Source organism: Phalangium opilio, unplaced genomic scaffold (genome assembly GCF_054372755.1).
Source record: "Phalangium opilio isolate 3A_F unplaced genomic scaffold, DU_Popi_V2 ptg000077l_1, whole genome shotgun sequence".
Lineage (NCBI taxonomy): Eukaryota > Metazoa > Arthropoda > Arachnida > Opiliones > Phalangiidae > Phalangium > Phalangium opilio.
In genome coordinates, this window is record NW_028324185.1 from 5,347,306 (window position 1) to 5,414,429 (window position 67,124).

General features: G+C 39.9%; 1 protein-coding gene and 47 non-coding genes across 48 annotated transcripts; 45 read left to right on the plus strand and 3 right to left on the minus strand.

The window, feature by feature from the left end:
- Window positions 1–10,136: 10,136 nt before the first annotated feature.
- LOC149657026 (uncharacterized) lies at window positions 10,137–11,865 on the plus strand. Its single transcript, XM_089844555.1, has 3 exons — window positions 10,137–10,574; window positions 10,645–10,723; window positions 11,742–11,865. Exons 1-2 carry the CDS (start codon window positions 10,137–10,139, stop codon window positions 10,675–10,677), a joined length of 471 nt encoding a protein of 156 aa, XP_089700681.1. The 3' UTR covers window positions 10,678–10,723; window positions 11,742–11,865.
- Window positions 11,866–25,344: 13,479 nt separating this feature from the next.
- Window positions 25,345–25,416, plus strand: TRNAE-CUC (transfer RNA glutamic acid (anticodon CUC)). Its single transcript has one exon. It is a non-coding gene; the product is annotated as a tRNA-Glu (tRNA).
- Window positions 25,417–25,495: 79 nt separating this feature from the next.
- Window positions 25,496–25,567, plus strand: TRNAE-CUC (transfer RNA glutamic acid (anticodon CUC)). Its single transcript has one exon. It is a non-coding gene; the product is annotated as a tRNA-Glu (tRNA).
- A 230-nt stretch (window positions 25,568–25,797) lies between these two features.
- On the plus strand, window positions 25,798–25,869 carry TRNAV-CAC (transfer RNA valine (anticodon CAC)). The gene has a single exon. It is a non-coding gene; the product is annotated as a tRNA-Val (tRNA).
- A 226-nt stretch (window positions 25,870–26,095) lies between these two features.
- Window positions 26,096–26,167, plus strand: TRNAV-CAC (transfer RNA valine (anticodon CAC)). The gene has a single exon. It is a non-coding gene; the product is annotated as a tRNA-Val (tRNA).
- A 79-nt stretch (window positions 26,168–26,246) lies between these two features.
- TRNAE-CUC (transfer RNA glutamic acid (anticodon CUC)) lies at window positions 26,247–26,318 on the plus strand. The gene has a single exon. It is a non-coding gene; the product is annotated as a tRNA-Glu (tRNA).
- A 222-nt stretch (window positions 26,319–26,540) lies between these two features.
- TRNAE-CUC (transfer RNA glutamic acid (anticodon CUC)) lies at window positions 26,541–26,612 on the plus strand. Its single transcript has one exon. It is a non-coding gene; the product is annotated as a tRNA-Glu (tRNA).
- Window positions 26,613–26,842: 230 nt separating this feature from the next.
- On the plus strand, window positions 26,843–26,914 carry TRNAV-CAC (transfer RNA valine (anticodon CAC)). The gene has a single exon. It is a non-coding gene; the product is annotated as a tRNA-Val (tRNA).
- A 226-nt stretch (window positions 26,915–27,140) lies between these two features.
- TRNAV-CAC (transfer RNA valine (anticodon CAC)) lies at window positions 27,141–27,212 on the plus strand. Its single transcript has one exon. It is a non-coding gene; the product is annotated as a tRNA-Val (tRNA).
- Window positions 27,213–27,438: 226 nt separating this feature from the next.
- TRNAV-CAC (transfer RNA valine (anticodon CAC)) lies at window positions 27,439–27,510 on the plus strand. The gene has a single exon. It is a non-coding gene; the product is annotated as a tRNA-Val (tRNA).
- Window positions 27,511–27,589: 79 nt separating this feature from the next.
- Window positions 27,590–27,661, plus strand: TRNAE-CUC (transfer RNA glutamic acid (anticodon CUC)). The gene has a single exon. It is a non-coding gene; the product is annotated as a tRNA-Glu (tRNA).
- A 222-nt stretch (window positions 27,662–27,883) lies between these two features.
- Window positions 27,884–27,955, plus strand: TRNAE-CUC (transfer RNA glutamic acid (anticodon CUC)). The gene has a single exon. It is a non-coding gene; the product is annotated as a tRNA-Glu (tRNA).
- A 230-nt stretch (window positions 27,956–28,185) lies between these two features.
- On the plus strand, window positions 28,186–28,257 carry TRNAV-CAC (transfer RNA valine (anticodon CAC)). Its single transcript has one exon. It is a non-coding gene; the product is annotated as a tRNA-Val (tRNA).
- Window positions 28,258–28,483: 226 nt separating this feature from the next.
- TRNAV-CAC (transfer RNA valine (anticodon CAC)) lies at window positions 28,484–28,555 on the plus strand. The gene has a single exon. It is a non-coding gene; the product is annotated as a tRNA-Val (tRNA).
- A 79-nt stretch (window positions 28,556–28,634) lies between these two features.
- On the plus strand, window positions 28,635–28,706 carry TRNAE-CUC (transfer RNA glutamic acid (anticodon CUC)). Its single transcript has one exon. It is a non-coding gene; the product is annotated as a tRNA-Glu (tRNA).
- A 222-nt stretch (window positions 28,707–28,928) lies between these two features.
- Window positions 28,929–29,000, plus strand: TRNAE-CUC (transfer RNA glutamic acid (anticodon CUC)). The gene has a single exon. It is a non-coding gene; the product is annotated as a tRNA-Glu (tRNA).
- A 381-nt stretch (window positions 29,001–29,381) lies between these two features.
- Window positions 29,382–29,453, plus strand: TRNAV-CAC (transfer RNA valine (anticodon CAC)). Its single transcript has one exon. It is a non-coding gene; the product is annotated as a tRNA-Val (tRNA).
- A 381-nt stretch (window positions 29,454–29,834) lies between these two features.
- Window positions 29,835–29,906, plus strand: TRNAE-CUC (transfer RNA glutamic acid (anticodon CUC)). Its single transcript has one exon. It is a non-coding gene; the product is annotated as a tRNA-Glu (tRNA).
- A 381-nt stretch (window positions 29,907–30,287) lies between these two features.
- Window positions 30,288–30,359, plus strand: TRNAV-CAC (transfer RNA valine (anticodon CAC)). The gene has a single exon. It is a non-coding gene; the product is annotated as a tRNA-Val (tRNA).
- A 226-nt stretch (window positions 30,360–30,585) lies between these two features.
- Window positions 30,586–30,657, plus strand: TRNAV-CAC (transfer RNA valine (anticodon CAC)). The gene has a single exon. It is a non-coding gene; the product is annotated as a tRNA-Val (tRNA).
- A 79-nt stretch (window positions 30,658–30,736) lies between these two features.
- TRNAE-CUC (transfer RNA glutamic acid (anticodon CUC)) lies at window positions 30,737–30,808 on the plus strand. The gene has a single exon. It is a non-coding gene; the product is annotated as a tRNA-Glu (tRNA).
- Window positions 30,809–31,030: 222 nt separating this feature from the next.
- On the plus strand, window positions 31,031–31,102 carry TRNAE-CUC (transfer RNA glutamic acid (anticodon CUC)). The gene has a single exon. It is a non-coding gene; the product is annotated as a tRNA-Glu (tRNA).
- Window positions 31,103–31,483: 381 nt separating this feature from the next.
- TRNAE-CUC (transfer RNA glutamic acid (anticodon CUC)) lies at window positions 31,484–31,555 on the plus strand. The gene has a single exon. It is a non-coding gene; the product is annotated as a tRNA-Glu (tRNA).
- Window positions 31,556–31,936: 381 nt separating this feature from the next.
- On the plus strand, window positions 31,937–32,008 carry TRNAV-CAC (transfer RNA valine (anticodon CAC)). The gene has a single exon. It is a non-coding gene; the product is annotated as a tRNA-Val (tRNA).
- Window positions 32,009–32,234: 226 nt separating this feature from the next.
- TRNAV-CAC (transfer RNA valine (anticodon CAC)) lies at window positions 32,235–32,306 on the plus strand. Its single transcript has one exon. It is a non-coding gene; the product is annotated as a tRNA-Val (tRNA).
- Window positions 32,307–32,385: 79 nt separating this feature from the next.
- On the plus strand, window positions 32,386–32,457 carry TRNAE-CUC (transfer RNA glutamic acid (anticodon CUC)). Its single transcript has one exon. It is a non-coding gene; the product is annotated as a tRNA-Glu (tRNA).
- Window positions 32,458–32,679: 222 nt separating this feature from the next.
- On the plus strand, window positions 32,680–32,751 carry TRNAE-CUC (transfer RNA glutamic acid (anticodon CUC)). The gene has a single exon. It is a non-coding gene; the product is annotated as a tRNA-Glu (tRNA).
- Window positions 32,752–33,132: 381 nt separating this feature from the next.
- TRNAV-CAC (transfer RNA valine (anticodon CAC)) lies at window positions 33,133–33,204 on the plus strand. Its single transcript has one exon. It is a non-coding gene; the product is annotated as a tRNA-Val (tRNA).
- Window positions 33,205–33,585: 381 nt separating this feature from the next.
- On the plus strand, window positions 33,586–33,657 carry TRNAE-CUC (transfer RNA glutamic acid (anticodon CUC)). The gene has a single exon. It is a non-coding gene; the product is annotated as a tRNA-Glu (tRNA).
- A 381-nt stretch (window positions 33,658–34,038) lies between these two features.
- Window positions 34,039–34,110, plus strand: TRNAV-CAC (transfer RNA valine (anticodon CAC)). Its single transcript has one exon. It is a non-coding gene; the product is annotated as a tRNA-Val (tRNA).
- Window positions 34,111–34,336: 226 nt separating this feature from the next.
- On the plus strand, window positions 34,337–34,408 carry TRNAV-CAC (transfer RNA valine (anticodon CAC)). Its single transcript has one exon. It is a non-coding gene; the product is annotated as a tRNA-Val (tRNA).
- Window positions 34,409–34,487: 79 nt separating this feature from the next.
- TRNAE-CUC (transfer RNA glutamic acid (anticodon CUC)) lies at window positions 34,488–34,559 on the plus strand. Its single transcript has one exon. It is a non-coding gene; the product is annotated as a tRNA-Glu (tRNA).
- Window positions 34,560–34,781: 222 nt separating this feature from the next.
- On the plus strand, window positions 34,782–34,853 carry TRNAE-CUC (transfer RNA glutamic acid (anticodon CUC)). Its single transcript has one exon. It is a non-coding gene; the product is annotated as a tRNA-Glu (tRNA).
- Window positions 34,854–35,234: 381 nt separating this feature from the next.
- TRNAV-CAC (transfer RNA valine (anticodon CAC)) lies at window positions 35,235–35,306 on the plus strand. The gene has a single exon. It is a non-coding gene; the product is annotated as a tRNA-Val (tRNA).
- Window positions 35,307–35,687: 381 nt separating this feature from the next.
- Window positions 35,688–35,759, plus strand: TRNAE-CUC (transfer RNA glutamic acid (anticodon CUC)). Its single transcript has one exon. It is a non-coding gene; the product is annotated as a tRNA-Glu (tRNA).
- A 226-nt stretch (window positions 35,760–35,985) lies between these two features.
- On the plus strand, window positions 35,986–36,057 carry TRNAE-CUC (transfer RNA glutamic acid (anticodon CUC)). The gene has a single exon. It is a non-coding gene; the product is annotated as a tRNA-Glu (tRNA).
- Window positions 36,058–36,287: 230 nt separating this feature from the next.
- Window positions 36,288–36,359, plus strand: TRNAE-CUC (transfer RNA glutamic acid (anticodon CUC)). Its single transcript has one exon. It is a non-coding gene; the product is annotated as a tRNA-Glu (tRNA).
- Window positions 36,360–36,434: 75 nt separating this feature from the next.
- On the plus strand, window positions 36,435–36,506 carry TRNAE-CUC (transfer RNA glutamic acid (anticodon CUC)). The gene has a single exon. It is a non-coding gene; the product is annotated as a tRNA-Glu (tRNA).
- A 524-nt stretch (window positions 36,507–37,030) lies between these two features.
- TRNAV-CAC (transfer RNA valine (anticodon CAC)) lies at window positions 37,031–37,102 on the plus strand. Its single transcript has one exon. It is a non-coding gene; the product is annotated as a tRNA-Val (tRNA).
- A 79-nt stretch (window positions 37,103–37,181) lies between these two features.
- TRNAE-CUC (transfer RNA glutamic acid (anticodon CUC)) lies at window positions 37,182–37,253 on the plus strand. The gene has a single exon. It is a non-coding gene; the product is annotated as a tRNA-Glu (tRNA).
- A 75-nt stretch (window positions 37,254–37,328) lies between these two features.
- Window positions 37,329–37,400, plus strand: TRNAE-CUC (transfer RNA glutamic acid (anticodon CUC)). Its single transcript has one exon. It is a non-coding gene; the product is annotated as a tRNA-Glu (tRNA).
- Window positions 37,401–37,781: 381 nt separating this feature from the next.
- Window positions 37,782–37,853, plus strand: TRNAV-CAC (transfer RNA valine (anticodon CAC)). The gene has a single exon. It is a non-coding gene; the product is annotated as a tRNA-Val (tRNA).
- Window positions 37,854–38,234: 381 nt separating this feature from the next.
- Window positions 38,235–38,306, plus strand: TRNAE-CUC (transfer RNA glutamic acid (anticodon CUC)). Its single transcript has one exon. It is a non-coding gene; the product is annotated as a tRNA-Glu (tRNA).
- A 79-nt stretch (window positions 38,307–38,385) lies between these two features.
- Window positions 38,386–38,457, plus strand: TRNAE-CUC (transfer RNA glutamic acid (anticodon CUC)). The gene has a single exon. It is a non-coding gene; the product is annotated as a tRNA-Glu (tRNA).
- A 230-nt stretch (window positions 38,458–38,687) lies between these two features.
- Window positions 38,688–38,759, plus strand: TRNAV-CAC (transfer RNA valine (anticodon CAC)). The gene has a single exon. It is a non-coding gene; the product is annotated as a tRNA-Val (tRNA).
- A 9,789-nt stretch (window positions 38,760–48,548) lies between these two features.
- On the minus strand, window positions 48,549–48,621 carry TRNAV-UAC (transfer RNA valine (anticodon UAC)). The gene has a single exon. It is a non-coding gene; the product is annotated as a tRNA-Val (tRNA).
- Window positions 48,622–50,203: 1,582 nt separating this feature from the next.
- On the minus strand, window positions 50,204–50,276 carry TRNAV-UAC (transfer RNA valine (anticodon UAC)). The gene has a single exon. It is a non-coding gene; the product is annotated as a tRNA-Val (tRNA).
- Window positions 50,277–51,307: 1,031 nt separating this feature from the next.
- TRNAV-UAC (transfer RNA valine (anticodon UAC)) lies at window positions 51,308–51,380 on the minus strand. The gene has a single exon. It is a non-coding gene; the product is annotated as a tRNA-Val (tRNA).
- Between the last annotated feature and the right edge of the window lie 15,744 nt (window positions 51,381–67,124).

Sequence of the window (67,124 nt, forward strand, 5' to 3'; positions counted from 1 at the left end):
GATTCACCAACAAGCAACCAATCTTATGCGGAAAGCAAAAAGTTGAAGAGAAGCATGAATTATTCGTTAACAGTGGCCTATTTAGTAATTCCAAAAGTAATATAAGAAACCTCCCTTCGGGAGGAAAGTATACAAAGGCGAATTTTTCCCGATACATCCTCGTACCGCGAATGTCCCCGCGCACTTATACAGCCGTAAACAAAGTTTAAAAAATAGGGCCGCGCCGCGTAGAGCGTAGGAATACATTCCCTGATCTCGCGATTGCGTCGGCTGCTTAAGTCAATTTCACAGACTCATTGTAATTTTAAACTTTTCCAATGAAATAATGCATGCAGCATTTTTAGATTTTGATGATAATGAATCATTGATAAACAGGCAGTGACTAGATTATAGGATTTTCATAAGTCTTTGCATAAAATTTGAAATAAACCCTAACCTTGCCAAGGTATATGACTAACACTATACATAGATAGATTTTAAAATGGTGTTATTATCTATCTTGAAATTTTGTTCTTGTATTCATAATTTTCATCTTTTTCTTAATTGGCTTCACAACAAACTGGATTTTCGTTTCGAAAGAACCGTATGAGAATATTTATTAGCAAAATCAGGAATCTTCTATTTCTTTACGACAGACGGCTAAGCGGACTACACTAGTTTAAAGCGCTTTTTCCTCTTTCCCTTTCCAACGACCATATCAAAGGACTAAGATCTACCGTACCTTGTCCATGAGAAATAGTGTCTGAATATGGTATTTGGCGGTTCGAGGATGTGTCGCGTGTTTTAACGTTATGCCTATGGCGTCTTGTATACTTCCCTCCCGTAGGGAGGTTTCTTATATTACTTCTGGTAATTCTGAAAGCTTTGAGAATCTAACATACTATTTTGCAATCTTGTAACCATTTAAAGTAGTAAATTTATGACAATCGAAAGTATTTCCGCTGAATACAGTTAAAATGTAAATGAATATATATGAGATATGTGACGAGGTTTAGTGATTTTGATCCTAAACTCTATCAGTAGTGTAAAGCCGCACTTCGTACCTCCGTAGGTGTAGAATGTAGGTGTAGAATGTAGGTGTAGAGTGTAGGTGTAGAATTTCAAGGTCACCCTCTCGCCACGCCCCCTTGGGAAACTCGCGCGCGCCCCCTCGCGGGAAAACTCGCGGGCCCCCGCGCGCCCCCTGGCGGCTGCGCCCCCTCGCGGGAAAACTCGCGCGCCCCCTCGCGGGAAAACCCTGCGCGGGAATCTGGCAGACCTGTCTACAACTGTATCTGTGACGTCATTGGCGGGAAAATCTACAACTGTATTTGTGACGTCATTGGCGGGAAAACACCGTGCGCCGCCTATTGGGAAACTCCTCCCTTCTACAACTGTATTTGTGACGTCATTGATAAGAGACGAGAATTTATTAAACGTACATGGCCAAGGGTTAATGATAGGCTGAAAGTTGCGCAATCCATTGTAATATTTAGTTTGACTCAAAATTTTAACCTTTTTTCAAGGAGTTTATTTTGATTATGGTATTGTTTTTAATGGTAATTAAAAGTCAGTCTCTTCTACAACTGTGACGTCATAGATAAGAGACGATAAAAACTTTAAACGTACATTGCCAAGGCTTAAATCTTCTACAATTGTAGCTGTGACGTCATTGATAAGAGACGAATGGAAGCTTTAAACGTACATTACCAAGGCTTAAATCTTCTACAATTGTAGCTGTGACGTCATTGATAAGAGACGAGAATGGATAGCTTTAATACATTGCCAAGGGTTAATGATAGGTCTCTGCTGGATGGTAATTAAAAGGGAACAAAGATTTGTCAGCCCAAACGGAATCAAATACCAGTACAGAAAATAAATGTTTTATTGCACCTTAGTGTATTTTATTGTGGTGGGTTACGGTACCAGTACAGAAAATAAATGTTTTATTGCACCTTAGTGTATTTTATTGTGGTGGGTTACGGTTAAGGTTTGAAGTGTTACTAGGATGATTATTAGAGTTAGGAGTTGTGGATGTAGAGGCCGCTTCAAGTGGTAAGGGCAACCCCTGACTTCTATGTTGTGATCTTATCCATTGACGTTGTTGCTCGTTCAAACGCAAAACGAAGGGTATTTCCTCAATTGGGTCCTGTTGCTCCTGTACACCTTCACGCAACATCGGCCTGACCCGCGCTATCTGTAAATTTCTCCATGACGGGTGTTTTTCGTACAATTTCTCATTTTCGGTTCTTATTATCTTATTACTTAATTTTTCTAAAATTTCCTAAAAAATATTTAATTATTAAATTCTTAGACCCAATTGGAAATCAAAATTTCTTTATTTCGGGCAATTTAGGAAACTATCGAAAATTGGTTTTAAAAGTTTTTCAGTTTCTTTAATCCGATGTTTAAACCTCATGTTATTATATAGTTCCATGTTATATCGATCTTCCAGCGGTATTACATGTACAGTTATTATATGTGAAAAACTAACCAACAATTTTTGGTTTTTTACACAAAGATGCTTTTCTCTCATCAGGTAAAGTTGTTGCGAATAGCTCCTTGTTGGTGTTTAGGTTATTGGGAGAACTAATATTATCTAAAAGAACTAATTAACCGACTGAAAAATTAACTAGTCTTAATATACTTTTGTTGGTTATTTTGTAAATGAATAAACTTTGAGACTTTATTTGCAAGAAATAGTTTATTTTAGCAAGGTTAAAATTAAATGAACTTCTCGCGTTGGAGGTAATTTCGAGAGTGATTTTTTGAGAGACTCACTAACAAGAGACGCGAGACCCTATACGTCACGTGTCCGTTTTTTATCTTAGAACAGCAGAAGCTGTTATCTTATTTACCTATATTATTTTTTTACATTGATCTATTTTGTTAATTTTAGACTATACATTATTAATTATTATGATTATTTGATTTGTTATTTACACAAGATAAAATTACTAATTTTTTTCTTTTACACAAAGTTCTAAAATACTTTTCATGGGTCCGCTTTAAAACCAAATGGCAAAGTGTCCCAACCTTTAATTGCACGTTTGTTAAACGTAAATCCAAAGCTTTTTTCTAGTTTTCGACTTAAAAGATTGGCCGACGTTTTATTTCGAATGACGTTGAAAGGAACGTCCACTTTTAGACGTTTGGATTTATTTTTTATAGAGTCCACTATAGCTTCAAAGTTTATAATTTTCTCATTAACACGATTAAGGCAAATTCCTTTAACCTTCACGACAGATTGACCGTCCGTAGTTCTGTAACCGTAACTCTTGGGCCCATTTGAAACAAACTCTGCAATTGTAGCGTCCCCTAGTTCGTTAACCCAACATCCTAAATTGTTACCCGTGGGGGGTTTAAAATCGTTTTCCCCCGCCACAAATAAAACGCTGTCCGTATCTGTGTATAATGCTCTTTTACCCAATTTATGCAAGGTCTCGAATAAGGTTAATCTTCCGTAACACGAAACGAAACAAGCCACATACGGATTTCCTTTGAAATATGTTGGTGCAAAATCATCTTTGTTTTTGTACGATAATAAGCACATTTCTTCATTAATTGGTCTTAAATCTACCAATTCCTTTGTGTCATCAGATAAGATACGCACAAGTTCTGTGCACTCGTTAACAATTAGTGTTTTGGTTTTGTTTGTATTCATACCAAAACGACCCCAAAGACTGTTGAGACAAATCTTTGAAATAGCTCTCAGCGCGGGGTTATGAACTACTTCATCCATCTCGACACTAATACCTTCAGATTCATAAATCGATTCAATATATTTTTGTTTTTGCTCGTCAGTTTTAACTGAAGACGGATAGCCGGAATTAGCTTGTTTTATCTTCAAAAAATTGTTAACATAACCGCCAAATAGTCCATCGTTAACATGTTTTTCATACTGAAATGTCTCGTCGAAATGATGTACTTCGTATATTTTTATAATTTTATAACCCATTTCTACGGCTTTGTAAATTTCAGGCGAGGGCCAAATACCCGAAATAATTCGTTCCTTGTCAGAATGTTGACACGCTTCATTATTTGATTCAAGGGCACATGACTTACACAGGGGGAAAAACAATTTTCCATTAAACCTATATGGTAAAACTGGGATATATAGGTCAGTCGGGGGCAAGAGTTCACACGATATTATACCAAAATAGGCATTTTTTTCATAGTTAAAGTTACTATTTAAAATTTTGGGATGTCCTTTTGGGTAGATTCCGTATTTATTGACAGCGGGATAGAGTGACATGAGGTCGTAATAATAAATTTTTTCGTTTTTTGCTTCATCCGGTTTATGATATAATTTGAAGACTTCTGTCCTTCCACCGTATAAAGCCGACCTGGCTAATATTGGCGGAGGTACCTCTACAGTCTCGCAAAAGGTACTACAAGCGGCATTTGTCTTTAACAACTTTTCAAACTCGCATTCCCACATTATTATATACTTTGCATTGGGGTGTAACTTTTTTATAAATTCTATTCTATCCAGACCCTTTTCGTAACAGTTTTTATTTGTATCATTTACTAAACTGTTCCATTCACTACCTTTTAAACATTTCGGACAACCGTGATACGCGCAACCATTGAACTCTAGGATAATTTCAGGATCCTTTGAGTAACCGTCAACTAAATAAGGTCCAATTCTTTTTTCTCCTTCAGGAGATAGGGCTGTCTGTATTTCTACCTTCATTTCTTTACTAACCCAAGCCAACCACTTTATAGCTTTACTACTTTGGTTGTATGACCCGCGATAACCCGGACTAGGTACCACACCCAATGTATTTTTTTCTAAATATTTGTGTAAAAACACGTTAGTACAGGCCCCCGATATTGTAATAGCTCCGCAATTAAGAGGATCTAGACCCGATGCCTTTTTGTAAAGTTCTCTAAATTTTGTAATTCCTTTTTGTAAAACTACCACATCTTGTACAGCGTATTCCTCTAATTCGGTCATTATTTTGTACGTGGATTTTTTACCTTTTTCACTGTACCATAAATCAAAGGCCTGTCGGTCCTTTTCATTCATAAATTCAGGTTGAAATACGGCTTTTTCAGGTAACGGACCTTCATAGTTTAAAGTGTCCTCTTTTAAGAAAATATAAGGAAAAAACTGTTTTTTGTAACTACCCAATTGAAAGGTTTCTGTAAAAGCTCTCAGAGGAAGGGCCACGAAGGAATAACTACAAATAAACCTAAAATTTTGGCTTTTAATAAAGAGAGCTAGAATTTTAGAGCAGTCGAATATGACGTCTGGTTTTACATGGTTATTAATTAACCAATTTAATATAAAATACGAATCAAAACCTTTAAAGTTGTGGGCCACTATAGTCAAATTTTCAAATTTAGGTTTACTTATTTTTATTCGTTTATTGTTCCTTGTATAAGATGTCTCATCTTCTGTTTGGGTCAGATATTTCATAAACTTATCAACACAATCAAAACCTCTAAAAATTTGATAATCGTATTCGGTATCATTAATTTGCATGGCCGAAACTAATAGAACTGGGGTATGTTTATAGTTCATATCAATAGTTTCACAGTCAAAATAACAAAATCTAGTTTCTTTAAAAGTATCATCAAGAGGTTGAACGTAACACATTTTGGGAGGGTGCTCAATTTTACATCTAGAACAAGTTGTAAGACATTTATGTTTGTCATCGCGAATTTCTTTGCAACATTTTAAGCACCGTTTAATTTTTAAACAAGTGCCATTTTCTATGTGAAATTGGAAACATTCAGGTCCTTTAAAGTATCTATTACAGTTTTGGCAGCGAGATATTTCAATCTGAGGGTCTTCGTGAAAGGTCTCAGAGTAACAACGCCAACATTTGGTTTTTTGATTAAAACATTTGTGTTTTTTTGCGTTCTTTGAATTAGTAAACGTTGTTAAACACGTATTGCAATACGACATGGCCCCAAACATACTGGCTAAACTTTTAATAACGTGCATGTGTTGATCTATTTGTAATAGAAAAATTTTTTTCTCCGAAAACATTTCACCTTGATAAACCTTTTTGAAATTATCATTAGCACTGAAAATAACTATTTGATACTCGGGTTGCAATACTTTTTGAAACATTGCAATTTGGGCTAAACTAACGGGACCAATAGGCACATTAGCCTTGGCATGAAGCTTTAACGCTTCTTCTTTTTGCAAAGGTCTATGACCTATTTGTATACGTCTATAACGATTAAAATCAAAAGTCAAAGTACTAAGCTTTTGTTTCTTTAAATATGTTAAATCAGCAACCATCGTCCCGCAAACGATTGCTCTTGATACGCATAGTTCGTCATCGTTTATTATGGGTAAAAATGTCCTTCCTTTCTGAATATATTTGTCGAGAGCTATCATCGATCTATTTTTAACAGATCGACGACCTGATATTGGTACATTAACGTTTAAAAATATAGCATCGAGCCTGACATCACCCTCGAGAAAAAAATTTCTTCGGCTTTGACTTACTTGACTAATGGCAGTCATTAATCTTTCCGCCGTTAACTCATTTAGGGCCATAAAATTTAAATTTATAGCATTTTCCAGTAAGTCAGACCTAACACAAAATCTAACGCTATTGTAACCTGAAGAAGATTCTAAAATTGTCTCTATAATGGATTGAAAGATTTTTTTCAATTGTTCATATACTTCTGTCAATTTGAGCATATGAAGGTCTTTAAAAATAATTTTATATTCAGAGGCTAAACAGTTGAACTTTCGAGAGACAGTTTGGTTAACTTTTGATAATTCGTAAAACCTTTTAGGATTGAAATAGGAAAGATCCAAAGGCTCTTCTTCGGATGATGACATGTTTTCTATTTGATCTTAGGCGCGACTCGAAATAAAACTCTTGACGTAGACCTAGGAAACAAACTAAAATATCTAAAATAATATACACTACAAGTTCTAAAATAAAAAAAAGTATTAATTTTTCTAAAAATACGTTTTAAAAATACGTTTTAAAAATTCTTTATTGCGTACATTTTCAAATTTCTTATACAGTTACAGGTATTTTCTTTAAAACTTTGTCTATAAGACTGACAACCTCTGGTATTTCATCAAACTTTAAATTTAATTTTTTTTCGCGCATTTCCCCCCTATATTTTGTTAATAAATAGCCCGTATCTTTAAAATTTTCCAGTTCCAACATTCCCGGGAAACATAGGGTCTGTTTTATGCTACCGCATGGTTTGCTTAAATTTTTTTTAACTTCTTCTATCACGTCTATCGAAATACATATTCCATATATAAGGGGTTTTTTAAAAGCGTATCTTCTAATATCTACATATAATTTATTGTTTAATTTAACTAATTTTACACCGATATTGTCGCTCTCGTTAAATTTAATTTCGATAGTTTCCCACGTTTGATTTACCGTCTAAAGACAATAATGATACATTTGGACATGCAGTTTTTAAAAACGTGGAAAAAAAATCTTACCATGTCTAAAGGCATCGTGAGAATTTAGTTTATGGTCGAGAGATATTGCCTCAAGTGATTGTACGCCGCGACTTGCTGGGTTATATACTAGATCTAAACCGGTCTACGTATCACGTTAAAATAAGTACATTTTGAACTAACATAGATGTAAAAAAATCTTGTTTCCGTTTTACAAAAACAGCTGCTAGTTATAACGGAGGAAAATATATTATAACCTTAACGTCATACGTATATTTCGAATTACCTTTGACGTCAACCTTGTTTTCGCTTTATTAAAACACCTGTTAATTATAACGAAGCAAAATATAACACGGTATAGGCGCTATATTATTCACCTTCAGGTATAACGAATCCTTGGGTCCTAGCTAGATTAAGTTATTTTATGGAACGAAGTCTATAACCAACAACTATAGTATTTTATAAAACGAATAAAATACACTAAAAACACAATAAACCATTTAAATTGCAATAAAATATACTAAAAGTACAATAAAACTATAATGAAACACTCTAAAACACAATAAAACACTCTAAAACTACAATAAAACACTCTAAAAGTACACTATACCATAATAAAATACATTAAGGTACAATAAAACTACAATAAAACACAGTAAAACACAATAAACCATTTAAATTGCAATAAAATATACTAAAAGTACAATAAAACTATAATGAAACACTCTAAAACACAATAAAACACTCTAAAACTACAATAAAACACTCTAAAAGTACACTATACCATAATAAAACTACAATAAAACACAGTAAAACACAATAGAATACACTAAAATTACAATAAAACACTCTAAAAGTACAATAAAACACTCTAAAACACAATAAAACACTCTAAAACTACAATAAAACACTTCAAAAGTACACTATACCATAATAAAATACACTAAAAGTACAATAAAACTACAATAAAATACACTAAAAGTACAATAAAACTACAATAAAACACAGTAAAACACAATAGAATACACTAAAATTACAATAAAACACTCTAAAAGTACACTATACCATAATAAAATACATTAAGGTACAATAAAACTACAATAAAATACAGTAAAACACAATAAAACACTCTAAACCTACACTATACCACTATAAAACACACTAAAAGCACAATAAAACATTTAAATTGCTATAAAACTGCAATAAAACAGTCTAAAATTCACTTAAATTAAAACAAAACACACTAAACTACAGTAAAACATGGTTACACTAGACCGCCAAGAAGAAAAACATTGAATTTTTTGAAAGTTATTTATTTGCCTTAGTTTTCCCAGGTTTGTACGAACCATGAATTAAACCTCGTTCAGATAGACAGTTGTTTAAATGGTAAAAAGATAAGGTTTGAAAATAGGCTTATATTAAAGAAAGTCTGCGAAATACTTATTCGCGAAATAATTATTCGCGTCATTGGATCTCATGTGATAATGAACTTCATGAAACATTAAACTGTTAGTGTTATCACACAAACACTCGGCTAACCTGCAAATCTGCATGGCCTTGAATATATAATGCGTAGCTATGTCGTTTTCATCACTATAATTTTTCCTTATGGTTTTGTTAGTTTTATATACCATAAACATACACATATGAAGAGCTAAGTTAAGAACTCTTAAGTATTGGTTTGGACAATGAAATTCGTATCCTCCATAATAAAATGTACGAAATTTACATCCCTCCTCATTGCGAGGATGGCAACTACCTAACTGACAAATATTTGAGGTTCCATACATTTTGTTCGGTGTCAGGTGTACGTTAAATTCGTGGATACTATCCCCAGTGATTTCTTTCAATTTGAATTGATGAACCTTGTTATTTATGATACATGGAAACTGTCTAACAAACATGTTAATTAATGACCCTGGGGGTAATTGCACTGTAGAAGTTAGTAATCTGTACATTGCCAAGTGTTTCAATCCAAAATTTATATTAGGACCATTAACGTATTGCCATATATAACCTTCACCATCGGCTATATTATAGACTTCATTCGGTGTGGGGTTTATTAGTAAATACCCCGTTTCGGGATCTGTAGTCCTTTCGGATTTTCCGTAATCTTTATCCCATCCGATAGCACCAAATTTTTCAATTCGTCTTAAGTTGTTTCGTCTAACGACGGCTTCTAAAGTAATGGGTGAATTCATTCTACAATCCTCACTACAGCAGATAGGCTAGGAAGGGGTGTCCGATGTGTTGTCAGTTTCGGAGAACGCTTTTGATTCGTCCCTGATGGTGTAAAAATTAACCAAATACTCTAACTGTTTGTTATAAGAGAGTAAAATATATTTCCAATTATCTTTGACGTCAACCTTGTCTTTGCTTTATAAAAACAACTGTTTGTTATAAGATATAAAAATATATTTCCAATTATCTTTGACGTCAACCTTGTTTTCGCTTTATAAAAGCAACTGTTATAAGAGATAAAAATACATATCCTTTACAAAAGTAACCTTGGTTCGCTTGTTAAGGACTCTCGCTAAGGGGATTCGAACTCGTGAACAACGAGTTTAAAGGCAGATACGTTAACGAGCGAACCAATGTTACTTGAGGGTGTATTCGGTTGATGACTATAGTACCGTGGATTTATTAATATAATATGATTCTTTCCCCCCCGTGACGAAAAGTATATCTACTGAATAACCAATGTAGTTTTTGCTAACGCAATAGTCGAAAAAATCGTTTAGTTCTAGTTCTTGATAATATGTCTACTGATAAAATGAAACCTTATCCGACTGGATGTTATCAATGCGGCGGAAGCCTTATTGAGTTTCCAGATCACGCCGGACAAACGTTTTATTGCGATGGAGATCTCGATTGTCCTTTAAGACATCACACTGTTTTTGTAACAAAAAATAATCACATACACCCGATAGAAGAAAAATTTCAACCTTTGAGTCCGGATAGAGTGTGTTTAGTATGCGGTACGTATTCGTCGGCGAAGGACGCTCGTAACGCCGAATGTTCCGAAGAAGGCACAACTTGTCGGTTTACGGCTAAATCCGTTATAAAAGCGAGAGGCACCACGACCGTACACTGTAAAATTTGTTTTTTTTGGCATTTAAAAAACACCAAATGCGATACGAAAAACCGTTGCTTCAAATGCGACAAACTTTACCTGATGAGAGAAAATCATCTTTGTGTAAAAAATTAAAAATAATAATAAAATGTTGCTTAGTTTTTCACATATAATAACTGTACATTCCCAATAGCAATCCAATATTATAACGATATTTTTCGTTTGAATCAACTAACCATTCCACGAACATCTGTCACGACAAAACGGAAACAGTAGGTGTACCATTTTTGAAACGCTTTTCACCCAATACCAGTTCAATATAAACCAACTAGTTTTTTCTACCTTTGGCTGCATAGTGATAATTTATCTTTGCGTATGAATTTACGATTGTAGGTTTGTTGTTTGTACATTTTTTTATTTAAATGAGAAAGTATACAGATCATATACAAATAACATTGAGATTACTTGAATATCAAGTATTGATTAACTTAGTTTTGAAGCTGTTGTTTGTACATTTTATATTTAAATCAACATTTATACAGATGAGATTACTTGAATATCAAGTATAGATTAACTTAGTTTTGAAGGTGTCTATTTTCTCAGGCATACTCCAGGAACATTTCGTGGAGGTTATAGTTGGGCATCATATCAACGTCTAAGACTTATACAAATTCTGTGGGGGGAATTTCTTCTCGCCATCTTACGTAATAAGTTGTTGGGGTACGGCCCTTTATGGCTATAGTTTTCACCCGCAACTCTGACTGACTGTAGTTTATCTATCAAAGATTTACAAGGGTCTCTGCGACTTTCTTCAGCCGTTAATGGATCTAAGCGGTTAGGTTTAGACACGTTAGGACGAGTCCTGGAATTTGGTGTTGACCTGTAAACGGGGTAGCCTCGGCCTCCACCTTGGCTTTAGTACCATTCTAATAGAAAATTAGACGTGAATTGCTTTGTCTTCAATCTCGTTGTTAATTGCTTTAAACTTGAAGACTCTATTTTCAATCACTTGGCACAGCTAAATAGTTTGTTCTTTATGTTAAAATCAATTAAAAATAATTTACTTTCTACACCCTGAATATCTAAATAGTGGAATGTGTGCTCTATCCATTTTTAAATAAACAAACTATGAATTCAATTTCAATAGGGAATAACAAAGTAGGTTCTAGTACCTTGATTGGAACGTTGGTAATAAATATAAACATACGACAGGAGGAAAATGCCTGAAAAACTAGTTATTTCAAAAGGTATGACAATCTAACAGCTCAAATTAAAGTCGAGTCCTTTCAGATTTCGATGCCGATTTAGCTGGAAAAAACAAATCCCTTAAACATTTATATGTTGGAAGAAATTTTGCTACTATTAAACCATTGCAAGTACGACATCTTTACCAAAATAGTCTGGTTTAGTATAGGTAATTGCTTTCAAACCACTACTAACCTATCGGTGATTTATTTTGAATCAGTGATAACTTCGTTATAACTTGGAGGTAGGTTAGGTTTAGACACGTTAGGACGAGTCCTGGCATTTGGTGTTGACCTGTAAACGGGGTAGCCTCGGCCTCCACCTTGGCTTTAGTACCATTCTAATAGAAAATTAGACGTGAATTGCTTTGAATATGCCAGATTTAAAAGGAGAGTATTTTCACACGCTTACTTTTCTGTGATTGTATTTTGAAACTAAGTACTGGTATTTGATTCCGTTTGGGCTGACAAATCTTTGTTCCTTTTGTAAGTATAACTCTACATTCAGAGACTAATTACGCTTTCTACTATTGCGTCTAAGATGAATTTCTTATATATTAATTACGCTTTTACGTGTACCTTTTAATTACCATCCAGCAGAGACCTATCATTAACCCTTGGCAATGTATTAAAGCTATCCATTCTCGTCTCTTATCAATGACGTCACAGCTACAATTGTAGAAGATTTAAGCCTTGGTAATGTACGTTTAAAGCTTCCATTCGTCTCTTATCAATGACGTCACAACTACAATTGTAGAAGATTTAAGCCTTGGCAATGTACGTTTAAAGTTTTTATCGTCTCTTATCAATGACGTCACAGTTGTAGAAGAGACTGACTTTTAATTACCATTAAAAACAATACCATAATCAAAATAAACTCCTTGAAATTTTGAGTCAAACTAAATATTACAATGGATTGCGCAACTTTCAGCCTATCATTAACCCTTGGCCATGTACGTTTAATAAATTCTCGTCTCTTATCAATGACGTCACAAATACAGTTGTAGAAGGGAGGAGTTTCCCAATAGGCGGCGCACGGTGTTTTCCCGCCAATGACGTCACAAATACAGTTGTAGATTTTCCCGCCAATGACGTCACAGAGACAGTTGTAGACAGGACTGCCAGATTCCCGCGCAATGTTTTCCCGCGAGGGGGCGCGCGAGTTTTCCCGCGAGGGGGCGCAGCCGCCAGGGGGCGCGCGCGAGTTTTCCCGCGAGGGGGCGCAGCCGCCAGGGGGCGCGCGGGGGCCCGCGAGTTTTCCCGCGAGGGGGCGCGCGCGAGTTTTCCAGGGGGCGCGCGCGAGTTTCCCAAGGGGGCGTGGCGAGAGGGTGACCTTGAAATTCTACACCTACACTCTACACCTACATTCTACACCTACATTCTACACCTACGGAGGTACGAAGTGCGGCTTTACACTACTTCTATCACGACCAAATTAATCGCGACTCGGTTAAGTTTGTAGTAAAGCAAAGTTGAATCACAAGGTTCTTTATTCTTTTCTTATGTTATCTTTACAACGTCCTTAACCCAACTGACTCTCTCTTTCCCTGCCCGGGGTCCCGTGACCGTCGATATCGGCCACCTACTCAGTGTTAATACCCGGGCGGAGAAGGGATTAAATAAACATCTTTTTAGGAAAAATATGGAGCCTCCGTATGTTTTCATACTTCAATATCCTTGCTACACATAACATTTTGATTATCTCTTGAAAATATCAATTTCAAACCAACAACAAGTCCTATTATTGATACTCAGTAGCGACAAAAAATTTAATTTGCTACAATAATAAACGGAGCGTAAATAATATTTTATTGAATTTACAAGAATCAACGTTTTGTTTGACCTCTATGGACTAGTAGGCCAGGACAGATAGGCTAAAAAAGGGCTTGACCTAGAACATTTGAACATAAAGATGAAAATTGGTACATGTGTTGTTTTTGACCCAACAAAAAATATACTAAAAGTCCCCTGCTGTAGAGCGCGAGCTTTCGCCGCCATCTTGGAATATGGCCGCCGGGAATGCCAGCATAAATGCATTCCAGATTCTTCTTCAAAAATTACGAAAATTGGTACATGTTATTAAAGTAACCACATAAACATCATAGTAAAATTTCACAGCTCTGTATTTGATAGTTTGGTAGCCATATTGGAAAATGGCCGCCGTGAATGCAAGGTACACTTTATTTCACCATGTTGTTGGAATTTATTGATATTATAATGAAAGCTGTGTGAACCTCATAGTAGAATATTGAAGCCATTCATGAGATAGTTTGGCCGCCATGTTGGAAACTGGCCGCCGGGAATGTCATTTAGATACAGTATACTTTTCAAAAGTTATGAAAATTCGTATATTAAATTGTTGAAGACCGTCGTAACATCATACTTGAATATTGACGACGTGCTGCTGATAATTTGGGCGCCATCTTGGAAAATGACTGCGAGAAATGCCAATTATATTACCGCTATCTAAATTTTTTCGTTATTTCTTTACTGAGTAGATGATTTTCATGAACGTATTAAACACCATAAAAATAACTATTTCCAAGTCTAAGTTATCGACCCCATCTTTAAAAATGGTTACTGAAAGATTACTATCCTAAATCTGAAACAAAGAAAAACAAAGCTATTTCTGATGCAGGAATCAGAGTTGTGTGAATAAGTCTTTGACTTTAGCAATAGCGAACCCATCCCACTGATCGGAATTAAATCGTTTCCTAGCTATTGTTGACTTAATATTTTCATTAAAAACTCTCAACGTATTTGTAAGAAGTTGATTATCTGTTATTATTTTAAACCCCGCCTTACCATAACCATATCCAGTTACAGCATGTAAATGAAAGAAGTGTTCTCTGAACCTTTTTTCTCAAATGCCATCATTTGAGATTCTCTTCTTGTCATTTTGGTTTCAGATTTAAGAATGAAGACGTTCCAATTCGGGTCTGATAGTCTAGCAAAAGAACCAAGCTATTCCGCTTCTACAATAGCTAGGAAACCATTTAAAGCGCGAAGAATGGGGATGGGTTCGCGATCCCGAATCCTAAGTCCCATTCACGCCACTCAAGACCAACGATTAATACTCATTATCTATTACTGCGGAACCTCTTGTGTAAAGAACTGTGGATGTAGACGATCCGAATTAGTTTGCTCAGCATTGCGTGGACATTGTCTTTTTTGAGGGGTAACGAGAGGGTAGTTTTTACAAGCCTATCGAGTTGTCAATGAAACTTTTCATAACGCTTGAATATTTCTTTATTTAAAATCTAACGCCAGTAGTTGCTTATCAATAAATAGCGATAGTTTCACATACAGAAAATGAAATGGGTAGATTACCCTCGTCTCGACTCGGAGAGGTTTGTTTTGGTTCCTCAACTTGTTTAGTTTCTACTTTAACATAGACACTATCTGGGATCAATAGTGACACATTTTCTAGATTAGCATAGCACGAAACAAAGGCCGTAATCTAAATTTCAATATCGACCCAGAGTAAGAGTTTCCTTGCTTTGAATAATTTAGTATTATTTTTACGGTAAAACTATACATTTAAAAGTTCAATTAAGGCTCGTTTGCACAAGCGCGAGATTCCCGAGCCCATTAAATACAGGTGTCTAATAAGACAACAGTGTCCAGTAAGGAGACTGTTATCGAGACTGGTTTGGCGTTTGGTGAGGCAAGCAGTACTTTTGCCCTAGTATTGGATGGACATGAGATAAACTCCTTGGTTTGATTCTGCACATCTATGTCGAGCCAGAGCTGCAGTTGAAGTGCAGATATCTATCATTGAATCTGATGACGAGTGTTGCTGTGGGGATGTGATCTGCCTCAGCACCCCTTTTGGCTTACATATCAGACCTCTCTTTGCCCAGATAAGCGCTTGTTAAAGGGCTTCTTGTGGCGGAGGGGGCCCGAGTTCGGGAGTTGCTTCGGTTCTCCCTTGGTTCAGACCGTTCCTTGTCCCGTTCGCAGGTGTTGCCTTAATTGGCTCAACCCTCTATTGGCAACTCTCTGAGGGTCGCGCATACATTGTTTCGGTCGCGTGGTACTGATGTGCTTGAAGGGAAATCCTCCGTCCCCCGAGCCTCCTGTTACCTTAATCCTTTCCTGTCACCGACCTCTTCTGGCTGGGCTAGCCGCTGACGGTGTCCAGCTTCTGTCACCTGCTCAACGGGTTATGTCGGGGCCGCATGCCGATCCCGTGTGCCTTTTCGGCGTTTCCGCAGGTTCAATGTGGAATATGATGAGCCCAAAGCTAGGTGCTGCGCCTAATCAAGGCCTCTGGCATGCAGTGAATTCAATATAGGAATTTCGAGGAGATTTATATGTTTGAAATACATTTAGTATTTCCAGCATTCATTTTCCAAGATGGCGCCCAAACTATCAGTAGCAGGTCTTCAATATTCAATAATGAAGTTTAGACGGTCTTCAACATAATTATTACTAATTTTCATAATTTATGAATAATATACTGTATCTAAATGACATTCCCGGCGGCCATTTTCCAACATGGCGGCCAACTATCTGATGAATGGCTTCAATATTTTACCTTGAGGTTTACACAGCTCTGATTATAATATCTATCAATTTTCATAATTTTCCAACAATATGGTGAAATATACTGTACCTAACATTCACGGCGGCCATTTTCCAATATGGCGACTAAACTATCAAAGACGGAGCTGTAAAATTTTTCTATGATGCTCATGTGGTCCCAGTCATAATGTGTACCATTTATCATAGTTTTTGAAGAAGAATGTGGAATACATTGTAGCTGGCATTCCAGGCGGCCATTTTCCAAGATGGCGGAGAAAGCTCGCGCCCTACAGCAGGAGACTTTTAGTATAGTTTTTGTTGGGTCAAAAACAACACATGTACCAATTTTCATCTTTATGTTCAAATGTTCTAGGTCAAGCCCTGAAAGTCCTGGGCTAAAGGGAACGCCGCATTTATGAGAACCACTCTATCGGTAATTTCTGTAACACGTTACTGCCATTTCGGGAAACCGCTATTTTGGGAACTGCTGGTATGAGGACCGCTATTATGAAATCCGCTCATACGGGAATTGCTCATGTGAGGGCGTCCCGTTTCTCTGCTGTACTTGATGAGTAAAAGAAATTTAAACGTATACTTTAATAAGTTAGACCTGAAAGAGCGATAGCATTTACTATTTATTTATACACATAACATTCCTGAAAAAACTTTTTTTTTGTGTTAGAAGAATTCAGTTCGTCACCAGCCCCATAATGTCCGTGTCTTTTTATTTTTATTCTGTGGTTTTATCATACATTTTTACAGAAAATAGTCATTCGTGATAACGTAAGCCTTGTAATCTCTAGCTAACCGGGGCAATTTTTAACCCCTTCCTGCCCTGGTTTTTGCAAACCTAATGAGGAAGGGTTCCCCCTTGCTTGTTGCTTCTTCACGATAATATTACGCGTACAATGTTAAATTAAGAAGATTCAAATAATTATAATGCCTTGTGTTAGTCCAGCCGAGCTGGTGTCCAATTGATAATCTTTTAGGTCCTTGAGGCTCTCTCAGCTTCAACCCACTTGGTGGAATAGTCTATGACTACTAAAATATGAGTGTTCCCCTTTCTACTTCTAGGGTACTCACCCTTCAGATCTATCCCAATTATTTCCCAAGGTTGAGAAGGTTCTGCAGATTTCATAAATCCTGCCTGCTTAACGGGCGGGGATTTATGCTCTTGACAAATCTTACAGGTTTTAACAAATCTACTAACGTCTTTTGCCATACCTTCCCAGGTGTAATATTTTCTAATCCTTTCTAAAGTTTTACTGGTTCCTTGATGGCCAGCTGACGGAATATCATGACAGGCGGACGTTACTTTATTGACTAGGTTATCGGGAACTACTACCATGAACGATTCTACTATGTTAGGGTATATGGCACTATCACCATTATCATCCTGACTACTATTATTGTTGCTACTACTACTATTTCTACAACCGTTGCGTCTACTACTATTATTGCAACTATTGCGACTACTATTTTCGCCTCCTAACTGACCTACTATTGGAATGTTTCTATAAACAATACCGTCAATTATTTTGCAGGAGGGTGCAACTCGTTCTACCCATTTACCTATGCTATCCTTAGTACCTAATGAACGTTCCTCCAGAAACTTCAAGAGGCGACTAATTTTCGCGTCCACGCGCTGTTCTTCTATAATTAATTCTCTATCTAGAATTATTGGTTCCGTCTTTTCTATTTCTACTAATCCTATAACGGGTTCTTCCGTTTTTGTAGCTTCTGGGATACGTGAGAGGGCGTCCGCTACTATATTATTTTTCCCCGGAATGTAAACAATTTTAAAATCAAAAGACTGCAACTTTGTGCTCCATCTAGTGAATTTTCCGGTTGGATCTTTTGCATTTTTCAGCCACTCTAGCGATTTGTGGTCTGTGATGATCTCAAAAGGAGCGCCCTCCAGGTAAACCCTGAATTTTTCTACCGCCCATACTATGGCTAAGCATTCTCTTTCTGTGACAGAAAGCTTTCTCTGCGCGGAGTCTAAAGTCTTACTCGCGTATTGTACTACCCTACTTTTCCCGTCTACTATTTGGGTTAATACGGCGCCAAGCCCACAATTGGACGCGTCAGTATAGAGAGTGAACGGGGCTTTAAAGTTTGGCGATGCTATTATTGGGGCGGAGCTGAGTCTATTCTTCAGCGTCTCGAACGCGCTTTGTTGTTCAGGCCCCCACTGCCAACTAACATTATCATGAGTCAAATGATGTAAAGGGGTTGCTATGTCCGCGAACTTGGGGATGAAACGCCGGTAGAAGCCGGCCATTCCCAAGAACCGTCTTAGTTGTCGTACTGTACGAGGGATAGGGTATTCTCTAATTGAACTCACTTTTTCTGGGTCTACTTCTATACCCTGACTAGAAACAAGGTGTCCCAAGATGTGTGCCTTTTTGCGGCAGAATTGAGTTTTCGAGGATTTTATTGTCAGACCGTCGTTCTTTAAAATAGTTAAAACTTTTTCTAAACTTTCGAGATGATCTTCGAAAGTGTCTGAAACTATGTATAAATCGTCGAAATAATCGAATACTCCCTCTCTCGCTAACCCACCAAATAATTTATTGACTAGTCTTTGAAATGTTGCTGGGGCGTTTGTCAGTCCAAACATCATAACTTTGGGTCTATATATCCCACTATGCGTGACAAAAGCGCAAGTGTCACGACTGCCCTCGTGTAATGAAACTTGCCAATACCCACTTCTCATATTCATGACTGTGATATAATCTGGGGCTCTAATGGACTCTAAAATGTCTTCTATTCTTGGCAAGGGATATGAGTCCCTGCGTGTTACGTTGTTAAGTTTCCTATAGTGTATTACTAAGCGATGTTTTCCGTCAGGTTTTCCAACTACTAGTGTAGGAGCTGACCATGGACTACTACATGGTTCTATTAAATTCAAGTCTAACATTTCTTGAATAATCCCATCTATTATTTCTCTCTTATGTGGAGAGTATCTATACGGTGGACACGCTATAGGCAGACTATTGCCCGTGTCGACGTAATGCTCCGTGGATTTAGTTAAACCGGGGTTGACAGAAAACACGCTTTTAAATTTAAAAACTAGCGCTCTTAATTTCTCCTTCTTATCTTTATCTATGGGCGCTTCATCTATCGCCTTACAAATAGCTTCCCTATCGAACTCCTCGTCCTCGAATAAATTACATTGTACTAAATTAAAATTACTACCACTATTATAAAATTCGTATTCGACGGAAGGGTTCGTATCCCAACACCAACTCATCTGACCGTAACTAACCGTCATACCGGAAGTCCTTAAAAAGTCCAATCCTAATATACAAGGGTAAGCCAGGTCTTTGAGAATGAGTGCCTCGTGTGTCAAAAGTTTTCGCGAAAATTCTAAAGACATTGATATTGCCTCTTTTACTACTATTGAATTTTTATCTACAACTCTAAGTTTAATATCGACCGGTGAAATTTTAAATCCTAATTGTACTAAACTACTACTAAAGGTACAATCAATTAAAGTAACGGAACTTCCCGAATCTACTAATGCTATTTTAGGAATACCCGCTACGTTAATCTCTATAAGGCATTTCTTTCGATCGCTATCTTTTGACACGTGGAGACAGTCAAAGGCGAAGGGGCTATTTTTGAGGATTTCTACTTTCTCTTTGGGGGGGCTCCCTCTCCTCTGGGACCTCCCCTCCGGTCGTTTCCCGCTTGCTGGCAATACCTTTGGATATGGCCCTTCTTCCCACAAATGGTGCAAACTACGGTAGGGCAATCGGGTACCTTGTGCCCTTCTTGATTGCAATGCATACACCTAATCACGAAGTTACAATTAAAACTAGGTGGATTTGCTCTAGGCTGGAAACTACTAGGTTTATGTCTACGTCGCCCGCTTCTGTGGTTTCTAACTTTCTAGGTCATTGTTGTCCCTAGAGTTATTTTCTTGTTCTCATATTGCGATAAACATATTCCACCTGGAGAGAGAGTGGCAACTGAGCTTCCATTTGAAGCATTAATTCGCGCATGCTATTTATATAGTCGCGAACTCCTTCGTTAGGCCCTTGTTTCCTACTAATAATTTGCTCGCTTAATGCAGCGTCGTTTACGTCGAAAGCGAATTCCTTCTTAATTACTTTCTGTAACTCGGTGGGCTTGGTTGGTAAAGATTGCCACCATTCTAATGCTGGACCTATGAACATCTGGGGTACCCACGATTGAATAAAAAGATCGTCTGGCATAGCTAGAGTCTCCCTGATTTGTAAAATCTTTACTAAAAAATCCTTCGTACTCATATCGGATGGTTTCCCAGTGAAAGTTGGGGTGTTAATTTTCGGCATTCTATTATAATGCATGCTAGACCCACCTAATGTCGACGTGTGCGGACTATTTTGCGCTGTAAAATTAGCGGCACTACTAGGCATAGTCTGGACTGCTAAAGGTACAGTCGGATTAGGAGGTGGGGGTTGACTAATCCCCAAAGTCTGAGCGGTCTGAGGAAGTGAGGCTACTAAATTTTGTGCTTGTGCGAGTTGTGTTAACTGCACTTGCAAGTCGGCTAGTTGCTTTTGCATCGCCGCTAAATCTACGGTAGAAATCAACTGCATACCCGGAGGTATGGGATTTACTACGGATGGGATGGTATTCATATTTGAATTGGTGGTAGAGGTTGAATTACTCAAATTACTTATATTGCTACTACTAATGGTCGTTACTGGAGGAGAGAGGATACTTGGCACGCTAGTTACTACTACTATATTACTAGCTGCTGTTCCACTACTAATCCCTGCTCCAGCACCCACATTATTAACGTTTAATGTGTTCATTTTTCTACTATCTCTTTCCTGTGCCCGCTTTTCTCTACCTACAGTTTGAGATTCTCTATATGATTGTAAACAATCTGGGCAGCTAGAAAATGATCCCAATTGGGGTGTGCAATTTGAATGATTAACCTTACCAGTCATCAGTTAGACTATAGAATATTTCATACCTCCTACTATCGTCATAGCTTTCTACTAATTAGCTAAAATTAAAGTTCTGGATGCCTCCGGACTAGTTAATACTGGCATAGAAAGGCAATCCCGGCTGGGCCCCCCAAAATGTAACGCTATTTTGCTACTACCGGCGGACTACTACGCCTAGCGTTGACATTATCTACTACAACTACTATTAAACTTATAAATGGATTAAAATAGGTTATAATAAGGACAGGTTTTTGCCATACCAAGAGTCATGTTTATTATTAAACTACTATTTATACTATGAAGCATTACTTCGGCAATACACAAAAAAAACAAAGTATTTACTTAATATTAAACTAAACTACTATTCAATTAAATGGTTACTACTACTAAAATATACTACTATTATAAAATTACATTACCCCCAAAATAATAACATGCTACATGCGCTACTCGACCAATGCCAGATTAAATATTACTACTAAAATTATATACTACAAATATTAACACTACTATATACACGGCTACTACTACTACGCGTTAAGTCAATTGTACTCATCACTTATCGTTGGTCTCGAGACTTGAAGAATTGAAGAATGTAGATTCGGAGAACAGTGGCCATAGAGTTGAAGAGATGAGATGTAACGATACGAGAGTTAATACGGCGTGGGCTACTACGGGCTACAACGATGGTAGAAGGCAACGGCTGTCCATGAGGAACTTCTGGTGTGAGGAGAGCTGGTCTCAATTCAGGATTCTAAGTATTAGTTAGCGCGGAGACTAAGTCTTTTTGTCCATCCTTGGTCCAGAAGAAGTTTTTAAGTGGTGATGTTGCTGCTTCGGCTCACGAGCTCAGAATGATTTTCCTTTTTGGTTAAAATCTTGAAACCCCGTTTTAACCTGGGTCTTCTTAATGCTGTTATTTACAACCGTGCTTCTATTTCGGCTTCATATGGCCACCAATGTCGGTCCCACATGAGCCCTCCAATTAAGAACGGATGGCGTTCCTTTTTACTTAATGGCTTTCGCGGTAACGCGCTAAAAACCGTCTTCCACGAAAACGCACTACTATCGGCTTAAACAATTATTTGCATTGGTCGGTAGATTCTGGCAAAGGAACGAGTTCAATAGAAATGGCATGCACTTAAATAAAAATACATGGGATACAATATTTCCTATCTTAATTTATGACCCCAGGTATGGCTTTTATGGTATAACGAGAAAAAGGAGCGGTGACAATTTACGGGGGTCTAATGGCGACGCTAAGGTATTGAACTTCGCCGGTATACGATATTCACCCTTTCAATTTACGGGGGTCTAATGGCGACGCTAAGGTATTGAACTTCGCCGGTATACGAGTTTCACCCTTTCACATTATGCTTTATCTACTATTCTCTACGGATCTCTACTATCTTTCTAAACTATACGTAGGCATGGGCAAAAGCAATTATACGCCGTAGGCATGGGCAAAAGCAATCATACGCAGATGGAAAGGAATATTTCTTGGAATTTAGAAATATTTCGTTACAACCACCAAATTCTTATTTCATTCGCCTAGAAAATGGTCTAAAAGCTCCTTGTTTTAAATGGTCTACCCAAGCTCGCGTACTTATTCGAAAAAGAAAATATAATTCTATAAAAATTGGTATTTTTCATTATTTAGCTTAAAAACTATCAATATAATTTAATTTTTAATTTTTGGTAAATTACCTTGAACGGAAATTTACGCTTTAAATTACGGCGTAATTTACCATTTTCCAAAATTACCGCAATTTTCGAACCCTAGGTGTGACAATAAAACTTTTCGTTCGTCGCTTTAGGGAGAGCGAATGGTGGAGGTTGGAGTTGAGGTTATATTTTTCGTTCGTGGATTTTAAAAGGATGGGGATTACAATAGTAAGTTTAAGCATTACAAAACATTTAATCGTGCTAGTAAGATTAAACTGTGTCAATTGTGTTTTCTGTTGCTCGATATATTTGAAGCGAACAGAGGATTATGGTATTGCCTTAATTAAAATGAAAGTGTTAAGCTATGTCCGCACTAGGGTAAAATATTCGCTTCGCTCGCCACGCACGCTACGCTCGCCAAGTACGCCTTGAAAATCGCCTGTCCACACTGAGAAAATTTCGCGCGTAGCGTACGTAGCGAAGACGGCGAGAGAGAAAAAAAATGTTCAACTGGTTGAACTTTTTACGTCGATCTCGCCGGCGTATGCGAAGCACAACCAATCAGCGTCCATCGTTTTACGGACGTCATATTTAAAGAGCTGCATCGGTTTTTATTCACTATAGAAGTCTGAATTAATTGCATGCTGAATCTTGGTTTGGCTGCTATTTGGAATTTTTTTCGTTATGTCGGACCGTTCTTCAACTAGAATTGATATTAATGCAAATGCTCAACGAAGTGTTTATCCCCGTAAAAATCGTAATAATATCTCATTTGGGTGTGGGGTTATAAAAATCCCCATCTTTTTTTCTGTTCTGGAAAACTTCTCTAAACCAAATACGTTTTATATGGTCCCTTTTATTTTGTTTTCGAATTAATAGCGATGAAATAATTAAATTATTCGCATGAGCTAAACGCTTCACTCTACTGCAATTGCCCGCCATTACCTCGATCTATTCACAGAACTTATCCCACGTGACAAAGAAAAGGACGTGGATTGGTTGTGCGTCACCTACGCCGGCGAGATCGACGTAAAAAGTTCAACCAGTTGAACATTTTTTTTCTCTCTCGCCGTCTTCGCTACGTACGCTACGCGCGAAATTTTCTCAGTGTGGACAGGCGATTTTCTCGGCGTACTTGGCGAGCGTAGCGTGCGTGGCGAGCGAAGCGAATATTTTAGCCTAGTGCGGACATAGCTTAATGCTCCCTATAAAATTTTGCTCACCCGTCGACAAGAAGGATTTCACTCTTTCAGTCCTGGTCCCCTATTTCAAGATTCAAATAAATCGAGGGTCATTTTAAAAGCAAAAGGTATTATGTGATTTTAAGAATGGTCTTAACTATTAAGGTGGTGTTTATAGCGATCCCAGAAGTTAAAGCATAGCGCGGCTCCTGTGCAGCCCCTACAAGTTGACTTTCCTTACCAGCTCCAGTTTTGGCTTGGCAAAGCTAGAGGCATTTGTGGGCGGCATTTAGGAGTCTACCCATTCAACCGAATACCATTGGAACGAATCCCATTCATCGGAAAATTTCTAGCCAGTATTTTAAAATCTAGCCCAATGGCGGTTTTTTTTATTAAAAGGGAACATTTTCCCATTCAATCGAATCCCATTGGAACGAATTCCCTTCAACCGAAAGTTCCAAGCTAGTATATTAGTTTATTTGATTTCGAAGTGGTCTGCGTCCCACCGTGGTCTAGTGGTAAAGCGTCGGATCGTAACACAGAAAATGTTCGTTCGAATCTCCATCAGGAAGGTAAGTTTACTGAAATCGAATTATAAATATAATTCTGAATAATCGATAATAATCGAATTTATTTTCCTTGCAGGTTCTGAATTTAGAAGGCAAATTGCCTACTAAAGTTACAATGAGATGAGAGCTTTCGGCTCGTGAGCCTTCATCAGTCATACTAAAAATCTTAAACGCGTGACACTTACGAGGTGACCTCGGTTTTTAAAAAAAAATCTTATCACGCCCTCTCTTGAATAAAATGTTTGTCGTCTATGACTACCCAATATTTTGCTTCAGCAAAACCTTGTTTTAGATTTAATTTTCCTGATTTTTTAATAAATGTACCTTCAATAAATTTTCTTTTTCGCCAGTTTTTTTTTCGCCGATTCCCGGTATCGGAGACAGTGCATTTAGACCAATTTTAAAGAATAAACTTAAAGACACATTTATAGGAATAATATCTATTGTTGCTCAAACCAGTCCGATATGGTCTAGTGGCTAGGAAATCTGGCACTCACCCAGAAGGCCCGGGTTCGATTCCTGGTATCGGAGCGAGTGCTTTTGTATCGGTTTTGAAGAATAGACTTAAGGATATAGGTTTATGAATAGAATTAAGACTTGGTTAAGCAAGTCCGATATGGTCTAGTGGCTAGGATATCTGGCTTTCACCCTGAAGGCCCGGGTTCGATTCCCGGTATCGCAGACAGTGCTTTTGTACCGCTTTTATAGAATAAATTTAAAGACACATTTATAGGAATAATATCTAGGGTTGCTCAAACCAGTCCGATATGGTCTAGTGGCTAGGATATCTGGCTCTCACCCAGAAGGCCCGGGTTCGATTCCCGGTGTCGGAGACAGTGCGTTTGTACCAACTTTAAAGAATAAACTTAAAGACACATTTATAGGAATAATATCTAGGGATGCTCAAACCAGTCCGATATGGTCTAGTGGCTAGGATATCTGGCTCTCACCCAGAAGGCCCGGGTTCGATTCCTAGTATCGGAGCAAGTGCTTTTGTATCGGTTTTGAAGAATAGACTTAAGGATATAGGTTTATGAATAGAATTAAGACTTGGTTACGCAAGTCCGTTATGGTCTAGTGGCTAGAATATCTGGCTTTCACCCTGAAGGCCCGGGTTCGATTCCCGGTATCGCAGACAGTGCTTTTGTACCGCTTTTATAGAATAAATTTAAAAACACATTTATAGGATTAATATCTAGGGTTGCTCAAACCAGTCCGATATGGTCTAGTGGCTAGGATATCTGGCTCACACCAAGAAGGCCCGGGTTCGGTTCCCGGTATCGGAGACAGTGCGTTTAGACCAATTTTAAAGAATAAACTTAAAGACACATTTATAGGAATAATATCTATTGTTGCTCAAACCAGTCCGATATGGTGTAGTGGCTAGGAAATCTGGCTCTCACCCAGAAGGCCCGGGTTCGATTCCTAGTATCGGAGCAAGTGCTTTTGTACCGGTTTTGAAGAATAGACTTAAGGATATAGGTTTATGAATAGAATTAAGACTTAAGCAAGTCCGATATGGTCTAGTGGCTAGGATATCTGGCTCACACCCAGTAGGCCCGGGTTCGATTCCCGGTATCGGAGACACTGCGTTTAGACCAATTTTAAAGAATAAACTTTAAGACACATTTATGGGAATAATATCTATTGTTGCTCAAACCAGTCCGATATGGTCTAGTGGCTAGGATATCTGGCTCTCACCCAGAAGGCCCGGGTTCGATTCCTAGTATCGGAGCAAGTGCTTTTGTACCGGTTTTGAAGAATAGACTTAAGGATATAGGTTTATGAATAGAATTAAGACTTAAGCAAATCCAATATGGTCTAGTGGCTAGGATATCTGGCTCTCACACAGAAGGCCCGGGTTCGATTCCTGGTATCGGAGCAAGTGCTTTTGTACCGGTTTTGAAGAATAGACTTAAGGATATAGGTTTATTAATAGAATTAAGACTTTAGCAAGTCCGATATGGTCTAGTGGCTAGGATATCTGGCTCTCACCCAGAAGGCCCGGGTTCGATTCCAGGTATCGGAGACAGTGCGTTTGTACCAACTTTAAAGAATAAACTTAAAGACACATTTATAGGAATAATATCTAGGGTTGCTCACACCAGTTCCATATGGTCTAGTGGCTAGGATATCTGGCTCTCACCCAGAAGGCCCGGGTTCGATTCCTGGTATCGGAGACAGTGCGTTTGTACCAACTTTAAAGAATAAACTTAAAGACACATTTATAGGAATAATATCTAGGGATGCTCAAACCAGTCCGATATGGTCTAGTGGCTAGGATATCTGGCTCACACCAAGAAGGCCCGGGTTCGGTTCCCGGTATCGGAGACAGTGCGTTTAGACCAATTTTAAAGAATAAACTTAAAGACACATTTATAGGAATAATATCTATTGTTGCTCAAACCAGTCCGATATGGTGTAGTGGCTAGGAAATCTGGCTCTCACCCAGAAGGCCCGGGTTCGATTCCTAGTATCGGAGCAAGTGCTTTTGTACCGGTTTTGAAGAATAGACTTAAGGATATAGGTTTATGAATAGAATTAAGACTTAAGCAAGTCCGATATGGTCTAGTGGCTAGGATATCTGGCTCACACCCAGTAGGCCCGGGTTCGATTCCCGGTATCGGAGACAGTGCGTTTAGACCAATTTTAAAGAATAAACTTAAAGACACATTTATAGGAATAATATCTATTGTTGCTCAAACCAGTCCGATATGGTGTAGTGGCTAGGAAATCTGGCTCTCACCCAGAAGGCCCGGGTTCGATTCCTAGTATCGGAGCAAGTGCTTTTGTACCGGTTTTGAAGAATAGACTTAAGGATATAGGTTTATGAATAGAATTAAGACTTAAGCAAGTCCGATATGGTCTAGTGGCTAGGATATCTGGCTCACACCCAGTAGGCCCGGGTTCGATTCCCGGTATCGGAGACAGTGCGTTTAGACCAATTTTAAAGAATAAACTTTAAGACACATTTATGGGAATAATATCTATTGTTGCTCAAACCAGTCCGATATGGTCTAGTGGCTAGGATATCTGGCTCTCACCCAGAAGGCCCGGGTTCGATTCCTAGTATCGGAGCAAGTGCTTTTGTACCGGTTTTGAAGAATAGACTTAAGGATATAGGTTTATGAATAGAATTAAGACTTAAGCAAATCCAATATGGTCTAGTGGCTAGGATATCTGGCTCTCACACAGAAGGCCCGGGTTCGATTCCTGGTATCGGAGCAAGTGCTTTTGTACCGGTTTTGAAGAATAGACTTAAGGATATAGGTTTATTAATAGAATTAAGACTTTAGCAAGTCCGATATGGTCTAGTGGCTAGGATATCTGGCTCTCACCCAGAAGGCCCGGGTTCGATTCCAGGTATCGGAGACAGTGCGTTTGTACCAACTTTAAAGAATAAACTTAAAGACACATTTATAGGAATAATATCTAGGGTTGCTCACACCAGTTCCATATGGTCTAGTGGCTAGGATATCTGGCTCTCACCCAGAAGGCCCGGGTTCGATTCCTGGTATCGGAGACAGTGCGTTTGTACCAACTTTAAAGAATAAACTTAAAGACACATTTATAGGAATAATATCTAGGGATGCTCAAACCAGTCCGATATGGTCTAGTGGCTAGGATATCTGGCTCACACCAAGAAGGCCCGGGTTCGGTTCCCGGTATCGGAGACAGTGCGTTTAGACCAATTTTAAAGAATAAACTTAAAGACACATTTATAGGAATAATATCTATTGTTGCTCAAACCAGTCCGATATGGTGTAGTGGCTAGGAAATCTGGCTCTCACCCAGAAGGCCCGGGTTCGATTCCTAGTATCGGAGCAAGTGCTTTTGTACCGGTTTTGAAGAATAGACTTAAGGATATAGGTTTATGAATAGAATTAAGACTTAAGCAAGTCCGATATGGTCTAGTGGCTAGGATATCTGGCTCACACCCAGTAGGCCCGGGTTCGATTCCCGGTATCGGAGACAGTGCGTTTAGACCAATTTTAAAGAATAAACTTTAAGACACATTTATGGGAATAATATCTATTGTTGCTCAAACCGGTCCGATATGGTCTAGTGGCTAGGATATCTGGCTCTCACCCAGAAGGCCCGGGTTCGATTCCTAGTATCGGAGCAAGTGCTTTTGTACCGGTTTTGAAGAATAGACTTAAGGATATAGGTTTATGAATAGAATTAAGACTTAAGCAAATCCAATATGGTCTAGTGGCTAGGATATCTGGCTCTCACACAGAAGGCCCGGGTTCGATTCCTGGTATCGGAGCAAGTGCTTTTGTACCGGTTTTGAAGAATAGACTTAAGGATATAGGTTTATTAATAGAATTAAGACTTTAGCAAGTCCGATATGGTCTAGTGGCTAGGATATCTGGCTCTCACCCAGAAGGCCCGGGTTCGATTCCAGGTATCGGAGACAGTGCGTTTGTACCAACTTTAAAGAATAAACTTAAAGACACATTTATAGGAATAATATCTAGGGTTGCTCACACCAGTTCCATATGGTCTAGTGGCTAGGATATCTGGCTCTCACCCAGAAGGCCCGGGTTCGATTCCTGGTATCGGAGAGAGTGCTTTTGTACCGGTTTTGAAGAATAGACTTAAGGATATAGGTTTATTAATAGAATTAAGACTTGGTTAAGCAATTCCGATAATGTCTAGTGGCTAGGATATCTGGCATTCACCCTGTAGGCCCGGTTTCGATTCCCGGTAACGCAGACTGTGCTTTTGTACCGATTTTATAGAATAAATTTAAAAACACATTTATAGGATTAATATCTAGGGTTGCTCAAACCAGTCCGATATGGTCTAGTGGCTAGGATATCTGGCTCACACCAAGAAGGCCCGGGTTCGGTTCCCGGTATCGGAGACAGTGCGTTTAGACCAATTTTAAAGAATAAACTTAAAGACACATTTATAGGAATAATATCTATTGTTGCTCAAACCAGTCCGATATGGTGTAGTGGCTAGGAAATCTGGTTCTCACCCAGAAGGCCCGGGTTCGGTTCCTGGTATCGGAGCGAGTGCTTTTGTATCGGTTTTGAAGAATAGACTTAAGGATATAGGTTTATGAATAGAATTAAGACTTCGTTACGCAAGTCCGATATGGTCTAGTGGCTAGAATATCTGGCTTTCACCCTGAAGGCCCGGGTTCGATTCCCGGTATCGCAGACAGTGCTTTTGTACCGCTTTTATAGAATAAATTTAAAGACCCATTTATAGGAATAATATCTAGGGTTGCTCAAACCAGTCCGATATGGTCTAGTGGCTAGGATATCTGGCTCTCACCCAGAAGGCCCGGGTTCGATTCCAGGTATCGGAGACAGTGCGTTTGTACCAACTTTAAAGAATAAACTTAAAGACACATTTATAGGAATAATATCTAGGGTTGCTCAAACCAGTTCCATATGGTCTAGTGGCTAGGATATCTGGCTCTCACCCAGAAGGCCCGGGTTCGATTCCTGGTATCGGAGCGAGTGCTTTTGTATCGGTTTTGAAGAATAGACTTAAGGATATAGGTTTATGAATAGAATTAAGACTTGGTTACGCAAGTCCGATATGGTCTAGTGGCTAGAATATCTGGCTTTCACCCTGAAGGCCCGGGTTCGATTCCCGGTATCGCAGACAGTGCTTTTGTACCGCTTTTATAGAATAAATTTAAAAACACATTTATAGGATTAATATCTAGGGTTGCTCAAACCAGTCCGATATGGTCTAGTGGCTAGGATATCTGGCTCACACCAAGAAGGCCCGGGTTCGGTTCCCGGTATCGGAGACAGTGCGTTTAGACCAATTTTAAAGAATAAACTTAAAGACACATTTATAGGAATAATATCTATTGTTGCTCAAACCAGTCCGATATGGTGTAGTGGCTAGGAAATCTGGCTCTCACCCAGAAGGCCCGGGTTCGATTCCTAGTATCGGAGCAAGTGCTTTTGTACCGGTTTTGAAGAATAGACTTAAGGATATAGGTTTATGAATAGAATTAAGACTTAAGCAAGTCCGATATGGTCTAGTGGCTAGGATATCTGGCTCACACCCAGTAGGCCCGGGTTCGATTCCCGGTATCGGAGACAGTGCGTTTAGACCAATTTTAAAGAATAAACTTTAAGACACATTTATGGGAATAATATCTATTGTTGCTCAAACCAGTCCGATATGGTCTAGTGGCTAGGATATCTGGCTCTCACCCAGAAGGCCCGGGTTCGATTCCTAGTATCGGAGCAAGTGCTTTTGTACCGGTTTTGAAGAATAGACTTAAGGATATAGGTTTATGAATAGAATTAAGACTTAAGCAAATCCAATATGGTCTAGTGGCTAGGATATCTGGCTCTCACACAGAAGGCCCGGGTTCGATTCCTGGTATCGGAGCAAGTGCTTTTGTACCGGTTTTGAAGAATAGACTTAAGGATATAGGTTTATTAATAGAATTAAGACTTTAGCAAGTCCGATGTGGTCTAGTGGCTAGGATATCTGGCTCTCACCCAGAAGGCCCGGGTTCGATTCCAGGTATCGGAGACAGTGCGTTTGTACCAACTTTAAAGAATAAACTTAAAGACACATTTATAGGAATAATATCTAGGGTTGCTCACACCAGTTCCATATGGTCTAGTGGCTAGGATATCTGGCTCTCACCCAGAAGGCCCGGGTTCGATTCCTGGTATCGGAGAGAGTGCTTTTGTACCGGTTTTGAAGAATAGACTTAAGGATATAGGTTTATTAATAGAATTAAGACTTGGTTACGCAAGTCCGTTATGGTCTAGTGGCTAGAATATCTGGCTTTCACCCTGAAGGCCCGGGTTCGATTCCCGGTATCGCAGACAGTGCTTTTGTACCGCTTTTATAGAATAAATTTAAAGACCCATTTATAGGAATAATATCTAGGGTTGCTCAAACCAGTCCGATATGGTCTAGTGGCTAGGATATCTGGCTCTCACCCAGAAGGCCCGGGTTCGATTCCAGGTATCGGAGACAGTGCGTTTGTACCAACTTTAAAGAATAAACTTAAAGACACATTTATAGGAATAATATCTAGGGTTGCTCAAACCAGTTCCATATGGTCTAGTGGCTAGGATATCTGGCTCTCACCCAGAAGGCCCGGGTTCGATTCCTGGTATCGGAGCGAGTGCTTTTGTATCGGTTTTGAAGAATAGACTTAAGGATATAGGTTTATGAATAGAATTAAGACTTGGTTACGCAAGTCCGATATGGTCTAGTGGCTAGAATATCTGGCTTTCACCCTGAAGGCCCGGGTTCGATTCCCGGTATCGCAGACAGTGCTTTTGTACCGCTTTTATAGAATAAATTTAAAAACACATTTATAGGATTAATATCTAGGGTTGCTCAAACCAGTCCGATATGGTCTAGTGGCTAGGATATCTGGCTCACACCAAGAAGGCCCGGGTTCGGTTCCCGGTATCGGAGACAGTGCGTTTAGACCAATTTTAAAGAATAAACTTAAAGACACATTTATAGGAATAATATCTATTGTTGCTCAAACCAGTCCGATATGGTGTAGTGGCTAGGAAATCTGGCTCTCACCCAGAAGGCCCGGGTTCGATTCCTAGTATCGGAGCAAGTGCTTTTGTACCGGTTTTGAAGAATAGACTTAAGGATATAGGTTTATGAATAGAATTAAGACTTAAGCAAGTCCGATATGGTCTAGTGGCTAGGATATCTGGCTCACACCCAGTAGGCCCGGGTTCGATTCCCGGTATCGGAGACAGTGCGTTTAGACCAATTTTAAAGAATAAACTTTAAGACACATTTATGGGAATAATATCTATTGTTGCTCAAACCAGTCCGATATGGTCTAGTGGCTAGGATATCTGGCTCTCACCCAGAAGGCCCGGGTTCGATTCCTAGTATCGGAGCAAGTGCTTTTGTACCGGTTTTGAAGAATAGACTTAAGGATATAGGTTTATGAATAGAATTAAGACTTAAGCAAATCCAATATGGTCTAGTGGCTAGGATATCTGGCTCTCACACAGAAGGCCCGGGTTCGATTCCTGGTATCGGAGCAAGTGCTTTTGTACCGGTTTTGAAGAATAGACTTAAGGATATAGGTTTATTAATAGAATTAAGACTTTAGCAAGTCCGATGTGGTCTAGTGGCTAGGATATCTGGCTCTCACCCAGAAGGCCCGGGTTCGATTCCAGGTATCGGAGACAGTGCGTTTGTACCAACTTTAAAGAATAAACTTAAAGACACATTTATAGGAATAATATCTAGGGTTGCTCACACCAGTTCCATATGGTCTAGTGGCTAGGATATCTGGCTCTCACCCAGAAGGCCCGGGTTCGATTCCTGGTATCGGAGAGAGTGCTTTTGTACCGGTTTTGAAGAATAGACTTAAGGATATAGGTTTATTAATAGAATTAAGACTTGGTTAAGCAATTCCGATAATGTCTAGTGGCTAGGATATCTGGCATTCACCCTGTAGGCCCGGTTTCGATTCCCGGTAACGCAGACTGTGCTTTTGTACCGATTTTATAGAATAAATTTAAAAACACATTTATAGGATTAATATCTAGGGTTGCTCAAACCAGTCCGATATGGTCTAGTGGCTAGGATATCTGGCTCACACCAAGAAGGCCCGGGTTCGGTTCCCGGTATCGGAGACAGTGCGTTTAGACCAATTTTAAAGAATAAACTTAAAGACACATTTATAGGAATAATATCTATTGTTGCTCAAACCAGTCCGATATGGTGTAGTGGCTAGGAAATCTGGTTCTCACCCAGAAGGCCCGGGTTCGGTTCCTGGTATCGGAGCGAGTGCTTTTGTATCGGTTTTGAAGAATAGACTTAAGGATATAGGTTTATGAATAGAATTAAGACTTGGTTACGCAAGTCCGATATGGTCTAGTGGCTAGAATATCTGGCTTTCACCCTGAAGGCCCGGGTTCGATTCCCGGTATCGCAGACAGTGCTTTTGTACCGCTTTTATAGAATAAATTTAAAGACCCATTTATAGGAATAATATCTAGGGTTGCTCAAACCAGTCCGATATGGTCTAGTGGCTAGGATATCTGGCTCTCACCCAGAAGGCCCGGGTTCGATTCCAGGTATCGGAGACAGTGCGTTTGTACCAACTTTAAAGAATAAACTTAAAGACACATTTATAGGAATAATATCTAGGGTTGCTCAAACCAGTTCCATATGGTCTAGTGGCTAGGATATCTGGCTCTCACCCAGAAGGCCCGGGTTCGATTCCTGGTATCGGAGCGAGTGCTTTTGTATCGGTTTTGAAGAATAGACTTAAGGATATAGGTTTATGAATAGAATTAAGACTTGGTTACGCAAGTCCGATATGGTCTAGTGGCTAGAATATCTGGCTTTCACCCTGAAGGCCCGGGTTCGATTCCCGGTATCGCAGACAGTGCTTTTGTACCGCTTTTATAGAATAAATTTAAAAACACATTTATAGGATTAATATCTAGGGTTGCTCAAACCAGTCCGATATGGTCTAGTGGCTAGGATATCTGGCTCACACCAAGAAGGCCCGGGTTCGGTTCCCGGTATCGGAGACAGTGCGTTTAGACCAATTTTAAAGAATAAACTTAAAGACACATTTATAGGAATAATATCTATTGTTGCTCAAACCAGTCCGATATGGTGTAGTGGCTAGGAAATCTGGCTCTCACCCAGAAGGCCCGGGTTCGATTCCTAGTATCGGAGCAAGTGCTTTTGTACCGGTTTTGAAGAATAGACTTAAGGATATAGGTTTATGAATAGAATTAAGACTTAAGCAAGTCCGATATGGTCTAGTGGCTAGGATATCTGGCTCACACCCAGTAGGCCCGGGTTCGATTCCCGGTATCGGAGACAGTGCGTTTAGACCAATTTTAAAGAATAAACTTTAAGACACATTTATGGGAATAATATCTATTGTTGCTCAAACCAGTCCGATATGGTCTAGTGGCTAGGATATCTGGCTCTCACCCAGAAGGCCCGGGTTCGATTCCTAGTATCGGAGCAAGTGCTTTTGTACCGGTTTTGAAGAATAGACTTAAGGATATAGGTTTATGAATAGAATTAAGACTTAAGCAAATCCAATATGGTCTAGTGGCTAGGATATCTGGCTCTCACACAGAAGGCCCGGGTTCGATTCCTGGTATCGGAGCAAGTGCTTTTGTACCGGTTTTGAAGAATAGACTTAAGGATATAGGTTTATTAATAGAATTAAGACTTTAGCAAGTCCGATGTGGTCTAGTGGCTAGGATATCTGGCTCTCACCCAGAAGGCCCGGGTTCGATTCCAGGTATCGGAGACAGTGCGTTTGTACCAACTTTAAAGAATAAACTTAAAGACACATTTATAGGAATAATATCTAGGGTTGCTCACACCAGTTCCATATGGTCTAGTGGCTAGGATATCTGGCTCTCACCCAGAAGGCCCGGGTTCGATTCCTGGTATCGGAGAGAGTGCTTTTGTACCGGTTTTGAAGAATAGACTTAAGGATATAGGTTTATTAATAGAATTAAGACTTGGTTAAGCAATTCCGATAATGTCTAGTGGCTAGGATATCTGGCATTCACCCTGTAGGCCCGGTTTCGATTCCCGGTAACGCAGACTGTGCTTTTGTACCGATTTTATAGAATAAATTTAAAAACACATTTATAGGATTAATATCTAGGGTTGCTCAAACCAGTCCGATATGGTCTAGTGGCTAGGATATCTGGCTCACACCAAGAAGGCCCGGGTTCGGTTCCCGGTATCGGAGACAGTGCGTTTAGACCAATTTTAAAGAATAAACTTAAAGACACATTTATAGGAATAATATCTATTGTTGCTCAAACCAGTCCGATATGGTGTAGTGGCTAGGAAATCTGGTTCTCACCCAGAAGGCCCGGGTTCGGTTCCTGGTATCGGAGCGAGTGCTTTTGTATCGGTTTTGAAGAATAGACTTAAGGATATAGGTTTATGAATAGAATTAAGACTTGGTTACGCAAGTCCGATATGGTCTAGTGGCTAGAATATCTGGCTTTCACCCTGAAGGCCCGGGTTCGATTCCCGGTATCGCAGACAGTGCTTTTGTACCGCTTTTATAGAATAAATTTAAAGACCCATTTATAGGAATAATATCTAGGGTTGCTCAAACCAGTCCGATATGGTCTAGTGGCTAGGATATCTGGCTCTCACCCAGAAGGCCCGGGTTCGATTCCAGGTATCGGAGACAGTGCGTTTGTACCAACTTTAAAGAATAAACTTAAAGACACATTTATAGGAATAATATCTAGGGTTGCTCAAACCAGTTCCATATGGTCTAGTGGCTAGGATATCTGGCTCTCACCCAGAAGGCCCGGGTTCGATTCCTGGTATCGGAGCAAGTGCTTTTGTACCGGTTTTGAAGAATAGACTTAAGGATATAGGTTTATTAATAGAATTAAGACTTTAGCAAGTCCGATATGGTCTAGTGGCTAGGATATCTGGCTCTCACCCAGAAGGCCCGGGTTCGATTCCAGGTATCGGAGACAGTGCGTTTGTACCAACTTTAAAGAATAAACTTAAAGACATATTTATAGGAATAATATCTAGGGTTGCTCAAACCAGTTCCATATGGTCTAGTGGCTAGGATATCTGTCTCTCACCTAGAAGGCCCGGGTTCGATTCCTGGTATCGGAGCAAGTGCATTTGTACCGGTTTTGAAGAATAGACTTAAGGATATAGATTTATTAATAGAATTAAGACTTGGTTAAGCAATTCCGATATGGTCTAGTGGGTAGGATATCTGGCTCTCACCCAGAAGGCCCGGGTTCGATTCCTGGTATCGGAGCAAGTGCTTTTGTACCGGTTTTGAAGAATAGACTTAAGGATATAGGTTTATTAATAGAATTAAGACTTTAGCAAGTCCGATATGGTCTAGTGGCTAGGATATCTGGCTCTCACCCAGAAGGCCCGGGTTCGATTCCAGGTATCGGAGACAGTGCGTTTGTACCAACTTTAAAGAATAAACTTAAAGACACATTTATAGGAATAATATCTAGGGTTGCTCACACCAGTTCCATATGGTCTAGTGGCTAGGATATCTGGCTCTCACCCAGAAGGCCCGGGTTCGATTCCTGGTATCGGAGCAAGTACTTTTGTACCGGTTTTGAAGAATAGACTTAAGGATATAGGTTTATTAATAGAATTAAGACTTTCGCAAGTCCGATATGGTCTAGTGGCTAGGATATCTTGCTCTCACCCAGAAGGCTCGGGTTCGATTCCCGGTGTCGGAGACAGTGCGTTTGTACCAACTTTAAAGAATAAATTTAAAGACACATTTATAGGAATAATATCTAGGGTTGCTCAAACCAGTCCCATATGGTCTAATGGCTAGGATATCTGGCTCTCACCCAGAAGGCCCGGGTTCGATTCCTAGTATCGGAGCAAGTGCTTTTGTACCGGTTTTGAAGAATAGACTTAAGAATATAGGTTTATGAATAGAATTAAGACTTAAGCAAGTCCGATATGGTCTAGTGGCTAGGATATCTGGCTCACACCCAGTAGGCCCGGGTTCGATTCCCGGTATCGGAGACAGTGCGTTTAGACCAATTTTAAAGAATAAACTTAGAGACACATTTATAGGAATAATATCTATTGTTGCTCAAACCAGTCCGATATGGTCTAGTGGCTAGGATATCTGGCTCTCACCCAGAAGGCCCGGGTTCGATTCCTAGTATCGGAGCAAGTGCTTTTGTACCGGTTTTGAAGAATAGACTTAAGGATATAGGTTTATGAATAGAATTAAGACTTAAGCAAGTCCGATATGGTCTAGTGGCTAGGATATCTGGCTCTCACACAGAAGGCCCGGGTTCGATTCCCGGTGTTGGAGAAAGTGCGTCTGTACCAACTTTAAAGAATAAACTTAAAGACACATTTATAGGAATAATATTTAGGGTTGCTCAAACCAGTTCCATATGGTCTAGTGGCTAGGATATCTGGCTCTCACCCAGAAGGCCCGGGTTCGATTCCTGGTATCGGAGCAAGTGCTTTTGTACCGGTATTGAAGAATAGACTTAAGGATATAGGTTTATTAATAGAATTAAGACTTGGTTAAGCAATTCCGATAATGTCTAGTGGCTAGGATATCTGGCATTCACCCTGTAGGCCCGGTTTCGATTCCCGGTAACGCAGACTGTGCTTTTGTACCGATTTTATAGAATAAATTTAAAAACACATTTATAGGATTAATATCTAGGGTTGGTCAAACCAGTCCGATATGGTCTAGTGGCTAGGATATCTGGCTCACACCAAGAAGGCCCGGGTTCGATTCCCGGTATCGGAGACAGTGCGTTTAGACCAATTTTAAAGAATAAACTTAAAGACACATTTATAGGAATAATATCTATTGTTGCTCAAACCAGTCCGATATGGTGTAGTGGCTAGGAAATCTGGCTCTCAACTAGAAGGCCCGGGTTCGATTCCTGGTATCGGAGCGAGTGCTTTTGTATCGGTTTTGAAGAATAGACTTAAGGATATAGGTTTATGAATAGAATTAAGACTTGGTTAAGCAAGTCCGATATGGTCTAGTGGCTAGAATATCTGGCTTTCACCCTGAAGGCCCGGGTTCGATTCCCGATATCGCAGACAGTGCTTTTGTACCGCTTTTATAGAATAAATTTAAAGACACATTTATAGGAATAATATCTAGGGTTGCTCAAACCAGTCCGATATGGTCTAGTGGCTAGGATATCTGGCTCTCACCCACAAGGCCCGGGTTCGATTCCCGGTGTCGGAGACAGTGCGTTTGTACCAACTTTAAAGAATAAACTTAAAGACACATTTATAGGAATAATATCTAGGGATGCTCAAACCAGTCCGATATGGTCTAGTGGCTAGGATATCTGGCTCTCACCCAGAAGGCCCGGGTTCGATTCCAGGTATCGGAGACAGTGCGTTTGTACCAACTTTAAAGAATAAACTTAAAGACACATTTATAGGAATAATATCTAGGGTTGCTCAAACCAGTTCCATATGGTCTAGTGGCTAGGATATCTGGCTCTCACCCAGAAGGCCCGGGTTCGATTCCTGGTATCGGAGCAAGTGCTTTTGTACCGGTTTTGAAGAATAGACTTAAGAATATAGGTTTATTAATAGAATTTAGACTTGTTTAAGCAATTCCGATATGGTCTAGTGGCTAGGATATCTGGCTCACACCAAGAAGGCCCGGGTTCGATTCCCGGTATCGGAGCGAGTGCTTTTGTACCGTTTTTGAAGAATAAACTTACGGATATAAGTTTATGAATAGAATTAAGACTTGGTTGAGCAAGTCCGATATGGTCTAGTGGGTAAGATACCTGGCTTTCACCCTGAAGGCCCGGTTTCGATTCCCGGTATCGCAGACAGTGCTTTGGGTCTTCCCACAACATTTAGCTTTAAAGGTTCCTTTACTTGCGGTAACGCGGGGCCATCTTTCATTTGTGAGTTTTTTTGAAGTCTTTTTCGGTTTCAATAAAATTAGATTGGAGATTTCTCCTGGTTTCGTCCTGAATCTCGTCGACTTTTCTCCTATTTATTTTTCTCTTCAAGACGTTTGAGCTTTTTCATTCGTTTGAATGTTGGTTTCCTAGAGTCTTCGACTTCGTCGCTAACTTCTCGACTCTGGCCACTTTCTTTAAAAATCTCGTCCTTCTTGGTTTCCCCCTTTTCCAGTTCTTCGTCGCTATTCTCTAACTTGTAAAAATTATCCTCGTCACTTTTTCGATTTTCGTTGACGTTATCTTCATTTGACTCCTCCTCAGATTTTTGAATCTTTTTCGGATCATTTTCTGTAAAACTTCTCTGGTGTATGTCTTGCCTTCGTCAGTTTCGTCATCCGATTCCTCCTCAGACTTGTTAATTTCATTTTTATCATCTTGACTTTCACCTTCCCGTTCCTCCTCAGACTTGTTACTTTCATTTTCATCATCTTCACTTTCACCTTCCCGTTCCTCCTCACACTTGTTACATTCATTTTCATCATCTTCACTTTCACCTTCCCGTTCCTCCTCGGACTTGTTACTTTTATTTTCATCATCTTCACTTTCACCTTCCCGTTCCTCCCCAGACTTGTTAGTTTCATTTCCATCATCTTCACTTTCATCATCTGGATCATATTCCTGATCCCCAATAATGATTTTTAAGTCTTGCCCTTCCGCCCAAGACTTGGTGATCCTGTTAATAATTTTAATTCTTTTCTGAAATGTTTTTTGACCGCAGGAAGATAAGATATTTCCAAGGGTATCCAAAATAGGTTTTGCTTCACTATATTTTTGCTGTGAGGTTTTACATTTGTTTAATCGGGTAAGATGTTGTGTTTGGAATATGCCCGTTTTCGTGAATCACTTTTGGAGTTCAAACCCTCTAGCCAAATCAATTTTGAAAGCCTTCTTGGTAAAATGTCTTCGGTGAAGAGGGATTTTCCCAAGAATTTACGGGCAGTAAAAATGTGTACGCATGGTATTTTTAGCGTTACGAACGTAGAACAGGAGCATTTTATTCCGTTAGTAATTACATCTGCACGTTTGTTTATTTTTACGACAACAGAGTCGCAATTGTCAATCACAGTGCACTGACTTTTACACGTTGCACTTTCCCGAAGGTTTTATACTATTTTTTCAGAAAGTGCTGGTACTACTTTTTCAAATATTTCGCAGGCTGCTTCTCTCAGGTCTTCTTCGTCAAAATTAAATTTACGGAAACATGTTTTAGTTTTAGTTTAAAATTTTTCGTGATCGTTCATGTTTTCAACATAAGCGGAAAATAGTTTCATGTCCCGATAGAAGTCATCTAGAGCCGCGTTACGTTTACATATCCCTTTAACCTTTTGATTATATGATTCAAGTCGGTTATTCGTTGATTCCCCCAAATTGAAATGCTGTCGTCGATATGCGTGGACCCACATTTCTTTCATGGACAGCCAGTTATCTGCCATATATTTTGAAAATTCGGGATAACTTTGCAGTTGCTCATCAGCTAGCATAGCTTCAATGTTTTCTCGAAAACTGGTCTCGGAAAAGAATACGCAAGTTTTTGAGCATGGGTAAAAAACAAATTAACACTGAATCGCATCCTGGTGCTAGAATTGATTCCAATACCCCCCTCCCCTGAATATCTCATCCAGTAAGCCCCCTCGATGTAAGAGTTGTACAACTGCGTACTCTCTGGACCCAAAGTGCCAAAAAGTGAGATGAAAGTCAAGAGTTTTATCCTTTTCAGATAAGAGGCTTAATGCAAAACAAAAGGAACAGACCTTGAAAATGAACAGTAAAGGTTAATTTTCGCCAAGTTGGTTTCTTTAAAATCCGGACTGTACGCTGACTGTTATTCTATGAAAACGAACGCTGCTACTCGTTTTGTTGCGCGATCTGACCTATGACGATGAGGAGATTAACGATTTATTCCAGGCTTCACGAAGCGAACTTACATAAAATGTTTAATCTCACTAAGAGGTCCGTTTGCGTGCCATTACTATGCATATATATTGAACAAATGCACTCTTTGTTTACCCGGAAGCGAAAAATCGTCATCTCTTAAATTGTAGAAATGGGCCTCATTACAACAAAATGAGTATATTCAAGAAGGGATTTATATAAGAAGGCATAAGTCGCGAGATTTTACGCTAATACTCTTATGCCAGTGTCAGTGGACAAGAAAGCCCCACATCTTTCATGCCCATCATTGCTCTGCGCTTTCCTGTTGGATCCCTCGGGGATAGGACATACAGACGCGAATGACGTATTCCGACTAAAAAAAAAAACAAACCTCGAGCAAAGAAAACAGAAAATGGAGGCTTCTGCCGTTGCTGAAACGGTAAGACGGTTGTTTTTAACTGGCATTAAGAAGTTAGTTAAAGATTTTGAACCTATCTTGAGATTTTGAGTGAATCGTCCATTCTAAAATTATTTCTAAATCGAATCAAGTGTCGTGTATTTATGATTTCGTGAGTTCCAAAAACCAAAAATAGGCTTAACGAAAAGGTAAAAGTGATTAATGGTGGAAAACATAAAGTAAGATAAAATATTAAAGTCCCGCCTCCGATTCAACCCTCAACCATGAATGGGACATTTCCGACTATTACGGGCGCACCGGACGCTCTCATATGCCTTCTTAAATAAATCCCTTCTTGGTATATTTTTATTTCCTTCAGATTTTAGTATTATTACTCAAACCATTACTATGCATATACAGGGTGATTCAGAGATGTATGCGTTCCTTGCAACAGTAGATTCCTTGCAAAATTTAGAGTCGAATTTTCCTGAGCGGTTTTGGTCTAAACCGAACCGTTACAGAGTTACAAGCCCTTAAACTCCGCGCCCATTTGGGCCCTAATACCCCCTTCAGACGGTTCGTAAAATCTTGGTCTAATAAGAAAGCTTGTTTAATACTCTTGTTACTTTTGAAAAAAAAACAAACAGGTCGTAAAGCGATTTTGGTTAAACGAAATTCAGGTTTTCTGAAGAAACATGCGATATCTAACATTGCCCCTTACTATCTTTCTCAAGCAAGCGTTTAGTTTTAACGTGTCGTCTGAAGAGGGTATTAAACAAGAGGTGAAGAAAGAAGTTTAAAAGGAGCTATTAACGGTGATTGCCAATTTGAGAAGTTCTTAATTTCAAATTCACATTTTTGCCTCCAAGCTTCCGCTAGAGCTTTCCACCCTCTTCAGACGAAGCATAAAAAGTACTTTCAATAAATTTTTTTGGATATTTCTTTATTTCGATGTAACAAACGAATTAAATTGAAACAAAAGAATTAAATTGCAACAAAAGGTCTTCAACGACTTATGAAAGAAGTTGCTCAAAATGAGCACCATTGGCGTTGATGCATGCCTGAGCCCGACGTCTAAAAAACCCTTGCACACTGTTTATCATTTCCGGATGTTCTCGAATGTTCGCCGCAGCATGTTGAATGCGCTCCCAAAGAACGTCTCTTGTTGGCACTGGTGAAAAGTAAACCATGGCTTTCATGGTTCCCCACAAGAAAAAATCCAGTGGATTTAAATCTGGAGAACGGGGAGGCCACAGCACTGGTCCTGCGCGTCCTATCCATCTTCACCAGTTAAACGTGGTGGAAGCATAAACAGACCAACAAGATGGTTGCCAACAAGTCCGGCCCAGACATTTATGGAAAACTGGTGCTGATGACTTCCTTCTCGAGTTAGATAAGGTTTTCTGCAGTCCAGTAGTGCAAATTGTGAAGGTTTATTATGCCTGTTCTGGAAAAATTCGCTTCATCCATGGAAAGAATGCTTGACAGGAAGTTCGGATCGTTTGCGTCGCGTTGTAATAACCAACGGCTGAAATTAACTCGCTGTGGATAGTCATTTGGTGTTAACTCCTGAACTCGCTGGTAATGATAAGGCCTTAGTCCGTTCGATCTAATAACTCTCCAGACGCGGGATTGTGGTATACCCGTGAAATGAGCGATTTGCCGGGTGCTTACCGTTGGGTCCTCAATGACGTAGTTCATTATCTCGTCTTCTTGGCGATCACGAACAATACCGCGATCCCTAACGCCTAGGCCACGATTAACCGCGCCAGTTTCCCGTAATCTTCGATCAACATTGAGGAACGTGCGAGGGTCTGGTGCTCGTCTCCTAGGAAATCGTTCAGCGTACCTTAGCGCAGCTTCGTTCGCGTTACCACGACATTCCCCTAACAACAAATGCATGTCCGCGTATTCGTTATTCGTAAAGTTATTAAACGCTCGGTTCGCCATTGCGGACTTTAATAAGTACAAATAAATTTTCACTGCTTCAGCAGGGAAACTAAAGGCGTTTAAATACTTCAAAATAAGCCCAAAATGACTTTTAATAGGTATTTTGGTCTAGCGGAAGCTTGGAGGCAAAAATGTGAATTTGAAATTAAGAACTTCTCAAATTGGCAATCACCGATAATAGCTCATTTTAAACTTCTTTCTTCACCTCTTGTTTAATACCCTCTTCAGACGACACGTTAAAACTAAACGCTTGCTTGAGAAAGATAGTAAGGGGCAATGTTAGATATCGCATGTTTCTTCAAAAAACCTGAATTTCGTTTAACCAAAATCGCTTTACGACCTGTTTGTTTGTTTTTTTTCAAAAGTAACAAGAGTATTAAACAAGCTTTCTTATTAGACCAAGATTTTACGAACCGTCTGAAGGGGGTATTAGGGCCCAAATGGGCCCGGAGTTTAAGGGCTTGTAACTCTGTAACGGTTCGGTTTAGACCTAAACCGCTCAGGAAAATTCGACTCCAAATTTTGCAAGGAATCTACTGTTGCAAGGAACGCATACATCTCTGAATCACCCTGTATATTCTTCAAATGAGCTCTTTGTTTACCCAAGAGAGATAATGATCGTTTTAAGTATCTTGATTTGAAATGCGCGATCATTACAGCAAATGCGTACTCTCAATTATTTTAGATTTTAGGAATATTAAGGGGATTTAAATTTATTTCAGATACCAGAAGGTGATAATAGAAAAAGGATGACACTCTGAATCCTCTTAATACTTAAGATATGAAACGTCATTTTTCCCAGCCTCTCACGTTTTTTGTTTGCTCTCCCGCTCATCAAACTTCAGATGGGCATGGCTTCGTATTAGGCTGAATTCCATTTAAATGTTTGGTACTAAATCATCAGATATCAACCCACAGACCTTGAAAGTCTCGACGTGGGAAAAAAATCCACAAGTGCGCCTAGGCAAATAGTTAAGCAGCACTGATAGAGTAACGATGAGGGAACTATTTATCGCTTATGTGATTCGGTTTAGTACCCTTGCTCCGAAATGTTAAGGGATGTTGGGAAGAGTTACTATTACTATTGTTGTTGAGGAGGGTACGCGCCCTAGCACCGATGCCAAAGGCATATTGTGCATCCTCATATTCAGGCCTTGAATAGGCCCGTAGCTGCAGCGTAGCGAAGAATTCGCTCCACCGTAATAGAGGAGACCCTCGAGGGTTCCAAAGTATGTGAATCAAAATATTCTAGTCTAAGCGAGGCGAAGCAGTCGCACTCGCAAAGTACGTGAGCGGATGTTTCTTCCTTCTCCTGACACGACCTACAGAGAGGGTCGTCGGCAAAGCCCATCAGATGGAGGTGCCTATTAAGCCGACAGTGCCCGGTCAAAAGACCGGTGGCCAGCCTAATATCCCATCTGCTGAGCGAAATTAGGTCTCTGGCACGAGACCTGCAGGGACCATAGAAAAAAAGTTTAGTCTGTCTCTGGCCCTCCATGTTATGCCAGAGCTGGTTTTGTATGACAGTCAACCTGTCATGCAGACACCGTTTAACGTGCCTGTAGGGGACGGGGACGGCCGGCTCCGGCCCCAAGAGCTTGGCCTCCGCGCCCCTTTTCGCAAATCTATCGGCTTGCTTATTGCCATGATATCCGCTATGCCCTGGCACCCAGTACAACAGAACCCTGATGCGGGATGCCAGTCGCGCTAGCAGATCAAGGCAGCTACGCACCAGTTGAGAGGTAATCTGATACTGGTCCAGAGCATTCAAGGCGGCCTGACTGTCAGAGTAAATTCTCACAGTCCGTCCGGTATACCCTTTGTTAATGCAGTAATCTGCGCAATAACAGTTCGCAGCAATTTCCGCCTGGAACACACTAGCAAAGGTGCCCAGGCAAGCAGAAAAACCGACCCTTGTGGTTTGGCAGTAATAGCCGGCGCCAGCGCCGGAGTCAGTCTTCGAACCATCGGTGAACGAAATAGTTTCACCTCCAGTGCCAAGAGGCAGCAGGTTAGTCCACTCGGCCCGACTGGGAAAGTGGATGCTGAATGGCTTAGTGAGGAGCACCTCCAGGGAAGCAGTTGGGGTTGATCTCATGGCCCCCGTAACACCGATGCAGGCAAGCCTTTGAAGCTTGCGCAGGGCAGCCTGCACCGTTTTAAGCCGGACCCTTGTCCACCAGACAAGTGCCCCGTAGGATAGTATGGGTCTGATGATCCCAGTATAGAGCCAGTGTACAGCTTTGGGGGTTGAGAACCCAAGTCTGGCCGACAGAGCTCCTGGTCCTCCAGAAAAGCATCTTGGCTTTCTTCATGCACCGATTAGGATGCGGCTTCCATGTGAGTCTGCAATCAAAAGTCACATCCAGGTATTTCACCTCGGTGGACTTTGTCAGGACCAGGCCAAAGAAAGAGATATCATTGAACAGATCCTTAGTGTTCTTCCTCTTAAATGGAACAAGGACAGATTTATTAGGATTAACAGTGAGGTTGACCGCCTGACACCATTGCTCCCCGTTAGAGAGAGCAGATCTCATAAGTGCGGTGACAGTAGCCTGGAACTTCCCGGTAAAGACTATCGCCACATCGTCCGCATACCCGAAGCAGTGACAGCCCCCAGAACCCCCGAGCCTCTCCAGGAGTTTGTCCACCACCAGTCACCACAACAGGGGGGAGAGAACTCCACCCTGAGGGCAGCTCCCAGGGTTTAAAAAAACCCAGCCCACCGGGTTCTATTGGGTTTTTTAGGGTTTTATTGGGCTTTTTTGGGTTTTTATTTTCCATATAATTTTTGCTTGCTTCAGTCTACTTATTACTAGCCCTCGTTTTCAAAATTTATATAATATTAATGTCGACTGCTTCAGCGTCTGCTTAAAACTTTACTTGGAAAGGACGATCGCGGATTAACAGTGACAGCAGTCGCGAGTCGAAAAAATGCCCCTCGGCAGTGGTAGAAAGCAGGCTCAAGAGTGGAATGAATTTACAACAATTGATGGATGTTCTACTAAAGTAAAATGTAAGCATTGTGGCGAATTAATTAGTTCAAAAATTGAAAGGATTAAAGCGCACTTGAAGAAATGTGAGGCCGGAGGTACAGGGAACACTGTTAATAGTGGTGAAATGGAATCAGCTGAATTAGAAATGGTTTTGCTTAATAATCCAGACAATAATACAACTGTATCTTCACCTTCTCCGGAATTTAACCGCCCTGGAAGTTCAATTTCAAATATATCATCATCATCATCATCATCAAGTTATTCAGGTTTTAAAGAAAAACCAAAGAGAATGAAAACTCAAACATCAATGGATATATTTACAGTAAAGACTTCTGATGAAGAGAAGAGATTTATTGACAAAACAATTGAAAATTCTTTTATGCTAATAACATAGCGTTTAACGTAGCTGAAAGCAAAGAATATGAAAAAATGATGTCAGCACTTAGACCAGGCTACAAGCCTCCTCGAGCTGCGCAGATTGGAGGTGAACTGCTGGATAATGAAGCAAGAGAAGTGGATGAGAAACTGAAACAAGAAGTGAAGAATTGTAGTTTGACTTTGGTTCAAGATGGGTGGTCCAACATAAGAAATGACCCAATACTAGCCACAAGCATTCATACTGGAACAACGCCTTTTCTTATTGATGCAACTGATGCTGAGGCTGTAAGGAAAGATTCTGATTACTGTGCTGAACAAGCTGAAACTTCCATCAGAATGTGCGAAGAGAAGTTTGGAAAAAAGATTTTTGCTGTCTGTACAGATAATGAAAATAAAATGAACAAAATGAGAGAAATTTTAAGGAAAAATAATCCAAAGCTTGTGACATATGGGTGTTCAGCTCATCTAATGAACCTGGTAGAGAAAGAAGTAACACCAAAAACTGTGCTAAAACATGTAGTAGAAGTACAAAAGTACTTCAGAAACGTTCACGAGAGAACGCTGGCTACGAGAAAAGAACGGGGCTATGCCCCAAATTCCTAATGAAACGCGGTGGAACTCTCATCCAGATTGTGTAAGAACCTTCGTTTCAAACTACCATCTTTACGTTTCTATTAGAATGGAAAATGAAGAGTATTTTGATAAACAAATTGCCAAAATTTTGGACAATGCAATGATATACAGAGAAGCAGTCAACTTACAGAAACAACTTACTGCAGTAGCAGTTGCACTGGATAAACTCCAGGCCGACGGAACCACCATTTCCGATTCAGTTGAAATCTGGCTTGATTGCCTTACTAATGAAGACTTCAGTCCTTACAAGAAACACTTTGAAAAGAGATTCAACCAAGCTATGACACCTTGTCACTTTTTGGCTAACATTATGGATTCAAAGTACAGAGGACGTCGTCTAACCAAGGATCAAAAAGATCAAGCAGAAGAATGGATTCAAGAAGTGCATCCAGAATTTCTTCCTGCTGTTTTGGCGTTTCAAATTGAGGACAAAGACGTTTATCCAAAGTCTCTAATGAACGAAAATGTGATCCAAAGCTTTTCAACTGCGAAGTGGTGGAAGATATTGGAGAAAAAATCAGATAAATCATTATTGTCAGAAGGCTATTGTTCGTTTTTTTGGAGTTTGCATTGCTGCCCGGCAAGCTCTGCGTCACTCGAAAGAGTTTTTTCTTCTTTTGTGTTGATTTGGTCGAAACTAAGAAACAGACTTGGAACTGAAAAAGCTTTAAAACTTGTAAAAGGTATTGCCGCGCGGAACCGAAACATTGGTAATGTCCAGTCTAACCATCACCATAAAATAGTAAAAATACCAATATTTTTAAGGAAATAATATTCCATTGTAAAATTTCAATATTTCATTAAGTATTAAACACAAGTATTAGTTTTTTCCCAAAATTTTGACTATTTTTAAAGTGGGTTTTTTTAAACGGGTTTTTTTGTGGTTTTTTTAGGTGGGCTGGGTTTTTTTGGTTTGAACCCTGCCATTGATACGTGGTCATGCAGATCTTTCCCAGAGATTTACCTTATTATTAAGTGCAATCACGATGGTCAAAACATGTTTCTATCGGGGCTCGAACTTGGGACCTTCCGCGTGTTGGGCGGACGTGATAACCACTACTCCATACATTAGTGGTCATACAGAGTTTTCCAAGAGATCTAGCTTATTTTTATGTCCAATCATGATGGTCAAAACATGTATCTACCAGGACTCGAACCTGGAACCGTGCGCGTGTTAGGCGGACGTGATAACCACTACACCATTGATACGTGGTCATAAACTTCTTTCCCAGAGATCTACCTTATTATTAAGTGCAATCACGATGGTCAAAACATGTATCTACCAGGGCTCGAACCTGGGACCTTCCGCGTGTAAAGCGGACGTGATAACCACTACACCACAGATACATAGTAATTCTGAGTTTTCCAAGTGATCTAACTCATTATTATGTCCAATCACGATGGTCAAAACATGTATCTACCATATCTCGAACCTGAGACCCTCCGCGTGTTGGGCGGACGTGATGACCACTACTCCATACATAAGTGGTCATAGAGAGTTTTCCAAGAGATCTAGCTTATTTTTATGTCCAATCATTATGTTCAAAACATGTATCTACCAGGGCTCGAGCCTGGAACCTTGCGCGTGTTAGGCGGACGTGATAAGCACTTAAGCATAGATACGTAATAATATTGAGTATTCCAAGAGATCTAGCTTATTTTTATGTCCAATAATGATGGTCAAAACATGTATCTACCAGGGCTCGAGCCTGGAACCTTGCGCGTGTTAGGCGGACGTGATAAGCATTACACCATAGATACGTGGTAATATTGAGTTTTCCAAGAGATCTAGCTTATTTTTATATCCAATCACGATGGTCAAAACATGTATCTACCAGGGCTCGAACCTGAGACCTTCCGCGTGTAAAGCGGACGTGATAACCATTACACCATGGATACGTAGTAATTCTGAGTTTTCCAAGAGATCTAGCTCATTATTATGTCCAATCACGATGGTCAAAACATGTATCTACCAGGGCTCGAACCTGGGAACCTCGGCGTGTTGGGCGGACGTGATAACTACTTAAGCATAGATACGTAATAATATTGAGTATTCCAAGAGATCTAGCTTATTTTTATGTCCAATCATGATGGTCAAAACATGTATCTACCAGGGCTCGAGCCTGGAACCATGCGCGTGTAAGCCGGACGTGATAACCACTACACCATAGATACGTGGTCATACATATCTTTCCCAGAGATCTACCTTATTATTATGTGCAATCACGATGGTCAAAACATGTATCTTTCAGAGCTCGAACCTGGAACCTTCCGCGTGTAAAGCGGACATGATAACCACTACACCATAGACACGTGGTTATACACATCTTTCCCAGAGATCTAGCTTATTATTTTGTGCAATGACGATGGTCAAAACATGTATGTACCACGGCTCGAACCTGGGAGCTACCGCGTTTAAAGCGGATGTGATAACAACTAAAGCTTAGATACCTGGTATTATTGAGTTTTCCAAGTGATCTAGCTTATTATTAAGTCCAATCACGATGGTGAAAACATTTTTCTATCGGGGCTCGAACTTGGGATCATCCGCGTGTTGGCGGACGTGATAACCACTACTCCATACATAAGTGGTCATACAGAGTTTTCCCAGAGATCGAGCTTATTATTAGGTCCAATCACGATGGTCAAAACATGTTTCTATCGGGGCTCGAACTTGGGACCTTCCGCGTGTTGGGCGGACGTGATAACCACTACTCCATACATTAGTGGTCATACAGAGATTTCCAAGAGATCTAGCTTATTTTTATGTCCAATCATGATGGTCAAAACATGTATCTACCAGGACTCGAACCTGGAACCGTGCGCGTGTTAGGCGGACGTGATAACCACTACACCATTGATACGTGGTTATACACATCTTTCCCAGAGATCTACCTTATTATTAAGTGCAATCACGATGGTCAAAACATGTATCTACCAGGGATCGAACCTGGGACCTTCCGCGCGTAAAGCGGACGTGATAACCACTACACCACAGATACGTAGTAATTCTGAGTTTTCCAAGAGATCTAACTCATTATTATGTCCAATCACGATGGTCAAAACATGTATCTACCATATCTCGAACCTGAGACCCTCCGCGTGTTGGGCGGACGTGATGACCACTACTCCATACATAAGTGGTCATGGAGAGTTTTCCAAGAGATCTAGCTTATTTTTATGTCCAATCATGATGTTCAAAACATGTATCTACCAGGGCTCGAGCCTGGAACCTTGCGCGTGTTACGCGTACGTGATAAGCACTACACCATAGATTCGTGGTAATATTGAGTTTTCCAAGAGATCTAGCTCATTTTTATGTCCAATCATGATGGTCAAAACATGTATCTACCAGGGCTCGAACCTGGGAACCTCGGTGTGTTGGACGGACGTGATAACCACTTAAGCATAGATACGTAATAATATTGAGTATTCCAAGAGATCTAGCTTATTTTTATGTCCAATCATGATGGTCAAAACATTTATCTACCAGGGCTCGAGCCTGGAACCTTGCGCGTGTTAGGCGGACGTGATAAGCACTACACCATAGATACGTGGTAATATTGAGTTTTCCAAGAGAACTAGCTTATTTTTATGTCCAATCATGATGGTCAAAACATTTATCTACCAGGGCTCGACCCTGGGACCTTCCGCGTGTAAAGCGGACGTGATAACCACTACACCACAGATACGTAGTAATTCTGAGTTTTCCAAGTGATCTAGCTTATTATTAGGTCCAATCACGATGGTCAAAACATGTTTCTATCGGGGCTCGAACTTGGGACCTTCCGCGTGTTGGGCGGACGTGATAACCACTACTCCATACATTAGTGGTCATACAGAGTTTTCCAAGAGATCTAGCTTATTTTTATGTCCAATCATGATGGTCAAAACATGTATCTACCAGGACTCGAACCTGGAACCGTGCGCGTGTTAGGCGGACGTGATAACCACTACACCATTGATACGTGGTCATACACATCTTTCCCAGAGATCTACCTTATTATTAAGTGCAATCACGATGGTCAAAACATGTATCTACCAGGGCTCGAACCTGGGACCTTCCGCGTGTAAAGCGGACGTGATAACCACTACACCACAGATACGTAGTAATTCTGAGTTTTCCAAGAGATCTAACTTCCTTCTTTAGGTTTCACCATATCGGAGGTACCCACCAACGGGCCTTTTTTCGTCTATGTTCGGTTCTTCTTCTCTTCTTTTTTAGCAGCAACAATTTCCTTTGGTTACCGCATCAACATTCTCTGGAGACAGGACAATTGCCCCTTGAAAGATACGCCATCGAGCTCCCAAAATACCGAAGGCATTTTCACTGCATCTCCTTTCAACGAGAAACTTATAAGCATACCCAACAGTATCTATCGCTATGGCACTAGTAGTGCTAGGCACATTTGATTACCTTGCTCGGCTCAGGCGATACCTGTATGGTTTAGTTTAGACATTAGCATATTTCATGGAATCAATGTTAAATACATGATATATTAAGTTATTATTTATGTAATGTGCTTACCTAAGCGTGACTGCCAGTCGGTGTTCCGGAGAAATAGCTTTTCTAGACATCGGATACCTTCTCAAAGAATTACTTATTAATCCTAAAAGTTTATCATAATGTGCGGGTGACATGCGTGTATAATTTCTAAAATATACATGATCATGAGTTCTCATCGCCTTTAACTATTAAAACAATAATAGTATTACATTTCATACTCTAATCAAGTTCAATATAATAAGTACCAGTGTGTGAAAATCTCCTTCCTTCTTTCGGTTTCACCATATCGGATGTACCCACCAACGGGCCTTTTTTCGTCTATGTTCGGTTCTTCTTCTCTTCTTTTTTAGCAGCAACAATTTCCTTCTCAACAGCAATAGTAACACAACTTCCTTGTTAAACGACGTCATATTACTTTGAGCGATTTGTGGTTTTTAATCACACGATATTCTGCTGCCCCTGACGTTGAAACATTAAACTCGATTCTAAAACCATCCCACTTGCGATAGGTTCGGCGCGAATCTGAAAGTGATTTCTGAAACTCAAAGCTGGTTTCCTACAAAAATAAGCCCGCCTTCAAGACCTGTTTCAGCTTCATGTTTCAGCTTCCCTCGTTTTATCCGCCTCTTTGCGAAGGTAGCTTTAGACTCGTGATTCCCCAAGAAATCGAGCGTTAGGCTTAGGTCAGCGTCGTTAATCACCAACAATTACAACGTTAGGCTTAGCAATGCATTGTTGATCACCAGCAATTTGAGCTTAAGGTATTAATCTTCAACAAATAGAGCGTAAGGCATAGCTCAGCATCTTGAATCTCCAACAATTAGAGCATTAGGCGTCATTAATCCCCATATAGTAGTGTAGGGTGCTGTCAGTTAGTTGTGACATAGGGGGTAGCCACCACCCCTATATACATTTTAAAGGGACCCACCTGTAAATAAGCCTTAGGCTTAGTGTGGACATCCCTTCGCTTTAATTATTATTATTAACAACTAGAGCTTTAGTCTTAGCTCCGTGTCTTCAAATCTAATTCCTACATTTTTTTAAAAAGGTGGCCTAAGGCGTAAAACTACCAGACAACTTTAAGTCTAGAGCCCTAATAATACAGTCATTTTAGCCCAAAAATAGAGGGAACCCGGAAAAAATTGAATCAAAACTGAAAATTTCAGATCTTATAGCTTTTTGGGCGCTATTTAACGTGGTGTGGTCTCCCACACTCTCCCATTGGAGGAATTTCCGCCACATTGGAAAGTGGCGGAAAAATTGAGAAAACGTTTAATAACTCCGGTTTTTGTTAACCGGTTAACACGTAATTAGGCTTTAATTGTAGATCACCTTCAAACACAAAATTCACCTCTTAAGATATTTTGTGCTACAACTAACCGGAAGTTCACAATCTGACTCTGAAGATTAGCCTCATATAAAAATGGGAATTTAAAGCATATTATGGTTTCTATATTCAGAATACATTTCCAAAATCGAGAAAAAGTTTAATAACTCTGGTTCTACTAACCCGATTAACAAGTTATTAGGCTTCAATTGTAGATTCCTTTCAAACACATAATTCATCCTAAGATATGTTGTCCTACAACTAACCGGAAGTTCACAATCCAGCCCGGAAAGTAAGCCAAATCTAATTTTTGAGTATTTCGAAACGGTTTCAAGCCAAATAAATGCAAAGAGGGTTTTAAACCTAAAATATATTATTCCCATTATATTTTTACCTCTTTAAGTGACGACGATGTCACGGTGAGGTATTATTCTGGACGTGTGTGGGGGAGTGTCTGTCTGTCTGTGTGTCGGTCATAGCGTCCGCAGTTGGCAAATCGGAGCCCGGGGTCACGATCTTTACAAGTATGTTCCATGTCGTCACGAGATCTCACTCCAACAAGGACTACTGCTAAAAGGGTCCCCCTTGATCATACCCTCGTCTCTCCGTAAAGAAATCTGGGTGAAAATCCACGAAGGGCACCAAGGAATCACGAAAAGCCGAGCAAGGGCACGCACGACTGTGTGGTGGCCGGGTTTATCAAAAGACGTGGAAGACAAAATCAAACAACGCGAAGTGTGTATGCGAGAATCCGTCAATCGCCACGAACCATTATGTCCATCTAAGTTTCCAGATCGACCTTGGCAAATTCTGGCCACGTACCTCTTCTATCTGAATGGATTTTGGTACTTGCTGGTTACCGACATGTATTCCAGATACTTCGAGAGTCGAAAATTAAGCAACTTAAGCACCACAGCCATAAAAAATCATATGAAATCCATTTTTTCTACACACGGCATTCCGGAACTGATCAGAAGTGACAATGGCCCGCAGTTCACTAAAAATATCACATCAGAATTTCATCGCTTTGCCAAGGAGTATGGATTTACCCACACAAAGTCAAGTCCATGCTATCCCCAAAGTAACGATTTTGTCGAGGCGGCCGTCAAAGTTGTCAAGCAAACGCTAAAGGAGAGCTAAGATCCTAACCTAGCACTTCTTTCATATCGATCGACTCCCCTTGCAAATGGATTTAGTCCCGCTGAATTACTGATGGGTCGCAAGCTATGCTCCACCTTGCCTATTCTGGAAAATGAATTGCAACCAAGAATACCACCTACTGTTCTTGTTCGTCAACGTGAAGATCAACGACGCCTCAATCAAGAAAAACAATGAAATTAACTGCACAGAACCCAGGACCTAAAACCCCTAAACAAAGGGGACAGAGAGTGGATAACGGATGTCCGTCAGAAAGGGGTGATCAAAAGTAAAACCCGGAACCAGATCTTATATAATCATCACTCTTAATAGGGAACTACGCAGAAATCAGCTTCACTTAATACCAGAAGTCCATAACCCTCCTTGAAATACTGAGATGTAACGGTTTATACACTTTCTGTCTTCAGTGTGGATATTTTGTTCCAAGCCCTCTGTTTTCCGACTAGTTTTGGGAAAATATTTTCCCCCGTTTAACACGAGCTTGGCGCCAAAAATATTTTTGAGAGGGTTGTTTATTTACGAACGGGGTGGCGTCAGGTAGTATTTTCCAATCAAAACATTCTCACAACTATCGTTTCCTCTTGCCACATGTCCCTACCTCAAAAAAGGATATACAGTGGGGGGATGGCCTAAAGAAGGATTGGCGGGTGAGTTCCCCACGTACGTAAGATCTTTAATTTTGGATAGGTATCGGTTTTAGGTAGAAGTTAACTCAACGATTTTTTAATATATTTGCTGATATTCCGATGACCAAATTAACTTATAGCGATTTCCTCTGACTGTGCAAAGAGTGCTTTCAGGATAAGCATGACGTTACTGCCTTCAGCGAGTTTTGGAGAGAATAGTTTCGTCAGTGGAACACGATCGAGAGGTCCGAGCACGCTCTGAATAATGAAAAATGGCGTCGTGCGGAGGCGAAATTGTAATGAAGTGTGTATATCTTGATACAAATGGGCTACCTGTATCAACTTCGAATGGCGTACTTTGCAATGTTTTATTAAATGGTTAGAAACTTATTTTTCATTTAATTATTTCATATTTCTCGTTCTAACTTATTCCGTCTATTAAGTCACTCTTTTGGTTATAATACGCCGCGCGTTCACGTATTATCCTTAACAACTACTGGCAGGCGTGTCTCGGATTTCGGACAGCTTCACCAACTATTCTACGCCCGACTTGGTCGCGCGTATGTCTCACGGTCAACCAAGGGAGATACAAATCAGGAAACCAAGACTTAACGACTTCAGATCGCCCAGGACAGTGGAACTACTCGTCAGCTATCAGTACACCGCAACGTCTTCGAAGCAAACTTGAAAAATCTCAACGTTAAGCAAGTACAACTTTTGATTATTACTGACAGGCGTGCCTCGGACTTCGAACAACCTCACCAACTACTCTCTACGCCCGACGTTGTTGCTGATCCAAGTTTGCTAATTACTATTAAGATCAACATGTCGGTTAGCGATGGACTTAAAGCCCTATTTGAGGAATTTAAGACAATGAAAGCAGATATTGGATCGGATATAGCTGGAATCTCTAAAGATGTTACAGGCCTTAATACAAAATTTATTCGCTCATTAACAAGGTCCAGTTACATGATAAGCGACTTGAGACACTTGAGGATAAGATACAAGAAATAGACGGTATAAAATTCTGTTTAGATAAATTATCGGATGATGCAAGGAGAGAACTACAAGAAAGGGACGAAGTTATAAAGAACTTAAAAACAGAGGTGAAACACCTATAATCAGACAACAGGAAATGCAACTTGGTAATTTCCGGGGTACCGGAAAAACCACATGAAGACATCAACTACCTCGCTAAGGAAGTCAAAATGCTGTTTAATGAGCTATTAGGATGGCATGGAAATATTACCCCCAATCAAGTCAGACGACGGGGTAGTTCGGATTACAAAACGGTCAACCCCAGGAAGATTGTGTTAAAATTAGATAATACGTCTATAAAAGCTGAGATATTGAGATCTTGCTACAAACTTAAAGGTGCAAAGATCTACATATCTCATGATTATACCCCTTCTCAAGACAAAGCTAGATACTTCTTACGGCAGTTTATAAAAAACCAGGGGGAACAAAAAGCTAAATTCATGTCTAACTTTGTGGTGCAAATGGAAGATAATAGATATGTATATGACGAAACTAGTGAGTCTGTTATTAAAAATCAATAACTGAATTAAATGAAATTAAAACTAAATTTAAAAAATCAAAATGATAAGAATAATTTATGCTAACATTTGCAGCGCGAACCGTAACCTACCTACCCTAGTAGCTAATTGTTTAGAGAATAATACTCATGTAGACATATTTGCACTCACAGAAACGTGGTTCATAAATAATCATTTTTTGTATCTCCCTAATTACAACTATACTGGAACAGGAAATAGGAGGGGCGGTGGCGTAGGTTTCTACGTCCATAAAAATATCGATTTTTATAACCGTGCAAAAGTGCTGTTTTTTCTCAAACGACATCGAAAGTCACTGCATTAGATTCGCTGCCTCAGGAAAATATATGGTGGTACTTTATAGACCACATACTGCTAGCTTCCACAACTTCATTGATAGTTGTGAAGATCTCCTATCAAATCTCGGAAACACGAACACTAAAAAAACTATCCTGGGAGACTTCAATTTTGATTTCTTACACGATACCCCTTGTACCCAATCTATAATTAACCTATTAACCATGGTCTTCAGAAGCTAGTTGATGTCCCTACTCGAGTCACAAGTACAACAGCTACCTGCATAGATAACGTATTTTCAAACCACATAACAAAAGCTCTCGTAGAAACAGAAATTGACACCAGTGGTTATTACCCTATTAACTTAGAAATAACTAAGTATACCAACACAAGTAAAATAATCAAGTTAAGAGATATCAGCCACAAAAATCGAGATTTGTTCGCGCGAAAGATCGCGAGGCCAAAATGGAATTACTTGTACGACTGTAAAAAATGCAAACAAGGCGTATGACCTCCTTGAAGCCACTTTGACTGACGCATATAAATCCAGTTTTCCTATGAAGACTATGACACCTAGTTCAGAATCCTGGATGACAAATAACCTAAAACTAATTATAAAAAAAGCGAAAATTGCACAAAACCTCAAAACGATACTCAACGACTGAAAACATAACAAATTACACTACATATCGGAATTATTGTAATAATCAAACTAGAAATGACCGCTACTCATATCTTAGTAAAAAATTTGCCGACGCCACAAACGGAAAGGCCAAGTGGAGGATAATTAATCAAGTAACAAATAGGAAACAGAAAAAAAAACTGATCCCGGATAGTATCACCCCAAAAACAATTAAATGATCATTTTACTAGCATTATAGATTCCTCTCAGAGACTAGACACCCCAATAGATATAGGAATTAACCCGAAAACATGTGCACTGTTTGAAGTGACTGAACCAGAACTAAGAAATATAGTTTTATCCCTGCCAGTGTCCTCAAGTCCAGGAGTAGACGAAATACACCCCAGACCCCCTACGCCATATACTGGATATTATTATCACCCCACTCCTCTTCCTTATCAATTTATCGCTTACGACCGGCATATATCCCGATAAATTACAAGATGGCCCCGCCCATATTAACGTTTTGCCTTGGCTAGCTAAATTTATTGTAAGGTGACCCCGGCCTATATACTTTACGGTCACTTTTTTTTCTTTTAAATATCAAATATCATTCCAATTATGTATAAAAACAATCTAGCTTGATTTTGGGTTATAGATTATGAAACAAGTAAATAACCAACTTCTGTCCTAGGAACTGGAACAATTTTGTTGATATTTTTGTTGCAAACCTAATATTTGTGGGATAATTGATGCGTTTGGGTACTAAAATTATTCATTGATTGCACGCTTATAGCAATATGCAACAAGCGCTTAGAATTAGCCCCGAGTCATGTTCTCTTGAAACTTGACGCAATAGAAATGAAGTAATTTGCATAAGCCCTAAAGAACAACGCTAGACGTGACACGGAAACGGATGGTGGAGATAAAGAACAGAGAAAATCGTACTGAATAGAAGGCAGGCCCGATATATATAACCGCCAAAAATAACCTCATTCCTTTTTGTTTATGACGTACTAAGGGCTAATTAATCAGAGAAGCTGGAACCGAAAAGCTTACAAAAATCTCATAATATTTGTGCCAAAAAAGTTAATTTAAAAACAATTTTATATATTTTAATTTAGTATAAAACAATTTTAGAACCAAAAATGGGGTTGAAGGGACGCCCAGCCTGCCAGCCAGGGTCGGACCAATACTTTTCCAAACCTCTAAAACGCGCGAAAGTAAAAACTTAGTGAGGAAATTTTTCTCACGCTTACAGGATTGACGCGAAGCTTGATCTAGGGGAAACAAAAATGGCCTGACTTGTAGCAGAATCAGCGGCAGTGTGACGTTTAAACTTTTAGTTCAGTGCCAGATGAAAATTAGTACTCCAAATTATTTCTTGCAATGGATGAACCACAATTTTCAGAAGAGAATATTTTCAAAAATGGTAAGTGTTGGAAACCTAATCACCCTAATATTAACCAAATTAGTTATGTAAACTCTTAAGCCTTGGTCATAACATGAGTACTATAAAAATTGGTAATACTTTTTTCGTTTTGTTTAGTACCTGTTGCTCTCTCTCTTGTCAAAATTGCTACGAGTATTACACATATTTTCCAAAAGATCCTTCTGGAAAAATTCGAAAAGCTCTTCAGTCAAATTTTAAGGGAAATGAATTCACACAGTATGGAATTATAAACAAAAAAAACTCTTGTTGCTTGAAAAGAAGTCTAATTTAAAAGTAACGAAGATTGGTTTTGAAGTCAACCCTTCTTATCCATTCATGGGGTGTTCCCCTGACGGTGTAGTCAACGATAATTTGGTCGAAATGAAGTGTCCAGTCATTTGTGAAAAAGGAAACTTAGAAACAGTCCTCAAGAAAACTCCTTACGTAATAAAGAAGGACGGAACATTTTCTTTGAAACCCAAAGAAATGTATTATGGGCAAGTGCAACTTAGTTTGGCCCTTTTAGGACTTTAAAAATGTCATTTTGTAATTTATTCTAAACTGGAAGATGATTGTTTTGTTATTGATGTGCTTAAAGACCAAAAATTTATTAACAATCTTTTACCAAGATTACAAATTACTTATTTTAATTACTGCATTCCAAATTATTTGACATGGAATAAAAAGGACGGAATGTAATGGCACAAATAAGGCTGAAGTGATATTTTTAAGTTCCTTAAAATGTGATAGAGTCTTACAAATTTATTAAATAAAATTGTTTTACAAAATTTCAGGAGTCTTGGGTGCATTATTTATTTGCATTTTTTTTCACGGGTTTTAACAAGCTTGGGACAAATTTTTGAGAAACATTTAAAATTTATCGTTAGCCAAAATTGGTGTTGATAAATTAATAACAGCAGATACCACGGTGATCACTGAACTAGCATAGGGCAATAAATCAAAAGGCAACTTTTTATTTAAACAATTAAAAGCTCTCATTCTATCTATCGTTCTCTCACCATGCACTCTCGCAGCAGCTATTTTGGAATTTCGCAAAGCTTCTTCCCTTGTAAATTGCTTTTTCTTCTTTAGAAAGGGTGGTCTTATTAGTTCTAAACCACGCTCGTTGCAAAGATCTTCTATGGCAAACTCCTTGTTAACCATAATCCCATCTATAAAACCTTCACACATGTCCAATATTTTACTTTCAGACGTTACTTGTTGGTCAGAACATCTTCCACAAAAAGCTTTGCTGACAAATGTTATAACACCGGAAGGTGCGATAGCTACCAACAACTTAATCGTGTTCCTTCCTTTGTAGTGAGAGTACGTTTTTATTCTGCATTGAAGACACACGGGTCTCTCTATTTCGACTTCAGTACAGTGTAGTATTACCCTTGTATTAGGAAACTCAGCAAAACATCTGGGCATACATTTCATAATTTCATTTTTATCTAGCCATTTTATCGCGCATTCGAGAACCAAAACCAACTGCGTAAGAGTTAATTTAAAATGATTTGAGGTCTGAACTTTACTTATTCCAAACAAAGCTGATAGAGCGGTAAATGAAATGCCAAGTTTTAGTTTCATGAGTGTCAAAAATACCCTATCTCGAACATTCATTGAGATGCGGCTAGCAAACTCACTGTTAATATTTTTAACGATCGCATCAAATAGACCAGTACTTAATCCTGTTAATGAAATTATAGAGGTGGCATTCAATATTCCATTAGAAGCATTAACATAACATGTATGATTTTCCAAGAGGTTGACCATAATGCATTTATCATTGGGGTTTGGAGTGGTGCATTTGTTGGTCGTAGTTTCCTCCGTAGTTTGTTGAACCGCATCAATCCCCAATCTTTTAGCTAGAACTTCTGCGTCTGCTGGTCGATTTGTTTCAGCTGTTTCACTTGCATGCAAAGTTGGAGATTGTGAGAGTTGCAATCTCCCATTAGCCTTGAACTTTTGTTCATCATGTTTCCTTAACGGGAGTTTTTTGGAAGAAACATCCAAGGGTTTAAGTTTGGGAGGGTAACTTAACTTATCTACAATAATAACTCTTATTATAATTTATTTAAATTAATATTATACGATTAAAACATACCTGATTGTTCATATTTCGGTTGAGGGCGGAAATAGTTAGTATAGGGCGCTGTCGGTCAGCTGTGGCATAGGGGCTAGCCACCACCCCTCTATGCATTGTAAAGGCGTTAGATAAGTAGCAATAAGTCGCAAGATGACTTGGTCCAATTAGTTAGCTGAACTTATTATTATTATCCTCTTCTTTAAAATGATAGGAGCAGACAACCATGGACTTGGTGCATGGTTTACCCATTTTTAAAGCTATATCCCATTGTTTCGACAATTTAACGTCGCGTGGAAATTGGTGAAAGCGGACACCACTCATTGTGGCATTATTTTTACACCCATACACACTGCAGTATTTAACCATTGTTTAATTACGTTTAAATAAACAGCAAAACTGACAAAAACTAGCCTAATTATCGTTGAGCAGATAGTTGAGTTGCTGATTTAATTTTATAATTATCTTTGAGTAATTAACTTTAATTAAACCATGAGTATGTTGATTGCGTTTGTCATTAATGGTATCGCCGGAATTAAGTTACATTTAAACACCTGATTAAACTATCATCCGTTAAGCCTTAGACTTTGCCATAAGCAGCAGTGGTGGCCCAAGCAGGCAAAAAACTAGACGGAGTTTGCAGTCTATTTAAGACATCTCATATTGCCCTCTATTGCATCTTTCAACAACTATCGTTAAATTTATTACTTAAATAATATAATTTTTTTTAAATAAAATAATAATATTAGCTAATTATAATTATTTAACTTTAAATGAGTATGTTTCATTGATTTAAATTACATTGCTAAAAATAATTTGGCGCGTTCGGAAAATTCTCTCTACCCTCTCTCTCTCTCGTCTTCGGAGCTAGTTGCGGGCGTCGGGGAGGTGGGGGGTCCTGATCCTTCTTCCTCTCTCCTCTCTTGACTCTAAAGGTGCATTCGCAAAGGCGTTGAAAGCTGAAGCTGAAAGTCGAAACTTAAAGCTGAATGAAAAAGTCAGTTTCAGCGGACTTTCTCAAAGAGGCTAAAACTGGTTTTTTAAAGCTGAAGCGCAAAGCAGACGCTGAAAGCAGGCTGATTTTAAGTTTCAGCCAAGATCAAACCGAGGTTGATCTTTCAGCTTCAGCGCCGTACCACGTGATGCCAAGAGCCAATCAAAAAAAGGGGGCGCTGGGGTCACGGTTTTGAAATATTTACGGGGGTATTTTAAAACGGCGAATATCGGTCTCTTTATCTTGAAAATGTTTTGAAAGAATTAATTAAACAAGAAAACGATGAAAAAAGCGAAAAATATTTGAGAGAAGAAAATAGCAAATAGGATAGAAATGAGATAAAATAACAATATTGTGGAGAGAGGTTACAATAAACAATCTAATTAGAATAATTTGGAAAAGTAGCAATAATTTCAGGTTAAAACATATCCAATTGAGTAATATTTTGGAAAAGGGGGAAATTTACTCAGTTGATAAACCTTGATAATAACCAAAACATGCGCACATTTAGCCACTCATCTATTTTCCCCCATTAACAGCCAAGGCTTAACATTTGATAGTCTCCTTCAGTTTTTCGGTTTTCCCAGATGGGATGAACCCACCAACGGTGCTTTTTCCGCAAAAAAATTCTTCTTTTTCGATTCAAAAGTAATAATTTCTTTTTTAATAATAATAACAGCAACAAGTTCCGATTCACCGACGTCATTTTATTTCTATATTTTTTGTGATGAATCCCTAGCGGCTGTTAAGAAAAACTGCTGCTTTGCGAAAGGTACAGCGCGAAGCTTAAACTGGTTTTTGAAGATGAAACTTTTTTTTGGAAAAAAAGCGCTCAGTTATTTTCAGCTTCAGCTTAAGCTTTAAGCTTTTTGAGTGGTTTCAGCGCCTTTGCGAATGCACCTTAACTTAACTCGAGAAATATACTAACCGAGCATAGCTCTATTGGTTAGGTCACGCGCCTTCACTGGCGTGTAGTATGGATCAGGACGTCGCGGGATCGCTTCCCGGCACCGACAGAAAAATAATTTCATTTGAAATAAAATGAGTCTCGCCACCTATGTTGTGTAACGTGAACTAAGGGTGAAATTTGAATTGAAAATTCGCGGGAAATTCGAAATTCAAAGGTTTATTTATGACGAAACTCATCAGGTCACACCAAAATCCATCAAGCCGACCAGCCGTCCAGCCAACAGAGGGCGGAACAACCGTTTCCCTGCTCTAAAGAGTGGCAAAACGAAAAAATGGGATCAATAATGCCTATCCATAAGAAAGGGGACGCGTCTGACCCGAATAATTACAAACCAATCTCAGTGCTTTCAAGTATAGCTAAAGTCCTTGACAAATGCGTCTATGTTAGATTAAACTCCTTTTTTAAAAAGTGTAACATCCTCTCAGATCGCCAGTTTGGCTTTCGAGAAAATCGTGGTACGGAACTGGCCATCGCTACTGTCTATAAGACCATTTTGGACGCATTAGATAAGAGCAAATATTGCTTAGGTCTATTTGTAGACCTCGAAAAAGCCTTTGACAGCGTTCCACACTCAAGATTTCTGGGAAAACTAGAAAAACTTGGTGTAAGGGGGCTGGCTATAAACTGGATAAAAAGTTATCTAACTAATAGGAAATGTATCACCAAAATAAAAAGTAACACCTCAAACCCAAATGAAATCAGGATTGGAGTACCCCAGGGCTCCATACTTTGACCCATACTCTTTAATATCTACATCAACGACATAGTTCACGTGCTACCCGAAGGCATACTAAATCTTTATGCAGATGATATCATAAAGTTACTAGACAACCTGAATCTCGAGAAATTAGTTCAAATCGCGAGTAAGTATCTGGAAAAAATTAATACATGGCTGGAAGCCAACAGCTTAAAAATAAACAAATCCAAAACTGAATTTATAGTCTTTGCTAACCAGGGGAAAATTATAGAGGAATCAATCTGTGTCGTAAAAATCGCTGATACAATACTAAGAAGAGTCTATAAGTACAAATATCTAGGGATATATTTTGACAATAGACTAAGTTGGATGGCTCTCGAAGTTGGAGACGCAAGCTGGATGGCACGCTTAATTCCCCCCCCTTGCCTTGCTGCTCTGCCTTTCTTTTCGCTTGCGCGACCGCCAGCTTGGGTCCTCAACAGTGCGTTGTATCACACCTCCTCGGTGGTGAGAGCTGGTCAACCACTGCGTTTTGTGGGCTGAGTTGATACGCTCCCTTCCCAAGCCAAGGTGTGCAGGTATCGTGCTGAGGGCTGTGTGGTACCGGGGAAGTTAATCTACGGTATCTCGAACGATCCCCTCGGGGCACCAGGCGAAACCCCGTTGTAATTAGCCTTCCCCGGGTTGAGGACTACCGGGTGGTGACCTTTTACTTGCCTCATTACTCGTGGGATCTTTATGGATTCTTTAAAAACAAAAACCAAAAACAAACATGGGCATGGAGCCGGTTCTACCGGTACCCAGCCTTCTCTCAGGGAAGGAGGCAACTCCCAACCTGCTTCTGGGCGAGATGCTGCCTCCGGCAGCACCCACCCGCAATCGGCGGAAGGCTAAAAGTCTCCTCCTGCTCCTCAATCGGGTTCCACCGGGTTGAGTGAAGCTAATAGGAGGCGCAAGGCCAACCGCCGAAGAAAACAATCCCAAAAAGGTGGCCAGAACTAGAGGACTGCAAAGGCTTTGGGAAAACTCCAACTCCATAGAAAGCCAAGGGACTCCCTCATTTTTGGTCGGAGTTGGAGTTGGGTAAAATAAATAATTTGGCTTTGGGTGGCTTTGGGAATATTATCTCTGAAATGGAACGGAGTCGGAAGGGAGTGGAAATATTTCGAAAACTTATACGGGAGTCGGTCGGGACTGGATTATTGTTGGATTCAGGTGGCTTTGGCTGGCGTAGGCATTTATAGTATCCAAATGGAGTTGGTGGCATTAAGAGCCAGCCTTATTTTATTCAACTGGAGTTGGGTGGCATTAGTGATATTAGTCAATTTTTCCTCTTTGAATTTCCCAAGCGGTTGTTTTGGCGCAGCGGGATGCATGAAGTTCAACCCCACACAGACGGCACATGACGGTCGCGGCTGGTACAGCCGTCCCTCAGCAAAAAAATCAAAATCATTGCTGTGCGAGAGAAAACGAAACTAAAACTATTTGTTCTTTTTAAGTTAGAGAGTCATAAATTTTTCCGTCGCCTTAGATTAAACGTAAAAAGGAAAACTACAATTATGAACAATGTTCGAGTTTATAATAGATATAATTGAAAAAATGCAGTGGGATAACGTTGGAAAACCTGCATAATATATAAGTTCATAATATACCACACGGCCGGCTGGGAAACGTTGGGGTAAATATATATGAAAATTGGTTAGGTTAAATGCTTTTGTGTTTGGAGTTAGAAAGTTTGTTGGAGCTCTCATTGGCTTTGGCAGAGATGGGAAGATTTGTCGGATATCTCATTAGTTTGGTCAAGGATTAGAAAACTTGTCGCATATCTCATTGGCTTTGGCAGGGATTATTAGAAAACTTGTCGGATTTCTCATTGGCTTTGGCAGGGATTGGAAAAATTGTTAAATTTCACATTGGCTTCGGCAGGGATTGGAAATATTATTGAATTTATCAATTGGCTTTGGTAGGGATTGGAAAGATTTTTAAATCTGTCAATCGGCTTTGGCAGGGATTGGAATTCGTGTGAAACTTCAAAATTGGCTTTGGCAGAGAATCAAAAATGAAATGAACTTTAGTGTGGCGTTAGGGAGGAGTTGAAAATATAGCAATGGCGTTAGGGTGGCTGTGGCGTTTGTGAAAATTTTACCATTGGAGTTGGCAGGCTTTGGGAATGACTTTTTTCAGTTTGCAGCCCTCTAGCGGTCACCGAGGAGGACGTCGTTCCCATCCAGGCCGCTATACTTGACGCACTGGACGCTGAGCTTTCTTCGGGAAGCTCGCTGCCGCGTCCTCTCAATTTCCACATAATGGCTGGGGGCCATGATCTATTCATGAGGGATTTTGCGACCAGCCAATGGCTCGTGAAGGTGCTACACCATAATGAGCGTGCCATAGGGGAACACGGCTTTCAGTGATGAAGGCCAGTGAACTCCCGAAGCCGTTCAAGGTGTCCTTCCGGACCAAGGACCGTCGTACCACTGATCCGGCGGCTCTTCTCCGGCGATTGAACGCCTACAACGGTAGGTTTCTGACCGACTGTTGGCGGTGCCTGAAGTCGTTCGATGAGAAGAGCACCAGACGCTGGATTTTCCTAATTGATGGCTCCTCCATGGAGGCCATCAAGGAGGCCGGCTTCGAGGGTCTTACTGGTGTAGATGTCGGGACATTTAAAGTCCTGAATGCGCCAAAGGACCCTCTCCAGAATGCAGCCACTCACGCAGCCAGCGTGAGTGGGGAGCTGGCAGCAAATATTGCTGGTATTAATTTAGAGCCATTCTTTCCAGATAGCTCAGACATAGACCTCGGGACAGAGTCCGACTTTTTGAAGGACTCTGATACCGAGAAGACCTTCGCTCCTGTTACTGGGATAGAGTTGGGGGCCGAGGGTGCTGCTGGTGGAGGCGAAGGAGATACCGGTCCTGGATCGGGACTCCGCGCTACCGCCAAGCAGTAGTCGGGGCCGCCTCTCTTCCTAAGATATGAGCATCAAGGTGATCCAGATCAACCTGCATCACTGCAAAGCAGCCTCGGCAGTTCTATGCCGGAGGTTTGCTTTAGAGGGCCTGGATGTGGCCCTCATTCAGGAACCTTGGATTTATAATGGTAAAATCCTTGGTTTAAAGAATGCAGGTAATATCTCTTATGACTTTACCGCACCCAACACCAGGGCGTGTGTTCTGACCAGGAAGGGTCTTAACATCCTTCCGCTTCCGAACTACCTCACTAGGGATACTGCTGTGATTAAGGTAATGCCCTCCTCTTCTGGAGAGGCAACTGGACTTATCATGGCGTCTGCTTACTTTCCCCATGATGCCACGGGTTCCCCTCCACCACAGGAGGTTGTCGCTCTTGTCGACCGCTGTGAGAGGCAGGGGGACAGGCTCATTTTTGGCTGTGATGCCAATGCCCACCATGTCACGTGGGGCAGTAGTGACTGCAACAGACGTGGTGATGAACTGGTCGGTAAGAACCTGCATATTCTTATTAGGCACAATGAGCCAACCTTCGTTACTTCTAACAGAAAGGAGGTCATTGATGTCACCCTGGCCACAGACAATATCAGTCTGTCGGTTTCTAATTGG

Bases quoted from the DNA above. Each gene is read 5' to 3' on its own strand.
- LOC149657026 (XM_089844555.1), top strand. From the start codon at position 10,137: ATGTCTACTGATAAAATGAAACCTTATCCGACTGGATGTTATCAATGC. The intron at 10,575-10,644 runs GTAAAAAATTAA...CATTCCCAATAG, and splicing joins TGAGAGAAAATCATCTTTGT to CAATCCAATATTATAACGAT.